This window comes from Mya arenaria, chromosome 6 (genome assembly GCF_026914265.1).
Source record: "Mya arenaria isolate MELC-2E11 chromosome 6, ASM2691426v1".
NCBI classification, from domain to species: domain Eukaryota; kingdom Metazoa; phylum Mollusca; class Bivalvia; order Myida; family Myidae; genus Mya; species Mya arenaria.
The window spans coordinates 52,577,902-52,649,990 of record NC_069127.1 but is presented as its reverse complement, the minus strand read 5'-3'; the positions used below and the strand labels follow the sequence as shown (position 1 = coordinate 52,649,990).

Sequence of the window (72,089 nt, the reverse complement as noted above, 5' to 3'; positions counted from 1 at the left end):
GGGATGTCTTGGGTAAGGCTATACCACAGGCTTGCCAGGTCAGTGTAGTCTATGGTCTGCATTTTTGAAAATATAATAACCAAGAATCCTTACACCATTAATTTACAACAAGGTAAACATTTTCAGAAGTAGGAGTACGTTTGCTGAAATATTGCTCTTGTTTTTCTTTCATCAGTGGTATGTAATAATTTATAATGTAACGAAACATAGAGATGCAGTTTAAGCAAACTTTTGCAATCACATTTTATGATGATACTAGGAAATTTTCATTCGTTGATTGATATGTCGAAATTCTTGCGTCAAGTCCATATCGCACGAAACCATAGAAAATGCAAAGTGATCAAATCTAACAGATCGACTGGCCCACCTTACACCTGGGCTTGATAATATCAATGTCACACATGCTGTCATATGATAGTTATATATAAGCAGATAACAGAAATATTATAGGTATAATGTTATAGATAACACGATAATGTACTCAAATATGTACAAGTACGCCGAAAACTGTTTTGAATGTCATTGGGTCATACGCATGTGTTTAATTACTTTAATATGATAAATGTTCTACAGATTTCAACCCTGCAATATTTTAGATAATAAAGATGGAATTCTTAACGGGCGTTTATAACCTGAAACAAGAAACAATTGTTTTTGTTACGCCTAAGCAAATAATCGTATCTATCATTGGATATAAACAATAAAACGAAACTTCAGGGACAAGGCCTTTAGTCGAAATTCAAATACAAGTCCAGTTTTTAGAAATACGCAAGGGGCCAAACGACAATGAACTAGAGACACAGACCAAACATCGCATAATACACAAATACAAACACCACAAACAGACGACACACGCATCAAAATAACTTTAAAAACGATCAATGATGGAATTACTGCCTTGAAACGTTCAGTGAATCACGAATTCACTGAAACACGAGTCTACTGGGAGCTTAAACATGTTTATAGCCACAACCTCACGCTTGCCTTAATACTAATCAAAACGTATTTACAATACGAGTTAATGGGGACAAACAAAGCAACGGCAAAAAAGAAGAACAAACTAAAGACGAAACAAACACGCAGTTAAATGATATATATTGAGGTGTATACCTTCTTGGAACGGCCAGGGTTTCAATAAGGGCTTAAACTAGTGGGTATGGTTATAACCTCTCTTTTGTCTTGACATTTATAATAATAGTCTCAAAACTTTAAATATAAGCCATCAGTGCCATCATCATCTTAAAAACAATGAATAATAAAGCGACAAATATTATATAAACTGATGAACTAATTTCAAATACACATCGTTTTTTCTCTCAATCTTTCGTACGTCTGATAAAATAGTGTGTCGTTGTAAAAATATCTGCGCTATCACTCTAATCATCGTTTTGATAAAGAGACATGCTATCATCTGTTTGCTGTCAACATGAAGATTGGGATGACCTTGTAAGCAGAGGAGACGTTAATGATAGTTTTATCTGTTTAGCAGTTGCCTATATTATTAAAAAAATATGTTGAAAGTAATGATGATCACGTGACACTTATTAATAATTTATGGTCAATTAAAACAATTGTATTATTGTAAATCTAATTTGGGAGTAATAGTGCATCTTTAAAGTTTATCTATTGATAAAAATGACCGTTTGTTTTGAATTAATGACATTATTATTAGGAATCGTTTCGAAACAGTTTCTGCTAAATTGTACTTTTTTGCCCGTGACAGTAAACCAGCAGTGTAACGCCGCATAACAGCATCGCCGCATAAACGTGTTTTTGTTTCGTTTATGCGGTGATTTTCAACGCATAAACGTTCATGCGGCGACGCTCAACGCATAAAGCAGAAATTGCTTATATGGGGCGCAACTGTGCCTTTTTGCCACATAAAGAGGATTAACTTAACCATTTATTATAAAGCTAAAAAATATTTCAACAGAAACGATGGTGATGATGATGATTATGATGATGATGATGATGATGATGATGATGATGATGATGATGATGATGATGATGATTGTGGGGATGATGATGGTGGTAGTGGTTGTGAGTGTGGTGATGATGAGGGTGGTTGTGATGATGTTGTTGATAATGGTGATAATTAAGATTAGGGCGTTGCATATTACTGTCATTTTAAAGAAAATATGGGAAAAGTTGGCAGGCAAGTTCAGCAAAAATGGAAGTTGAAAATAAACCGTTGGAGTGTTCAAATAATTAGTGCATAAAACACAATCAATGAAAGAAAGAAGTCCATTATGACCCTATTATCAGTTTGAAATGACGTTGAAAGTATGTACGTAAAGTTAGCGGCCTTGCGGCCCAGCGGCGTGAAGTTAGCGGCCTAGCGTCCTAGCGGCCTAGCGGCGTGAAGTTAGCGGCCTAGCGGCCCAGCGGCGTGAAGGTAGCGGCCTAGCGGCCTAGCGGCCTAGCGGCCAAGCGGCGTGAAGTTAGCGGCCTAGCGGCCCAGCGGCCCAGCGGCGTAAAGTTAGCGTCCTAGCGGCCGAGCGGCGTGGAGTTAGCGGCCTAGCGTCCTAGCGGCCGAGCGGCGTGAAGTTAGCGGCCTAGCGTCCTAGCGGCCTAGCGGCCTAGCGGCCTAGCGGCGTGAAGTTAGCGGCCTAGCGGCCTGGCGGCCTAAAATGCTATCCTATTTTAAAGCATGTAAACATGCATTTTCTTATAAAACAAAGACATATTAACTGATTTTTTAAGCACACACTATCATTCTGAGGCGCTTATCAACATTTGTTTTCAAAAAGTTGAACAAGCATTCAGTTTTTCAAAGCATGTGAACATGCCTCTCCTTCTATTTTTTTTAATATATTTTCTGTTTTAATGCCCAAATTATCACTCTTTAGCAATTATAAAACATTTTATTTAATTATAAAGTCGATAGAGCACCTCAGCGGCCTAGCGGCGTGAAGTTAGCGGCCTGGCGGCCTAAAATGGTTTCCTATTTCAAAGTATGTATACATGCGTTTTCTTCCAAATCAATGATAAAGCTATGGTTTATCAATTTTGCTAAATACAAAACAAATGAAAATGCTGATATTCGCTATAATGGAATTGTTAAGCAGCTTGGTCGAGTTTTGGGCGAAATGCAGACATTCGCTAAAGGATGGTAATTTGTGAATAGAAACCATAAATTTGTCAATTTTTTTAAGAAGAAAAGGCATGTATAAATGGTTTAAATAGCAACCAATTTTAGGCCGCTAGGCCGCCAGGCCGCTAACTTCACGCCGCTGGGCCGCTAGGCCGCTGATCTGCTTGATCGACTATTTTGAAAAAAAAAGATGATAGTTGCTTAAGAGTGATAATTTGTGCATAAAAAACAGTAAATATATCATTATTTTAGAAGAACGGGCATGTTTAATGCTTTGAAATAGCTGACTGCTTTATCGACGTTTTTGAAAAACAAATGTTGATAATAGCTTCAATGTGTTAATTTGTGCATAAAACACTTAATATGTTATTATTTTAGAAGAAAACATGTATACATGCTTTGAAATAGGATTCAATTTGAGGCGCTAGGCCGCTAGGCCGCCAACTTCGTGCCGCTAGGCCGCTAACTTTAAGCCGCTAGGCCGTTAACTGCACACCGCTAGGCCGCTAGGCCGCTAACTTCACGTACATGTTGAAAGTGCGCATAGTAAAGGGTACATGCCCATCAGTCTGACAATAAGGCGAGAATATATGTTACGTCATACGACGATTTAGTTTTCTGATTGTCCCAAATGACGGTGTTGTGCTTTGTCGTAACATTTATTCCAGCCTTTAGTCGGGTTAAACGTCATTTCAAACGTTTTCGCAGAAAGATAAATTGGTTTGGTTCACATTTAAACCTTTCTTACTAAATCTTTGTCAGAATTTACGTCTCTCAAAGCCTAGTTCAAAGCTTGGTTTAATTGCTTTTAATGTGGCGAAAGTTTGCCTTTTTGCCACATAAAATATTTTTTTTTATGCGTTGAAAATCACCGCATAAACGATAAAACACGTATATGCGGCGATGCTATTATGCGGCGTTACACCAAGCCCGATGGCAGAATTCTGGCACAATGACAAGTTCGGTCAAAACATGTACCTTGATATAATCCCGCTCGATTTTGAGTGATACAACTAGCCCTTCCGGTGACGGTAACTGCGTTAGTGTTGATTAGGGGCCATATCAAAATACGATATGAGGTGTGATATTTCACAGATAAAACAACTCTAACATGATAGTTATAAAAGTAGTCAACGTTTTTCTATGATATACGAGTACATAATATAATAATTTACTCATTTATAAACAGATTAACTAACCGGGAAAGAAACATGCACTTGAGGAATGATTGCCGAGTTCCTTTTGGTAACTTCATCTCCTGAAGTTATATATCGGCTTCAGAAAGTTTACAATTCCAAATAATAATAATAATAATAATAAAGCGCCCACAGCCTAAGCCGACTGGAAATGTTTATTGTATGGCGTCAAAGCGCAGACTGTATGTATCGTTCGATAAATTATATACTGAAAACTATTTCCATGTGCAAATGTATTTAGTGCAAAGGAAAACGATATATTTGAAATACCCGGTGTCCGATATATTACGGCATTTGTCGGGATTTTATATGTTAGTCCCTAACCCCTTCTGCCTTCATTTTTTTTTGGTGTTTGCTTTTTTATTTATTCGGTTTAAAAAAGAAATGAAAATGTGTAGGCCACGGCATATACGGCATTAGGAAGCTTTGTACCTGGACAACGTCATATGTAATGCTACGTTTACACTATGTTCCCGGTGGCCACGGCAGCCCCGTTTCAGACAACCGTGGAGAAAACGGGATAAACGTGACAGCGCGGGGGAACGGGATATGCAAACGTGACAGACCGTTATTGCCGTGCATGCCGGGCCAGAATTTTAAACTGTCAAAAAAATTGCCACAGCAGCCACGGTGTGGATGAGAAACGTAGTAGGTCGTAGTAAAACGGGGTAAACGCAATGACGCGTGACAGTACGTGACAGTACGTAATAGGCCTTTACACAACTTATAAATCGTCCGTATGGGGGCGGGAATCATATGTAATCCCCGGCATCTGAAGTTCCTTTCTAGTTTTGTCACGTCGTGCTTCGTTTTTCACGGTTTTCACGGCAAGCTAGGGTGGATAGCCGTTTCGTTACGTTTCATTTGCGGTGAAAACAAAATCTTCTTCATCTTGTGAATTCATGTTTACTTGTCGAAGTATTCTGATACAGTGATTGCTGTTGCCTGGGGGATTTTCTTTATACCGTGGACACAAACGTAATCTAAAGCTCTGCGGTGTTCGCGTTCGATGCATAGGAGGCCTTGACATAACGTGGAAAACGCATCAGACCTTGATCAAGACGTGAACAACGTGAGGGATCCTATCAGAACGTATCGGACCGGGACGCAACGTACATGCATCCCTGGTAGATCGCGCCCGGACCTTAGTGCGCCTTGGACGAACCACTTTTTCGCCCCTACGGCTTGTCACGGTTACCTCGATAAAACGTGAGGAAACTTAGGACAACCTAACAAAACTTGTTTATGGAGACAAAAATGGCCAAAATCCCACGGCGCAATACGTTTCGGGCAAACGGGGCTGCCGTGGCCACCGGGAACATAGTGTAAACGTAGCATAATATTTAAACGTCTTGGGCATGTATAAATAAAGATCTTTGTCTTGCAGAATCATTAGTTTATGGTCATGTGTTTGTTATTTTGAGATTTAATTGTGATAACTGAACTATAGCTAGTATTTAAAGCTGCACTCTCACAGATTTACCATTTTTACATTTTTTTTATTGTTTTGCCTTGAAAAGAGCACATTTTTTGCGTTAATATCTGCAAACCAATGATATGATTGCTGACTAAAACTCAGATCGTAGATTTTCATATTTCCGTTCGAAAATTAATGGCTTAAACAGTTTAAAAAAAATGCATAAAACATTTTCGAACTGAAATATAAAATCTTCGATCTATTTTTTGTCAGCAGTCTTATATAACCGGTTTCTATGGATGTTCGCAAAAATTGAAGACAAAACATAAAAAAGTTATCGAAACGGTCAATCTGTGAGAGTGCAGCTTTAAATTGAAAAAAGCAAACTAACACAATATACAATAAGTTTTACGAATTTTGGAGTTAAGTCTAAGACCATTTATTGAAACGGGACCGACAATAGAGCATATGACTGTATGATCCAAACAGAAGTTTTGAAAGCCAAAACAATACATTAAGTCAAAAGAACGTCCGCAGAAGGATAAAAGTAAATGTGTATGGGAAACAACTCTTGCTTTTGAAAAGATATATCGCGAATGTGTTATTTCCCTTTATAAGAATGTATAAGTATTTGAGAAAGTACGCACTGATCTCATTGGAAAACATGTTTTAATATTGACCGCTAATGGTAGAAGGGAGGTAAACCTAATTAAATTACATGTACAATTTTGTAATGTGTTTTTTCCCTTTGGTTTATTCTTTAAAATAAATCAAGAGGTGCTACTGTTATATTAATATTAGCAGTGGGGGAATCAGATCTAATTTTTTTAATGATTTCTGTATTCACCAAATGTTAACTTTTGGTAAAAAAATTGACCCCCGGTTTGTTTTTGAATTAATTACTCGTGCGGAAGTGATGTGAACTCGTTTGTCCTTGTAAATTAGTATTGATTGTTTTCTCCTACCGGTACAAGTTACCCTGCTATGAGCACTGTAAGTGACATTCTGGTACACATTGCATGTTAGCGTTCTAGCGGCGTTAAGTTAGCGGCTAAGCGGCCTAGCGGAAGGAAGTTAGCGGCCTAGCGGAGTGAAGTAAGCGGCCTGGCGGCGTTACGTTAGCGGCCTAGCGACCTAGCGGAGTGAAGGTAGCGACCTAGCGGCGTTACGTTAGCGGATTAGCGGATTGGCGGCCTAGCCGAGTGAAGCTAGCGGCCTAGCGGCGTTAAGTTAGTGGCCTAGCGGAGTGAAGTTATCAGCCTAGCGGCGTAACGTTTGCGACCAAGCGGCCTAGCGGAGTAAAGTTGGCGGCCTAGTGGCGTTACGTTGGCGGCCTAGCGGCCTAGCGGAGTGAAGTTAGCGGCCTAGCGGCTTTAAGACAGCGACCTAGCGGCCTAGAGGATTGAAGTTAGCGGCCGAGCGGCGTTACGTTAGCGGCCTAGCAGAGTGAAATAAGCGGCCTAGCGGCGTTAAGTTAGCTGCCTAGCGGCCTAGCGGAGTAAAGTTAGCGGCCTAGTGAACTAGCGGCTTTTAGTTTGCGGCCTAGCGGCCTATTTTATTTCTCTTCTTCAAAGTAATTGTTGATGCGTTTTCTTCAAAAACAATGATATATCAATGTTTATATTCATACATGAACATAGCGGCCTTAAATCATTTTCAATTCAGAGCATTTTTCTATGCGTTTTCTTCTTTAACTGTGATGAATTAACTCATTATCAATCTCAAGCGATTGTTATTACTTTTCCAAGAGGTCGATCAACCGATTTAACGGCCTAGCGGCCCAAAATTATGTCCTATTTCAAAGCATGTATACATGCCTTTTCTTCTAAAACAATGATAAATTTATGGTGTCTATTCACAAATTAACACCCTTTAGCGGATATCTGCATTTCCTAAAAAAACTCGACCGCTAGGCCGCTAACTTCACGTACAGTGTAATTGTCTTGGTGAAGTCACGATGAAGTACTTCAAGTTTGGTGACCCCATTCCAAAGATGGTATCCCCTCCAGGAAAAGGTAAGGCAGCGATAAGTGTCTATGTTGCTTAGGGACCATATCTGAAAATTGATCAAGTAGTAATATTTTAGTGTTGTCATTGGACTATAAAGGCAATTGGCCAATACACTATATAGAATAACCGGGGCATGCCTATGGACAAGGATAGGTAAAACCGATGTGCTGAATCAATGCCCTGGCCCCAATTTCTAGAAACCTCGTAAGCTTAACAGGCTTAATTCGCTTATTTCAATTACTAATAATGGATTTCGATAAATGAAAAATGGTTTCTTCTAATAAGCATACCGATTGTTTTCTATATCATTTATAAAAAACTCTTAAAGAAGTAAATATAACACATTTTATAGAACAACAAAAATAGTGAGTTTAGCTTAATCCTGTTATAAGGGACTTACGAAGCTACAAGCAAAATAGAGTTGATGTGCATAATACTCTTATTCTTTTAGAAAATACCTTTGGTCGTATTATAAATTAACTTAGTGGATATTTCCAACTCAGTCAACAGTCCCCAATTTCTGACAATAAGTTTTAATACCTTTTCCTTTTAACATATTTGTTTTTTTTATATGCTTTATATGCATTGAGTTTGTTTATACAATTGGTTTGTTCATAATCCTAAGTTTGGTGTAAAACATTGTAAGATTTCTTGAAATTCAAAAGACAGACCAAAGAGTTGAAATTCTCCATTAGTTTTTGTGAAAACGGCTCAGTTCGTTCTTCAGCGTACATGATGTAATGCAATGATATACAATAACACCAGATTTTACAAAGATAACATGAGGTAATACACTGATATACCATAACATGAGGTAACGCACTGATATTCGACAAGATGAGGTAATACACTGATATTCTACAGAATGAGGTAATGAACTGATATACTATTACATTAGGTAATTTACTGATAAACTACAAAATGAGGAAATGCACAAATAAACTACAAAATTGAATATGTGCTGATATTCAACAACATGAGGTAATGCACTGATATAATACAAAATGAAGTAATGCACTGATATAGTACAAAATGAGGTAATGCACTGATACTCAACAACATGAGGTAATACACTGATATACTACAAAGTGAGGTAAGGCCACACCAAATTGATATTTCGTTCCGCGGATTTACCGCTCCTATTTTTTTGAAAATGTAAAAAAAAATTTTTTATTTTTTTTATGCGCCCGCACCTCCATTTTGATCGCCAAGCATATTTTTTCAGGTAATAATTTATTTAAAGGCTAAAAATAATCAAGTATAATTTTACTGCGCTAGTTTTCGTGTTTTTGTAAAGGGAAGTTACTGATGCGTAGTGTTTTATACTGTATAACGATCGGTTTAGCATGGGTTTCAATAAATTCAACCAACATGGCGGCTACCGGTATAAACAATGTGGCTCGAAGTTTGGAAATTGAATCTTATTTTTGACAATAAATATGTTTTGAGCATGCTTAAAGTCATTGTTGATCGTCTCATGCACTAAAGGATCATTATTTAAAGCAATGATTATACAATAAAGCATGTGTATCTGAGACTGGTAGCGATTGTATTGCGTAATTAGTGACTCGTTTTGAATGGAAATCGGAATGATCAACTTAGTACTATTTTATTCAAGTCATAATACAAGAGACAAAAATTATCTCGTTACGACGATGCTGAAGATGACAGGTCAACTTAACTGGAACATGAGTCATTGTTTGGTCCAAATTGATGTATCAGGCCCATTTTTGATCAAATTCTGACAAAACAACAGTTTTGAACAAATATCTTTTCACAAATAGCGATATAAACACTGGTCTGGATATACCTCAACATAAGTAAGCCTAAGTTTATCACCTTATATTTTGTTTTTATTTGTAGCATTATCCGGGATTGTAATACACTTGTCCTGCCCACCCCTCGCCCTTGTTCCAGGGGTATACCGGGAACAGCAGAGGCAATGGGCTGTGTTTTACCTTTAAGGTGCCCCCGCAGTGCTTAGTGAATGTGGTTTTGTCTTCATATTGAAAATACTCGGGAATGGGCCTCACATAGGTATTCGGGGTTGCGGGGCCATTTGGCAGGGATTTTACCAGTAGTGTGTCCCTGCAGGTCGGGTATTTTACCCAGGTTTTGAGAGACCGAAAGTCAAAGTCCACGCTATTCCGGACTTACGGGGGGGGGGGGGGGGGGGCATATACAATTGGCTGGTGCATAAAAACATTTAAATAACCAAAAAAGGTACTCTGAAAAATACCCTTGTTCTTTTTGTTTTAATAAGCACATGTCATTGCATTTCCTGTGATAATAAAAACAAAATTTAGTCTATGTTATATGGAGTCTGATGTTTGATGATGCCTGTGTAAGTGATCATTTTTTACAAATCCAAAACCAAGTTATGTCTAAATACAGTTGCATATGATGTTAAACTGATTCAGGTAGATTTATATAAGTCGTTTCAAACTTTTTACTAAAAGCAGGGTTATTTATTATTATGAATGATCGTCATATTAAAGTACGTTTTAATTATACAAGAAAAGTAAGTCCCTTATAACAGGAAAGCGCGCACGTGTTGCAAGATGGACAGGTACAGGGAGGAAAGCGGGCACGTGTTGCAAGATGGAGAGGTACAGGGAGGAAAGCGCGCACGTGTTGCAAGATGGACAGGTACAGGGAGGGAAGCGGGCACGTGTTGCAAGATTGATAGTTGCAGGAAAGAGAGCGGACACGTGTTGCAAGATTGGCAGGTACAGGGAGGAAAGCGGGCACGTGTTGCAAGATGGACAGGTACAGGAAGGGAGGCGGGCACGTGTTTTAGATGGACAGGTACAGGTAGGGAAGGGCAAACGTGTTGCAGGATGATCAGGTGCAGAGAGGGAAGTGGGATCGTGTGACAATATGGATAGGTGCATGGAGGGAAGCGCGCACGTGCTACAAGATGGTCAAGTGCAGGGAGGAAAGCCCTAACGTGTTGCAGGATGATCAGGTGCAGAGCGTGAAGCGCGCACGTATTCCAAGGCGGATAGGTGCAGGGATAGAAGCGCGCACGTGTTGCAAGATGGACAGGTGCATGGAGGGAAGCGTGCACGTGTTGCAAGATTAATAGTTGCAGGAAAGAGAACGAGCACGTGTTGCAAGATGGACAGGTACAGGGAGGGAGGCGCGTTCGTATTGCAAAATTGATAGGTGAATCGAGATAAGCGCGCTCGTGTTGCGAGATGGGTAGGTACAGGGAGGGAAGCGCGCACGTGTTGCAATATATACAGGCATAGGGAGGGAAGCGCGCATATGTTGCCCAATGTACAGGTGCAGCGGGATCAGCGCGCACGTGTTGCAAGATGGACATATACTGGTACGAAACCGCACACGTGTTCCAAGATGGATATGTCCAGTAAAGGAAGCGCGCACGGGTTGCATGATTGACATATACAGGGAGAGAAGCGCGCACGTATTGCAAGATAGACAGGTGCAGGGAGGGAAGCGCGCACGAGTTGCAACATGGACAGGTTCATGGCGGGAAGCGCACACGTTTTACAAGATGGATAGGTACAGGGTGGGAAGCGCGCACGTGTTGCAAGTTGGATCGGTACTTTGAGAAAAGCGCGCATGTGGTGCAAGTTTGACAGGTGCTTGAATGTAAGCGCGCACGTGTTGCAAAACAGACAGGTAGAGGAAAGCGCGCATGTGTTGCAATATGGGCAGGTGCAAGGAAGGAAGCGCCCACGTGTTGCATGGTAGACAGGTACTGCATGGTAAGGAAGCTCGCACGTGTTTCATGATGTACATGAACAGGGAGGGAAGCACGCATGAGTTGCAAGATGGACAAAACAGGGACGGAATATTGCATGTATTGCAAGGTAGACATATAGAAGTGTTGCAAGATGGACATAAACAGGGACGGAAGATTACATGTATTGCAAGGTAGACATATAGAAGTGTTGCAAGATGGACATTAACAGGGACGGAAGATTGCATGTATTGCAAGGTAGACATATAGAAGTGTTGCAAGATGGACATTAACAGGGACGGAAGATTGCATGTATTGCAAGGTAGACATATAGAAGTGTTGCAAGATGGACATTAACAGAGACGGAAGATTGCATGTATTGCAAGGTAGACATATAGAAGTGTTGCAAGATGGACATTCACAGGGACGGAAGCTTGCATGTGTTACAAGGTAGACATATACAGGTAGGGAAGCGCGCACGTGATATCAGATTGATAGATGAATAGGTGCAAGAAGGGAAGCTCGCAAGTGTTGCAAGATAGGCAGTTGTATGGAGGAAAGCACGCACGTGTTGGTGTATGGACAGGTACAGGACGAAGGGAAAGGCACGTGTTGAAAAGCAGGTACAGGTAGGGAGGTCCGCATGTGTTGTAAGATTAACAGGTTCAGAGAGGGACGCGCGCACGTGTTGCGAGATTGACAGATACAGGTAGGGAAGTGCGCACGTGTTTAAAGATGTACAGGTGCAGGAAGGGAAGCGCACCACACGTGATGCAAGTTGGACAGGTCCTTGGAGGGAAGCACAAACGTGTTGCAAGAAGGGCAGGAGTAGGTAGGGAAGCGCGCATGTATTGCATGATGGATATATTCATGGAGGGAAGCGCGCACGTTTTGCAAGATGGGTAATGCAGGTATGGAAGCGTGCACGTGTCGCAAGTTGGACAAGTACAGGTTGGGAAGTCCGCACGTGTTGCAAGATGAACAGGTGCTGGTAGAGAAGCGCAAACGCGTTGCAAGAAGGGTAGAAACAGGAAAATGAGCGCCAACGTGTATCAAGATGGATAGGTACAGGAAGGGAAGTGCGTGAGTGTTGCAACATGGATAGAAACAGGAAGATGAGCGCGAACGTGTTTCAGGGTGGATAGGTGCAGGAAGGAAAGCGCGCTTCTGTTGCAAGATGGATAGGTGGAGGTAGGGAAGCGCGTAAATGTAGCGAGATGGATATGTGGAGGTAGGGAAGCGCGCACATGTTGCGAGATGGATAGGTGGAGGTATGGAAGCGCGCACATGATGCGAGATGGAAAGGCGGAGGTAGGGAAGCGCGCTTATGTTGCGAGATGGATAGGTGGAGGTAGGGAAGCGCGCACATGTTGCAAGATGGATAAGTGCAGGGAAGGAGTCGCGGACGTGATGCATGTTGGACAGGTGCAGGGAGGGAAGCGCACACGTATTGCAAGACGGAAAGATGCCGGGAGGAATGCGCGCACATGTTGCAGGATGGACAGGTGAAGGGAGGAAAGCGCGCACGTGTTGCAAGATGGAAAGGAAGCGTACATGTGTTGCAGAGGACATTTGCAGGGAGGGCAGCGCGCACGTGTTTCAAGATGGATAAGTGCATTGAGGGAACTGTTCACGTGTTGCAAGAGGATAGGTGCAGTTGGGTAAGCGCACACGTGTTATAAGATGACAAGAAGAGAACACGTGTTGCAGAGGACAGTTGCAGGGAGGGAAGCGCGCACGTGTTGCAAGATTAATAGGTGCGGGGGGGGGGAATGTGCGCACGTGTTGCAAAATGGGCAGGTGCATGGAGGAAAGCGCGCACTTATTGCAAGATGGACAGATCATGACACATAGTGAAGCGTGCTCGTGTTGAAAAATGAACAGGTGCATGAGAGAGGGAAGCGCACACGTGTTGCAAGATGGGCATGTGCAGGAAAGGAAGCGCGCACGTGTTCGTGTTGAAAGATGGGCAAAGGCAGGGAGGGAAAGATGCACGTGTTGCAAGATGGATAGGTGTAGTTGGGGAAGTGCGCACGTTTTGCAGGATGGATAAATGCATCGAGGGAAGGGCGCTTGTGTTGCAAGAGTGGTAAGTGCAAGATGGGAAGTTCGCATGTGTTGCAAGATGGGTAAGTGCAAGGAGGGATGCGCGCACGTGTTGCAAGATGGGTAAGTGCACGGAGGGATGCGCGCATGTGTTGCAAGATGGGCAGGTGCAAGGAGGGATGCGCGCATGTGTTGCAAGATGGGTAAAGGCAAGGAGGGATGCGCACATGTGTTGCAAGATGGGTAAGTGCAAGATGGGAAGTTCGCACGTGTTGCAAGATGGGTAAGTGCAAGGAGGGATGCGCGTATGTGTTGCAAGATGGGTAAGTGCAAGGAGGGATGCGCGCATGTGTTACAAGATGGGTAAGTGCAAGGAGGGATGCGCGCATGTGTTGCAAGATGGGCAGGTGCAAGGAGGGATGCGCGCATGTGTTGCAAGATGGGTAAAGGCAAGGAGGGATGCGCGCATGTGTTGCAAGATGGGTAAGTGCAAGATGGGAAGTTCGCATGTGTTGCAAGATGGGTAAGTGCAAGGAGGGATGCGCGCATGTGTTGCAAGATGGGTAAGTGCAAGGAGGGATGCGCGCATGTGTTGCAAGATGGGCAGGTGCAAGGAGGGATGCGCGCATGTGTTGCAAGATGGGTAAAGGCAAGGAGGGATGCGCGCACGTGTTACAAGATGGGTAAGTGCAAGGAGGGATGCACGCACGTGTTACAAGATGGGTAAGTGCAAGGAGGGGTGCGCGCATGTGTTGCAAGATGGGTAAGTGCAAGGAGGGATGCACGCACGTGTTACAAGATGGGCAGGTGCAAGGAGGGATGCGCGCATGTGTTGCAAGATGGGTAAAGGCAAGGAGGGATGCGCGCACGTGTTGCAAGATGGGTAAGTGCAAGGAGGGATGCACGCACGTGTTACAAGATGGGTAAGTGCAAGGAGGGATGCGCGCATGTGTTGCAAGATGGGTAAGTGCAAGATGGGAAGTTCGCACGTGTTGCAAGATGGGTAAGTGCAAGGAGGGATGCGCGCATGTGTTACAAGATGGGTAAGTGCAAGGAGGGATGCGCGCATGTGTTGCAAGATGGGTAAGTGCAAGGAGGGATGCACGCACGTGTTACTAGATGGGCAGGTGCAAGGAGGGATGTGCGCATGTGTTGGAAGATGGGTAAAGGCAAGGAGGGATGCGCGCACGTGTTGCAAGATGGGTAAGTGCAAGGGTGGATGCACGCACGTGTTACAAGATGGGTAAGTGCAAGGAAGGATGCGCGCATGTGTTACAAGATGGGTAAGTGCAAGGAGGGATGCGCGCATGTGTTGAAAGATGGGTAAGTGCAAGGAGGGATGCGCGCATGTGTTGTAAGATGGGTAAGTGCAAGGAGGGATGCGCGCATGTGTTGCAATATGGGCAGGTGCAAGGAGGGATGTGCGCATGTGTTGCAAGATGGGTAAAGGCAAGGAGGGATGCGCGCATGTGTTGCAAGATGGGTAAGTGCAAGATGGGAAGTTCGCACGTGTTGCAAGATGGGTAAGTGCAAGGAGGGATGCGCGCATGTGTTACAAGATGGGTAAGTGCAAGGAGGGATGCGCGCATGTGTTGCAAGATGGGTAAGTGCAAGGAGGGATGCACGCACGTGTTACTAGATGGGCAGGTGCAAGGAGGGATGCGCGCACGTGTTGCAAGATGGGTAAAGGCAAGGAGGGATGCGCGCACGTGTTGCAAGATGGGTAAGTGCAAGGGTGGATGCACGCACGTGTTACAAGATGGGTAAGTGCAAGGAGGGATGCACGCATGTGTTACAAGATGGGTAAGTGCAAGGAGGGATGCGCGCATGTGTTGCAAGATGGGTAAGTGCAAGGAGGGATGCACGCACGTGTTACAAGATGGGTAAGTGCAAGGAGGGATGCGCGCATGTGTTGCAAGATGGGTAAGTGCAAGATGGGAAGTTCGCACGTGTTGCAAGATGGGTAAGTGCAAGGAGGGATGCGCGCATGTGTTACAAGATGGGTAAGTGCAAGGAGGGATGCACGCACGTGTTACTAGATGGGCAGGTGCAAGGAGGGATGCGCGCATGTGTTGCAAGATGAGTAAAGGCAAGGAGGGATGCGCGCACGTGTTGCAAGATGGGTAAGTGCAAGGGTGGATGCACGCACGTGTTACAAGATGGGTAAGTGCAAGGAGGGATGCGCGCATGTGTTACAAGATGGGTAAGTGCAAGGAGGGATGCGCGCATGTGTTGAAAGATGGGTAAGTGCAAGGAGGGATGCGCGCATGTGTTGTAAGATGGGTAAGTGCAAGGAGGGATGCGCGCATGTGTTGCAAGATGGGCAGGTGCAAGGAGGGATGCGCGCATGTGTTGCAAGATGGGTAAAGGCAAGGAGGGATGCGCGCATGTGTTGCAAGATGGGTAAGTGCAAGATGGGAAGTTCGCACGTGTTGCAAGATGGTTAAGTGCAAGGAGGGATGCACGCACGTGTTACAAGATGGGTAAGTGCAAGGAGGGGTGCGCGCATGTGTTGCAAGATGGGTAAGTGCAAGGAGGGATGCGCGCATGTGTTGCAAGATGGGTAAGTGCAAGGAGGGATGCGCGCATGTGTTGCAAGATGGGCAGGTGCAAGGAGGGATGCGCGCATGTGTTGCAAGATGGGTAAAGGCAAGGAGGGATGCGCGCATGTTTTGCAAGATGGGTAAGTGCAAGATGGGAAGTTCGCACGTGTTGCAAGATGGGTAAGTGCAAGGAGGGATGCGCGCATGTGTTGCAAGATGGGTAAGTGCAAGGAGGGATGCGCGCATGTGTTGCAAGATGGGTAAGTGCAAGATGGGATGTGCGCACGTGTTGCAAGATGGGTAAGTGCAAGGAGGGATGCGCGCATGTGTTGTAAGATGGGTAAGTGCAAGGAGGGATGCGCGCACGTGTTGTAAGATGGGTAAGTGCAAGGAGGGATGCGCGCATGTGTTGCAAGATGGGTAAGTGCAAGGAGGGATGCGCGCATGTGTTGCAAGATGGGTAAGTGCAAGATGGGAAGTTCGCACGTGTTGCAAGATGGGTAAGTGCAAGGAGGGATGCGCGCATGTGTTGCAAGATGGGCAGGTGCAAGGAGGGGTGCGCGCACGTGTTGCAAGATGGGTAAGTGCAAGGAGGGATGCGCGCATGTGTTGCAAGATGGGTAAGTGCAAGGAGGGATGCGCGCATGAGCTGCAAGATGGGCAGGTGCAAGGGTGGATGCGCGCATGTGTTGCAAGATGGGTAAAGGCAAGGAGGGATGCGCGCATGTGTTGCAAGATGGGTAAAGGCAAGGAGGGATGCGCGCATGTGTTGCAAGATGGGTAAGTGCAAGATGGGAAGTTCGCACGTGTTGCAAGATGGGTAAGTGCAAGGAGGGATGCGCGCATGTGTTGTAAGATGGGTAAGTGCAAGGAGGGATGCGCGCACGTGTTGGAAGATGGGTAAGTGCAAGGAGGGATGCGCGCATGTGTTGCAAGATGGGTAAGTGCAAGGAGGGATGCGCGCATGTGTTGCAAGATGGGTAAGTGCAAGATGGGAAGTTCGCACGTGTTGCAAGATGGGTAAGTGCAAGGAGGGATGCGCGCATGTGTTGCAAGATGGGCAGGTGCAAGGAGGGGTGCGCGCATGTGTTGCAAGATGGGTAAGTGCAAGGAGGGATGCGCGCATGTGTTGCAAGATGGGTAAGTGCAAGGAGGGATGCGCGCATGAGCTGCAAGATGGGCAGGTGCAAGGGTGGATGCGCGCATGTGTTGCAAGATGGGTAAAGGCAAGGAGGGATGCGCGCATGTGTTGCAAGATGGGTAAAGGCAAGGAGGGATGCGCGCATGTGTTGCAAGATGGGTAAGTGCAAGATGGGAAGTTCGCACGTGTTGCAAGATGGGTAAGTGCAAGGAGGGATGCGCGTATGTGTTGCAAAATTGATAGATACAAAGAGAGAAGCGCGCAGGTGTTGCAATATGGAAAGGCGCATGATACATAGAATAAGAAGACCAATTAGCTCATCGAGAGAAATACACAAAAATGTTTCAAGGTGCAAAACAACGCAGCAAACGTTGCAAGACGCTAAGTCGGGCAACTGTCGCACGATGAACAAGCGTTGCGAGAAAAAAAAAACATCATCAGTTTAATTGCTATAAATATGTAAAGAATGTATACCTAGAGTGATATAAACATTCAAATATGATACCATTAGAGTGCAAAACATGTTGCAAGCTCACACGTTTAACTATAAGGTATTGCATTCTCTCGCCGCAATATACGAAAATACTCGAGGCATTGAGGATTCTCCAACTCAAATCACTTTCCCATAATGCGTTTTTCAAAATTAATAATAATTAAAAGTGCATTCTCAAGCGTATTTGGTTGATACATAATTATCATTGCTGACTATTCTAAAGGAAAATAATTATGTACTGTAGTAAAAATGTACATAAAATAAATAATAAATGTAAAATAATCGACTGGAGTCAAGTTCAAGTTATGCTCTCAAACTATCCTTCAATATTTTTCTAAAAGCTTAATTTATGAGAAATGCGCTTTTAAATGAGTAACGCATGCAGTTGTGTGATAAAACATTTTGATTGATTAAGAATTTACTTAATAATATTTGTGGTATTGGTAGTTGCATGTCACTACCCATAAAAAGTTTTTTATATTTATGAAATTATCACTAGGAAATCTAGGGGGGGGGGGAATGTTCAACTTTATTTTTATTAAGATATAGTAGTAAAATAGTAATAAAGTACGCCCACTATGCACCATTAAGGACTAGATGTTTGAAAACATTTCTTCGGTAGCACCCCCAAAAACACCTTGCAAATACCTCAAATCAAATAAATTTTTATTCTGAATGAGGGGTGTAACACAAAAAGCTACATCCCTAATCTAGGCTCCCGCTTCCGTCAAACCCTGGATTCGCCACTCATAATAAATCGTACAAAACTGAACTAACAAATCAATGGAAGAGCATATGATACATACAGATAATGTGATCATACAGACGTGTCAACTTGTTTCATGTCGACATGCTAGTTATAACAGGACATGTCGCATGAGTTATGTCGACGCATCTAGTTAATATTACAGTAAACAAACCGAGTCGCATGAGTTATGTCGACGCATCTAGTTAATATTACAGTAAACAAACCGACATAAGAATTGCTAAATGTCGGTTGCGAGTCGACATAAACCAAGATGACACTAACATATACACTTCAATACATACTAAGAATCTAAGAATGTACATTTAACATATAAAACAGATGAAGATGAACACTATGATGACAAAATGCACTTAAAATATATAATACAAAATGTACAGAAACATGGTAAAACCGATAACAATATTATCACTAAGATAATGTACAACCGTTTTATTGTGTTATACCTTATTTAAAACATGACTCGAAACATAACGGAAGGATTGGTTGGAACGATTTTAAAGTTAATAACGGTGATACCGTCATCGTTGTTAACTTTCAAAAAATTACTGCTCTGAAAGCTTAATGGATACACTGCAGTATTTACAACGAGATTTAATTATCAGTAATGAAGTAATTGTTAATTTATTTTTCTAGTGTTATGAATACGGCAAAATAATATCGCGATAATGTTTGCGAAATTTCCTTATCGATATTATTACTTTTGATGGATAAAATATAATAAAAATACAGAGTTAACAACGCTGTAAACTTCATCGTTGTTAACTTTCAAATATTTACTGCTCTGGAAATTGAATGGATACACTGCAGTACTTTCAACAAAATAAGTTACAGCGGTGCTTGTTTTACCCAATGAGCTCATCATGAAATTATTAACATTTAAGATTTAACAACGATATCGATAATTAAGTTGTTAACTTTAACAATGGTCTGAACAATCGGCCCAACATATATAATGTATCATACTACATTCATAAACGCGAAGGTGATAGTAACATTGTTAACGTGTTTAATTGTCAGTAGACGAGTATATTCCATTTTTTTTTTCTAGTTTTATGAATAAGACAAAAATCATCTCGTTATTATATGCTAAATGCTCTTTTCATCACTATTGATGAATAAACATGATTATAAATACATATATAAATGGCTGATTCATGAAGTAACACGCGGTCCAAGTACCGTCTTAATTTCTACAAGTATTCACAACCGATGTGTTTAAAACTTCAGCATCAAAATACGCCCGTGACCCGAACAGCAGGTCAGTTCTCCCAATCTACAGACAGGGTTATGCAATTTCTGGATTTGACCCCATCCACTGCGGTCAGACCTGGTTTTCGATCGCTTCGAGAGATGCACTGATCGCATACATGCGGTGTTAAACGGATATTTTCGATTTGTGAAAAACGCAAAAAAGGAAGCACGCAACAATGTTTTGAAGCGCGTTTATATGAAACTTTGTGAAGTACTCTATCATTTTTTGGATTATTTGATTGTTGATGGCGGCTTAACATGTCAGGTAGGATCTCTTACAATTAAATCGAAACTGCGTATTATAGTGAACCAGATAAATACTCGCGTACTATATTTATTCCGCTTAGGTCACTCCCGGGTTAGAATACGATCGGTCACTTCAAAGGTCAAGTATACAATGATGCATACATAACTTCTGACCGGGACAGAGAGAGCTATTTAACCATGTTTACATACCGCTTGACAAGCTGTATTGCTGTTTATTGGTAGTATTCACACAAGATAATTATCTTTGTATATGATATGACAACGGAAAAGAATGTACGGTTTTCTGTGTATGAAGAATAATTGAGAATATTAAAGTTGCATTCTTAATCCTAATCCCAAATAAGATTAACCACAATTGATAATTTTGTTTTAATATTCCAAAAAGGATGAATAAATGTCGAAAACAAAGGTTCTTGTGAAGGATACCGAGTTTGATTTGAAAGAAATAAGTATAAAACACGGTATTGCTAACGTATGAGACTATAGTTGACCACAGTAAATCCTTTAGCACTCACAAATCATTTAATATTATTGCGCTTTCTGCTATTTATTACAAGGTTACAATCTTGGTATCAGTAATTAAGACTTTCCAGAAATGCATTATTTAAGAAGTAGTTACAGGTTTATCAGTCAAAGTTTATGTTTGTTATACATGTGTATGTATTGATTTTAAATAAGTATGTATGATTTTGAATAAGAGTGTCACTTTAAATGTAAAGACATTATGTTTAAGTCGTCAATATTAATAAACGCAAAATAGTGGTTAAAATCGAAATTTGACTATAAGGTTGCGTCTAAGTTATACAGACAATTCGAAAGCGCATTTTAGGGGGGGGGGGTGTAAAAATGAATACATTAATTCATCAAAGGGCCGATAGTTCAGGATTTTGTCAAAGTTAACAACGCATATATATATATTTTTTAAATAATTTTCTACTATTTGTGTTATCTTACTATTTGCTACGCAAGACTCACAAGGTTTATTGCTGAAGAACGCTTGATGGCGCGTAAATTGCTCACACTTTGACACGTTCGTAACTGGTCTAAGATCAACAAATTTAGAACCTTTGTTTAGAAAACATTTTTTCTTTGAAGTTACCAACACATACATGAGCGTTCATGGATACTTTTTAATTGTTTTGACATTTGTTGTGTATTCCTGTCTCGAGCCAGCCACGTACAAAAAAAACGTCAAAAGACTTTTTGACGTCCATTTAGGTGAACTAGTATGACACCGTTCACACTTACTACTTCATCATTTATAGCCAGGTTCTCACTATGATTAATTGAGATATGAGTTTGATTTTAACATTAATCCCAATTCTGACGTTTTTCAAATGGACATTTTCAACTAATAACTCGGACAAGCTTTTTGCATTTACTTAAAAATGCAAATTGAAAACAAAAAAGGCATTTTAATTTTACGTACAATTTTGCAACCATTTATGGTAACGTAACCTCGACGTTACTTTAACCAATTGTGCATTGCCCATACATGTTACGGTAAATCTGATTAACTTAACAATTTTATTTTCAAAGAATTGATTCACTGATTAAAAATGAACTTGATATGTATTTACAAGAGTCGGTCTTCAGCAGGGAACCGAACGAAAAATATAAGGCAACATTAGTCTGAAATTGTATTATACTGTTATGTTCTATTACTTTCAGTTCTTCTATATAGACATCAACATTTTTTGTGTTGGTGTTGTTGTTGTTGTTGCTGTTAGTGTTGTTGTTGTTGTTGTTGTTCTTTTTCGAGGGGAGGGGGAGTGTTGAGGCGCCGGGTTTTGAGCTATAAACCTTCCCATCGTATCGTCTATCCATTGAACATCTTCCTTGGTTTCCTGGTTTAACAGAATAATTATTTTTTTCAGTTCTCAAAGGAGAAAGTTTCCCATTTACTCGCGGTTGAAAGAAACGATATTAATTTTCAAAGGGCTTATGAACAAAGACAATTTCATGTATTAATAGGTTCTGTCCTTCTAATTGAGATGTCAAGTATAATTTTTCGCTGACCACTCGGAATTATCTTATCAGGTTTCGTGCTGGTCATTTTCAACACGCGTTAAGCACGCGATACCAGGACTGACCTTTGGTATTTCCCGTCGAATAATTATAAAGCGTATAAAATGACAATTATCTGCTTTCTGCTACACGTCTAAAAGTGCTTCGCCAATATGTTCTAGTGGGCGATTTCGTCCATTTAAGTTTGTATACTTAGTAACGTTGTCTATGCGAATATTTTCAAATCTGTGTGACGTTATATCATCGTACACTACAAGGCACAGGAGTTGAATTGGAATGAGCCTCTGCTTATGGTGACAAATGACCTGTCAAACATTTAGTGCTATTTAACCTGAAATATTTTTTTTTTCTTAAACAGATTAACAATGTCAGAAAGTCTCGAAATGCCTCAATATCTGATATTTAGACTTTCCGAGATTTTCTGACATCATTAAACTGGAGTTATGCATAGTGTTTATGCAAGATCCTTACAAGAAGTGACCTGTTTGATAAATCTGAAGAAAATACTGTAATTACGATTAAATATCACTAATGTTTGACACGTCATATGATACCATATCATTGGCTTATTCCAATCAAACTTCTGTGCTAAAAGATGGTCGTGCTTGTCTTGACTTACATTCTATATATATGCTGACGAGGCGTAATTTATTGTTATGACGTCAATACTCATAATAAATCTACAGATGTTACTATAAAAATTGCTGCCAACAGGATTTGATTTGTGGTGAAACTGATTATTTTTATAAACATTATTCTGTTTGTTTAAGTAACCATTAAGACCAGAATTGGGTTTCATATGTGTTGAGTGTCAAAGAGCATCATTGTTTAAAACAACAATTAGAGCCTTATGTGTTCATTCGCGAAGATGAGTATAAGAAGCCTGGACTAGTTACAAGGTAGACTGATACATGGCCTCTAAACGCCAGCTCCACCACTTTACGGTGGTGCAAAGAAAAAGAGCTGTCGACACTTCCGTGGTGGAGCTGTGCCCTATGTTTACATGAACACACGTGAGTATGATTTATATTTTATTCGATAATATCATTTAACAGACATTTCGAAAATCGGAGAATGTGGTACCGTGTAAGAACACTTCTACTCTAGGCTGTTTACTATTTCGTTTCAATATTGTGCAAACTGTGGTGCCAGGAGCTTTTTTTCCAAAAGCGTTAACTTTTTATATTACTTCAAGCGCAAAACATATAAAACATATTCGATTACGGAGTCGATAGCGCCACCACTACCCGACAGCGCCACCACTAGGGCAACAGCGCCACCACTTTTATAAATATGTGCATTTTTCCTTTTAAAGAAGGGCTTATTAGTTGTGTTGTATTCTGGCATAGGTACTATACATAACAGTTATGTTCGCATGCGTGAGAATGTTCTTACGGGATGTGTAAGAACCGAAATGTACTTGCTATGCAATCAGATCTCAAAATATGCACAAGTCCGATTCGGGAGAAAAGCTCCTGGCACCACAGTTTACACAATATTGAAACGAAATAGTAACCAGCCTGCAGTAGAAGTGCTCTTACACAGTACCACATTCTCCGATTTTCGAAATATGTCCGTTTAATGAAATTAATAAGTAAAATATAAATTATACTCACGTTTGTTCATGTAAACTTAGGGCATAGCTCCACCACGGAAGTGTCGACAGCTCTTTTTCTTTGCACCACCGTAAAGTGGTGGAGCTGGCGTTTAGAGGCCGTGTGATAATAACATGAGCATCAAGTGATTCAAATCACGGGAAAAGGCGGAAGAACTATCGTTATATTCCGCTTGATATGTTATCGAAAAGACGAATACTCGCCCCTGCTATAATTCTTTATAGACGGGGTTAAAGATGACAAAGCCAACGCATATGCAAACACACGATAACCATAACAAAGCATATGCAAAACACAAGATAGATATAACAAAGATATAACAAAGCATATGCAAAACACAAGATAGCCATAACAAAGCATATGCAATACTCAAGAAAGCCTTAACAAAGCATATGCAAACTCAAGATTTGTATACAAAAAGCTTATGCAAAACACAATGTGACCATTACAAAGTAAATGCATACTATCAAGAATGATATAATAAAGCAAATCTATAAAGAAAACATAACCATAATAATGCATATGCAAATCATTTAAAGAGAGTGAAGTATTTTAAGTAAAAACTCTTAATGCAGCAATATTTAATGAGTGTGTACAACTTTATACTAAAAACATTTCAAAGAACACGTATTGAATAATATAGATACCTATATATCAACGTATAGCATACCTATCGATGACAATGAAACCCCTTTGGCAATACGCGGGACGATGAATAACAAGTTCTGAGTAAACAAAGGGATGGTCCCAGTACGCAAAAACGTTTGTGGACTTTGGAATATGTTGACAACTTTTAATTGTTACATCGGATTCAAGTATTTATTCATTCAGAAGGGTTGTTTTACATTGTAGTTAACATGATAATGATTTGTTAGCTTACTAGAGATTGCCATTAAAACATAATTATGTTGTTATGATCCTCATTAGAAAAAAGGTCGTGAATAACTGTGCTTATCTCCTGCTAATATTGTCGGACCGAGGGTCATTTTGGTCTATTAGAGTAATTTCTCCGCACTGAATATTGATGGGTTCAAAGATAACCGCTGATGGACCATGCTTCAAATGTTGACTGTTCAACAGCTTAAATAACTTTTTAACATTACGTGTAAGTCGCATTGAAAGTATTTTTTAGAATTTATTTGCTTGGCTGGTTAGTTTCATATTTTATTTTACAAATTCTGTTCGTTTTCAACTTTTCAATTTATTTTGAATAAAAACAAACCACAGATCACATTTTCACTTACTAAATTGTTAACCACAAATATTTCTTCCCACCAAAACATTTGAGGTCATGTACCCTTACTAGTAGTAGCAAGGTCGACTATCGTGACCCATTTTGACCCCACAGAACCAGAACAAAATTATTATCTGAACGATGATTTATTAATCAAATAGTCAGAGGTTATGTCGACCCTTTTAAGAGGTTTACTCCTATTTCGCGATAACTTGTGATCTGACCTTAAAATGACCCAGGAGGGGCGTTACTTAGTTTTGGACACTGTATGACCATAGCTACTATGTGTCAAGTTAAAGAGGATACAGTGGCTGCAACGGTTATTTATTGCAAAAGGCGCATTGCACAGTGGACAGAATTTCGTGAGAAAAAAATATCCTGACTAGTCCAGTCATGGTGATAATATTTGGTCAAAGTTTAAACGGAGATCATCTGTCATAAATGCACTTCAAAAACAAATTTAAGTTTAAGTTCCCAAATGTCGAAATGCAGAGAAAATTAATTAATACTATATATGTGTAAGAAGAGTTACTGGCTTAACCCAGGGCCTTTTAACCGTTCTTGGTCGTTGCCGATACCTTTCTTTTTTCGATCTTTTTTTCTTTCCTTTTTTTAAATTTTATATTATTTTCCTAAGAAATGGGCTAAAGCGTACTCCCATAACTGGTGAAAAAGGCCCTTTAATCCAATATCATGATTATCTGTTTGCTTAGTTTAAACATGCATAACGGATCATGTACGACTGAATGTTCTAAGATGGGGAAATTCTGTTAAACATTTAGTGAATGTAAATTGAAAGCTTTACCTGCAAACCTAAATAATCATTACCTTAATTTACTGTAAAGCTCTCTCATTCGAAAATTGTATTATTACTACGTCGTGCAATCTCCAAATTTGAACACGATGGATTTTTGTAGAACGATGCAACGCTGAAATTTTGGCCAAGAATTGCGTCATAAAAGTACAAGCAAATCTAAAATATTTCACACGTGCACAAGCAGGAAAAAGCACAGTCTGTTATAGGCTAAGACATACATTCAAATATTTTCTGTCAAAAAAGTTATTCAGATGTTAATGTCACGTATATGATTGGCTACAAGATCGAACAAAAGGAGAAAATGTGAGTGACAGTGTATGTACATTTGGATAAAATAACACCAATACATCATCCCATGCCACAAGCACCATAAAATGCAAAGAACAAAAGTCATTAGATTTTATTTAAAATGAAGTAGATGTGATGTCATGTAATTATTATACAAAGGTGAACTAGAATTTATAATTAAAAAAAACGAGAAGCAGAACAAAATACTGAACAAATTTAAAAGCAAACAATAAATCGAACTATCAAATCAGACAGTCGATATCTTATTAACCGCAAATCTCATAAAGCAACAACAATAATACTTGCAATAACAACAAAAATACAACATATACAACAACAAGCTACTTGTAGGAATTAAATAGCGTTTTTTTTGCATTGAACATTCAATATAAAAAGCATCATGAAAAACAATAAAGTTCATCAAGCATGAATAAAACAATAAGAAATGTATCTACTAATAGCAGTAAAACTAGTTGCCAAACGTCGTTCAAACGCATATTTGTGTACATTCTCTCAAAATTGCCGCCCCACTTTATTCCTTTGAAATTTCCATCTCCTTAAACGGGAGAGAAAACTTGTCCAGAAAATACAGAGGAGAGGTCCTCTTGCGCTCTGGCGATGCCACACTTAAGGAAGTATATATACACGGTGGCATAACAACATGTATGGACTTTCCATCTCACAACACCAGTACATACCGTCAGGTATATCTGTATGTCATGTGATTGTTGCTAGAGTGGTCTACTAGTATTGCATCTGTTGTTCGCATGTTTAAATATACTAGTTGTTTTTAATTTGATGTTTTGTGATTAAGGTATGTGAAAATCTTGTGCAATATGATATTATGCTCTGTCTTGTAGAAGATTTCCAAGAACATATTTAAAGTTTGTTCATTGTAGTAGTTTTCTCGATCTCGGTGTAAAGGAAAATTTCTGTGCTATGACCTCTTGCTGCGCAATTCTATGTGGAATATTGACTGTATTGACCAGTAACCAGCATTCCTGGAGTCTACTGGTCAGTTTCCTGCTGACCATTACGTCTTGCAGGAAAATTGTCAGATTCAGCGTCATAGCGATCAGTGCTATATTGCGATTTATAAAGAGTGTTGTCGAGGAATCTTTAAAAGGAAGAATGAATAAGGAAAATAGTTTTCTTTGGTTCAAAGTGCGTATTCGAATATGGAATAGTTAAACAATCTCATGGAGATTGATAAGATATCGTGATGATGTAAGTTATGCTTAATTTATACAAAGCCGCCATGACACTTTCTATTGTTTGGTGCTTACGTCTTAAACCGACCATGCGTATATAGTCATGTGACTTCATTGCATTTTCACTTCTAATTGTTTCCTAACTTTATTATTTTTATAACGATTGTAATGAAAGTTGTATAAACTTATTCGAATTCATTTGTGTGTGCACAATGTTGTGCGGGAGTGTGGTCAGGTGTTGCAGGGGAAACCGGAGTACCCAGAAAAGCCACACTTGTCCAGCTTGGTCAACATGTCCAACCAAACTCAAGTGGGGCTTCTCCGGGTTCTCTCTCGTTATTGTAGTAGGTTTGATATTTTGGAAAATCATTATTTAAGTGTAGAGCCTTATTTATAATACCATTTGCTGATGATTACAAATTAAAATCAAAAATAAATTTAAGAATTATTTTTTCTTAAGATTGTGTAAATATGATGAAATGTATAAATACTATTGCATAAGTTATTTTCTAGTTACATCGATTACATTTATAATTTTCATATTGTTATGTTTTTTGGTGAAAATGTGTAAACTGTCGTTATCATGATTCATTTAGTTTTATTAACTCTATAGTAATGGTGAGATAAATATTCGTTTCTAAATAATGTTCATTGCATAAGACTCATTGTTAAGTGATACTACTTCGTCCCTAGTACATTTTGTATTTTGTGAAACATTTTGAAAATTAAATAAATCATTTTTTGTATTTTGTTGAATATTTAACAAAATATCATGTATTTTGCAAATGTTAATGCTAATTGATATGCTCCGCAATAGTTGTAATAATAATTATTACGTAAAATATCGTATGATTTCCTCATGAGTTCTGATTAATTGCACTTTTAATTCAAAATTTTCATATTGGTGTACTACATTAGTGATTTCGTTGTGTAACAAATGGCAAGGACTGCCATTGATAGTGTGGTTTATTATAGTTTAAAAATCCCTAAACGTTATTGTGATAAGACATCTATCTATACGTGTAATGTGTATCTTCAGTTTAACCGAAGTACTTTTTAATGATTTTGCTGAAATGTTATTTTAAAAAAATAATATGATAAATGTTTTTTCTAATTTTCCAGTTTATGTATCGTTTACCTATAAATGTCTTTTGTTTCCTGTGAGCTAAGCGCTAATTGCAAACGTAAACATTTAAAACAGATCGATTTACGTTTAAGAAGGCTATTTAATACAAATTGTTTTAAAATGAGTGTCTCTATTGCCGAATACAGAGCACGCACCTAGCTGTGAATATTCAAAACATACTTAAAGTCTCATTGGATATTACATCAGCGGTTAAATGTATTGGATAACGTTTCGCAATATGGGCTAACTGTGGGCGGGGCTTAATTCGTGTTATACAAATGCGCGAACAGGGCATACGTTATGAATGTAACGTGTTTTAGATATCCTTTAAATTAGCGCGGCCTCAATATCGGAAGTGGAATGTTTTTTCAGTATTTTAGTAAAGGTAACCTGGATTTTTAAGACAGGTACATGTGGCCGGGGAAGACTTTGATCATCACTTTTTTCTTGACCTGCTGTGTTTTGGTAGAAGTGATATATAAATGCACCAGGAGGATAGAAACTAAAAGTTAACTACGAGGTCAGAATGAAGAATGCACGAACCAGGTTAGAGGTCCTATGCTATTTCACTATTAAGTTCATTAATTGTTATCTAATGCATTTACCAGTATGATAGGAATACATTGACCATGTTCTGATTTTTGTTAATGCATATCGGCGACTTTCGTTTTGATTACTTTATGGCATATTTTCATTGTACACAAATAGTGTGTATCTTAAAGTTAAGTGTTTATATAGTGTTTCACAAGTTCATTATATATTTTTTTGTATAAATGATATGCACATGGTCGAGTTTCATTTCTTAAATATAAACAATTATATACATAGCTATTATGTGGGCCTTCATCAAACTGTATACAGAAACATTAAGAAAACATACATGAAGTACAGATTTTGATTAGCGTTTAAAAAGTGCTCCATTATCTCCAGCCATAAACCACGAAAATGTACTTTTCCCCAACCATTAATCACTCATACTTTGCATATCTAACATTATATGAACGCATTCTTAAATTCACAATTTAGCGATGTTAATTCAGGTCATGCAGCCGACCGTTACATTACCGCAAACTCACATTCCATGCCATTAATTAAACCTTGCCGTATCTGACCTATTTTTTTATTTTATACATGTTTCTTGGTTAGTTTATACGAATTACTTTAATCTCGATTGCGATGAAATATTGTAACTTATAGAATCACACTCAACTCCGTTTCTTTGGTACAAACCAGTACTGGTGCCCATTTTGGGAGGTCATGAGAAAGTACTACCATTTGGTGGGCATCAAACCCACAACCACTTCGGTGAGAGAGGGACGTCTTTCTCATTTAAACTCTCGCCCCATCGTACTATATCATACCGATATTGAATAGTCTCATTATTTTGGTAATTAAATGCCTTCTTATGTGGTGAAGTTTTAAAGCATACTTATATATACATTTGTTTTGTATAGGTATTAATATATAAGGTATGAGGTGACGGATTATACTGGGTAATACCATTTGGTTTCTGTAAAAATAATACACAAACTGTTTAATTGTTATTAAACAGAAATATATTATTATGTACGTATATTTGCATAATGGCAGATAATTTATTCATGGGTACAATTCTTGTGGATACACTTTATTTTGATGTGTAGTAATACATCAATATTTAGAAGAATATTCTTAATTTGTGTGTTGGGGTTTTAGTATTGGCAGTCAGTAAAAAGTAGTTTATTGCAAATGAAAACACAAGTACATTTTTAGTATAAGGACAGCACATGCTAATTACATTTATAAAGACATAAATTCTTAACATTGTAAATTCTGAAATAAAGTTTGCTATAATCCATATTTGTAAATATATAAAAAATATATGTGCAATATATGTTTTATGAGATGTTTTTGCTGAGTAATATTGGTAAAACTATTTGAATAGTAATTTTCAGTACACAGGTATTTAATACATATACATTGTAATTTGATGGCAAGTTGTGCTTATTGAGAAACTTTGTATGCGCATTGTAAGTTCTATGACAATGTATGCTTATTTAGACAATACAATAGTACTGAAAGTTCAAGAAAAAATATGTGTTTTTTAAAGTAAGTACACATACATGGTAAGTTCTAGGGCAAAGTATGCATATTTAGAAAATGTATGTGTATGTGTATTTTAAGTCCTTGATCAATGTGTGCTTATTTCGAAAATATATGTGCATTGTAAGATCTATGACAATGTGTGCTAATTTCCAAAATGTATGTGCATTGTAAGATCTATGACAATGTGTGCTTATTTCCTAAATATATGTGCAATGTAAGATCTATGACAATGTGTGCTTATTTCCTAAATATATGTGCATTGTAAGATCTATGACAATTTGTGCTTATTTCCAAAATATATGTGCATTGTAAGATCTATGACAATGTGTGCTAATTTCCAAAATATATGTGCATTATAAGATCTATGACAATTTGTGCTTATTTCCTAAATATATGTGCATTGTAAGATCTATGACAATGTGTGCTTATTTCCAAAATATATGTGCATTGTAAGATCTATGACAATGTGTGCTTATTTCCAAAATATATGTGCATTGTAAGATCCAGAACAATTTGTGTTTATTTCCAAAATATATGTGCATTGTAAGATCTATGACAATGTGTGCTTATTTCCAATATATATGTGCATTGTAAGATCTATGACAATGTGTGTTTATTTCCAAAATATATGTGCATTGTAAGATCTATGACAATCTGTGCTTATTTCCAATATATATGTGCATTGTAAGATCTATGACAATGTGTGCTTATTTCCAAAATATATGTGCATTGTAAGATCTAGGACAATTTGTGCTTATTTCCAAAATATATGTGCATTGTAAGATCTATGACAATTTGTGCTTATTTCCAATATATATGTGCATTGTAAGATCTAGGACAATTTGTGCTTATTTCCAAAATATATGTGCATTGTAAGATCTATGACAATGTGTGCTAATTTCCAAAATATATGTGCATTGTAAGATCTAGGACAATTTGTGCTTATTTCCAAAATATATGTGCATTGTAAGATCTATGACAATGTGTGCTTATTTCCAAAATATATGTGCATTGTAAGATCTAGGACAATTTGTGCTTATTTCCAAAATATATGTGCATTGTAAGATCTATGACAATTTGTGCTTATTTCCAAAATATATGTGCATTGTAAGATCTATGACAATGTGTGCTAATTTCCAAAATATATGTGCATTGTAAGATCTAGGACAATTTGTGCTTATTTCAAAAATATATGTGCATTGTATTCAAAAGAGTTTATATAAAGTTTTAGTTCTAGGACATAGTGTGTTCAACCTCATTTGTATATTTATACTATATAACTATATGTATTACATACATATAGTTAGTTTAAACTTTATTAATTTGACAAATAGCATACACACACTCATAAAACGTTTGTATGTTTGTATGCTATTTGTCAAACAAAATAAAGTTTAAACTAACTATATGCATGGTATGTTCTTGGACAATTTTGTGCACCCTATATTATAACATTCCTGCTTTTATATATATAGTCGGGATGATATGCATGCATTGCATTTTCTAGAAGAACTATTCACATCAGTAAATATATTATCCTTTTCTTTAGTAAAATTTAGTTCTGACATTCTGTTTCGTAATATTATTAAATATTTTTTCTTCATTTTAAACACTGCACAAATGATATAGATGCTTAAAAAATCTTATTGAATATTGAAACAATAATTTAGTTAAACCAATATTTATTAAGACGAACATTTTAAACATTTACATAAACAAAACTATTTCTTGTAAGTCACATATTGTTTCAATGATAAATCAGACATTCCTAACCCAGTTCTTATTCAATAGAAAACACTCTTTATAAGATTAAGTTCACATTTGCAAAGTTGATAAGTACATTTAAACAGCCTCATGACACACATTCTAATATTAACTCAAGATAAACCAAATGTTTATTTCAAAATACTCAAATCGTATTATATTAGTCATAAGCCATACATCGCCCCCGATTTAAATAACAGAACAACGTCAAGTGTAGGAACTTGACCTTGTTTTAGCTAAATTTCCCACCGTGGGAGGAAGTCAATGTATACAGGATATTTCATGGGGTTAAACTAGAGCGTACTAAAATCACGGTTTCTAAATATCAATTTACGACTTGGTCAAGCAGATCACTAGGACGTTATCATTACAAGCTGGTAACAAATCTTTCATCCACACTGTCCTGATCAATATACCCACTAGTTACTGTGAGAAAATTTAAGTTCATTGAAAAATCTCTACTCTACCACACCCACGAACTCAACAATTTTACACTCGATGTCTCAATGTTCAGTTTTGTAAATTCAGTAGAAACACAATCGAAGCACGTAAACCGCATGAACTCGGAGTTCGCTACTTATGTTAATGAGTTCCAGGCTCGCGGGATGAACGATCGCACGGTGCGCTGTCCATGTACAGGGGTGATGCATGGATTCTTCTTTTACGGACATACAGCACCGTTTCTTTCTCCTCATGGAATAACATTGGGGCTTTGTAGGTGTTTCTTATGTCAGCGTCAATGTTTTTCAGCGATTTCACGTTCTCTGCATTGTGTATATTGTGGTTTTGTCTCTTTGCGTTAACTCAATTTGTATACTCATGCTGTTGTGTCTGTTGTTGTTTTGGCTTTTAATTTTCGCTTAGACCGTGTGTCCCCCCTTCTTTTGGCTAATAGCAGTTAGTGTCCTTTCTATGTCCAATATTGGTTATGAATATCTCTGTGTATATGTCGCTACAGCCACTGGCATGAGTCATGTGACCGGTGTCCACTGTCCATTGGCTGGAAAAGAGACAAAAAACGGACATAATGAGATGGCTCGTTATGTTCTTGTTAACGCGTCGTTCCAATATGGCGTCCACAGGAAAATTAGCCATTGACCAGCCTTTTCATAACACTGGAAATCACCATTTTTGCATAGATTTTGAAGTAAATACGAATAATTAATTATACCAATACTTACTATTATTTGTTTTTATCCATTACAACCAACACTTTTGTATGTTGCATTGAATAATAGTTGATGACAATGACCGGGATTATGAATATATTATTTAGTTATCCGAAGATGGAATATATACAAGCTGAATATGAGTTCCTTAATACTTTTGCAAGTGGATAGTTTATATATCGATTATTAGTATCAATATTTTACAATTTAACAGATAAAATGCCATTGATAAAATGATAGGAAGTGATCGAATTCTTTAAATTTATATTATACTGGAAGTAAACTATTTAACCAAATAATAATTGCAGATATCAAATAAAATGATTTTTGTGTTTTGTTTCAGTTATAAACAGTTTATAACACTTAAATAGGCTATTATTTTACGCATGATAATGTTTTTGTCCTCATATGAAATGCTTTAATATCATATTTCTTCTAAAACTTACTTTGTTTTTGAAGTTTAGTTTTTAAGACCAAAAAACAGTTTCATCAATTTTCCCAATTTCTTTATGCTCAAAACAATAAAATAATGCTAAGACGAATACCTAATTGAGTTTGTCTGTAACAAGAGCCCCTCTTAAATTAAATTAATTATATATTTAAAATAAACTTTTTCATTTAAAAAAGAAAGAATAATTTTCTGGAATGTTCAAATAAAAGGGAATCCCTAAATTTTATCCATCAAAAAGTTCTCCAATTTATGCTCCATTTATTTTGATAACCATGTTAACATGATAAAAAGTCAGAGTAGAAATCATAAGAAGAAAGCTTATATTTCCATGAAATATATTAATAAACTACAGTTCAAAAACTGTTTTATTCTTTGTTTATATTTTGTTGTTTTGTTGTTTTCTAACAGTTGATTTCTTGTGTGCAATTTATCAAGTAATAGTGTTATAATAGCATTTACATTACTGCCTGACTTCCACAAGTAAAATAAATGTTTAATTTTAGAAATATATGTAGAGGTTTCATATGACTTGTTAAGCCATATTTTTCAATTGTCATATTGATCCTTGTAGGTTTAGTTATGTTAGGTTCAATTGATATGAAAACAAAAATAAACATAATCTTGTACATGCAAAATACATACATTTCATGGTTTACCTTATTCAGACATTTATATTACTTCTTTATTAATATTGTTTAAGGCTTCATATGTTTAATTTTGGTTATACCAGTATATCTCTTGATAAAATAGTAATTTCAAATCACATATGATATAATAGCAAGTAGGCAGACAATCACACAGTCATCATGATAGTTGATATGAGTATGTATTAACTAGGAAGAAAAAGTGCTACAAGCAATTAAAGTTCACATCTACAGAAAGAGTATGTATAAAATAGGAATAAATAGTGCTACTAGCAATTAAAGTACACATCTACAGAAAGAGTATGTATAAAATAGGAAGAAATAGTGCTACTAGCAATTAAAGTACACATCTACAGAAAGAGTATGTATACAATAGGAATAAATAGTGCTACTAGCAATTAAAGTACACATCTACAGAAAGAGTATGTATATAATAGGAATAAATAGTGCTACTAGCAATTAAAGTACACATCTACAGAAAGAGTATGTATAAAATAGGAATAAATAGTGCTACTAGCAATTAAAGTACACATCTACAGAAAGATTATGTATAAAATAGGAATAAATAGTGCTACTAGCAATTAAAGTACACATCTACAGAAAGAGTATGTATAAAATAGGAAGAAATAGTGCTACTAGCAATTAAAGTACACATCTACAGAAAGAGTATGTATACAATAGGAATAAATAGTGCTACTAGCAATTAAAGTACACATCTACAGAAAGAGTATGTAAAAAATAGGAATAAATAGTGCTACTAGCAATTAACGTACACATCTACAGAAAGAGTATGTATAAAATAGGAATAAAATAGTGCTACTAGCAATTAAAGTACACATCTACAGAAAGAGTATGTATACAATAGGAATAAATAGTGCTACTAGCAATTAAAGTACACATCTACAGAAAGAGTATGTATAAAATAGGAATAAATAGTGCTACTAGCAATTAAAGTACACATCTACAGAAAGAGTATGTATAAAATAGGAATGAATAGTGCTACTAGCAATTAAAGTACACATCTTCAGAAAGAGTATGTATAAAATAGGAAGAAAAAGTGCTACTAGCAACTAAAGTATACATTTACAGAAAGAGTATGTATAAAATAGGAATACATAGTGCTACTAGCAATTAAAGTACACATCTACAGAAAGAGTATGTAAAATAGGAATACATAGTGCTACTAGCAATTAAAGTATACATCTACAGAAAGAGTATGTAAAATAGGAATACATAGTGCTACTAGCAATTAAAGTACACATCTACAGAAAGAGTATGTATACAATAGGAATAAATAGTGCTACTAGCAATTAAAGTACACATCTACAGAAAGAGTATGTATAAAATAGGAAGAAAAAGTGCTACTAGCAACTAAAGTACACATTTACAGAAAGAGTATGTATAAAATAGGAAGAAAAAGTGCTACAAGCAACTAAAGTACACATTTACAGAAAGAGTATGTATAAAATAGGAAGAAAAAGTGCTACAAGCAACTAAAGTACACATTTACAGAAAGAGTATGTATAAAATAGGAAGAAAAAGTGCTACAAGCAACTAAAGTACACATTTACAGAAAGAGTATGTATAAAATAGGAAGAAAAAGTGCCACTAGCAATTAAAGTAAATATTTACAGAATTGAGAAGTTCTAATGTTGATGGTAGCTGTCTAAATATTTTGGTTATTTTTATGTCTAACTCTCTTAACGAATATTTACTAAAACATTATAGACATAAATATAATCTGAATGTTAGACAACATGGACAAAGGCTCTGAAGTTAAACTGTAACAAATAATTAATTAATATCTTACTTCATAGTGAAAAATATCCTTCCATTAACATAATCATGACGTATGTTAATTTATGTGAAAACCATATATATCAAGAGAATTTCATATTTCTCTAATAATATCACCAAATCCAGACCTTTAAGAAAATAACCGTTACTTCGAATCAGGTTCTAATTGTTCAAGGTCAGTCTATCAAATCGGGAAAATCAATAATGCCCAGTTTTTCTGCCTCCTGCTTCAGACAAATATAAAAGGCAAAATCGTTGACCGGGGGTCCGCCATTCAAAGAGGCAGGCTAGAATATAATACCTCTGCCTTTGTCGGCAGCACAATGGCATCACAATGGGAAAATGCCATGAAGTGGGGGAATGGCCACTGTTCTGGATTCAGATGTCCCTTTTCTGAGGCTGTTAAACCACCTCTTTAAGGATGATTTGTGGAGTCTTTGAAAAAATATTTAAAACCAAGTGGTAGAAAATTAATTTCATTTTGTATAATGTGTGAAGAGTATGGTTTCATTTTTTTTTCTACGTGTTTTATTCATCTCAGATTTGAAAGGTTTTGAAAAAAATGAACCATTTTTACAAAATTAAGCACCTAATTTGTTGGTAATTATTGATATGAGAGTTAATCAGTGAATAGGCAGAACAATTACTATATTATGAGTAAATAGTAGAATTAAACTTTATTATATTATTTATAAATAAATTCATGTCTGGAGTGAATGAATGAAAGAATGGATGGATGGATGGATGGATGGATGGAAGGATAGATGGATGGATTGATGGATGGATGGATGTAAGGATGTAAGGATGGATGAATGTCAGTGAGTAAGTGAGTGAGTGAGTGAGTGAATGAGTGAGTGAGTGAGTGAATGAATGAATGAATGAATGAATGAATGAATAAATGAAAGAATGAATCCACCCTTTAATTAATCGATCAATAAATCACTATTTGAATAAATAAATAAATAAATAAATAAATAAATAAATAAATAAATAAATAAATAAATAAATAGATAGATAGATAGATAGATAGATAGATAGATAGATAGATAGATAGATAGATAGATAGATAGATAGATAGATAGATAGATAGATAGATAGATAGATAGATAGATAGATAGATAAATAAATAATGAATGAATGAATGAATGAATGAATGAATGAATGAATGAATGAATGAATGAATGAATGAATGAATGAATGAATGAATGAATGGGTGAATGGATGAATATATTAATTAATTAATATATTAAAATAAAACACATGACTTGAATATGATATGTATACGTTTTGGAAAGATAAACCTGTTTGAACTGCCAAAATGCACGTAAATTGAATGTATCAAACATTAGAAGTCCTCATCAACAACAAAGCAAAACAGAAATTCCACCAAATGTATATAAGAGTCACTGAAATACACTGGGTCGATATTTTCTAAAACATCATTAGTCCGTTATCTCCTAACCAAGTTCTTATTATAATAATATTAATAATCAGACTGTAAAAACTATATGAAGAAGTATGTATGTATTTCAAGAAAGTATTTATAGTATATTACAAATGACTTTTAAAGTGTTTTTGGAATACCAGCCCTGTAATTTAATTGGGATGGGCTTTTTACATCATTTCTCAAAATTTCCCATTATAACTTCGACACCATCATGTATATATTTGTCAGCTGACCTTTAGTTAACTTTTTGATCTCTTACCTTGTAAAATTTCTAGTTAAATTTTAAATGGTCAATTTTCTGCGGTCTGCATTCCATTTCAAACGGACACTTTCAAATTGAATTTTTACAGTTGGTGTCTAAATTGCATTGCCCATCGTTTTCACATTAGGTTGACCTTTTCGGTTGAGCTGCTCCTTATTCATGAAGTAATGCTTGTTACTCTGTACCAGAAGGTCAGTGTGGCCGGTTCATGACCCAGTAGTGACACCAGCTTCTGTCTATGACGATTGACCTGCCATTGCCCTCGTCTTGCACTGGTGATGCGCATTAACTTTCTTATTTCACAAACAACTTTTTAACTTTCCTGACTGCTGGCCATAATTTCAGTTTGGTGTGACTTTTAGTGATTGTTAGTGTCATACGTTGTGTTTTGTGTGCTATTTGGTTTTCGTGATTTACGTTACATTTTAAGTGTAGCAGATTACGTCATTCTGTTGTATAACATTTTGATTGGGTAATTGCATTGTGGAATTAATGTGATTGTGTCATATCTATTCTACTCCTAATACTCGTTTGAAGACATTGGATGACCAGGATAATAACGAGGATATTTAAAAAACGGATACAGAGGCTGTACATATGAATCAAAGATTTAAGAGAATAACGAAAGTGACACCGCCAACGAGAAAAGTGACATAAAACAAGTGTCATCGATCGGCACGAGGACAACATTGTTTTTATCGTTGACGTGAATGATGAGCATGCAGCTTATGCCCGTGTTAAACTACAACACGAGCACGAGTTCTCCGAGCTATCATAACCCGGTAGTGAACACCTTCCTCATCAATGATATGAACGGAATCGGCGTTATTGCGACCCAACTGGAAGCCACACATATTGCACCACCCGTGAAGCAAGTCCAGTACCATGGTACACAGATAATTACAATGTTCTACACAGATAATTAGAATGTTCTTTCTACACAGATATTTAGAATGTTCTACACAGATTATTAGAATCGTCTACATATAGATAGTTATAATTTTACATAGATAATAAGAATTGTCGACATAAATTATTAGAACTTTACATCGATAATTAGAATTTTACATGTATTATTAGAATTGTCTACATAGATAATTAGTTCGTCTAGATAATTAGAATTGTCTATATAGAAAATTAGAATTGTGTACACAGATATTAAGAATGTTCACTTCATCTGATATTTCTTCTTTGAAGGTTTGCATGTTTACGCATTTTTGTAAATTGAAAGTTCGTACTTTTATTTTGTATTAAGGGAATAATAAACCAATTAATTGCATGTATCTATCACGTTCGATAAATAATAGTATCAAGCATCACTTCATAGTTCACACTCATGAATTATTGTTTAACTTAATTTTGTCATTTATAAATCCAGAAGGGACGCGATCCTTATTCAGATCGTGAGAAGCAAGTACATGGTTACACTTTTACACACTTGTTATTTAAGTAGAAACTTACCTATCTATGTTAGCTATGTATTCTTTGGTCTATTTCGCCTTTGAAGTTGGCTTTCATGTACTCAATTCGCACTAGTTTATTGAATATGGACTTAATTGAATGCAAGGTTCTTGGAGTTGAGAATGCTCTAATTGTTTGCTGCGACCATTTTGACATTCCTTACAACATTGGTATACGTATTTCGTACTTATAACTAACACTCTTACAAAAAACATGTGTTCCGTGCCCGTCGCTTTTAAGCCGATGGTTTCTCAGTGTTTGTTTGTTCTTCTGTGTCAATCGTATGCAGATTCATTATGAAGATGACCCGTTAAGAGAGAATATTGATTAGAACTATCTTCCTAAGACCACCCTCTGCATTATCAATTCTTGACGTCATACTCGAGACAAATATGGGCGTGGCCTCAAGAAATCTTAAATATTTCTGAGAATTCGCTTTAAGAGATTTCAAGAAATTCATCGGCGGAGTTGTTGGTGACTTAATGATAGTATATTAATTAATAACAGTTCGATAATTATGTATATCATTGTATAATTGTAATACGACGCCATAGATGCCATAACCATGGTGTCTGAATCATTAAGTGCATTACAGACTTGGATTATTCCATCCGCTTTTACAGGTAGAAAAATGCATTATTATAAAATATTATTTAAAAAAATGAACAGAATAAGAATAATTTTGATTGAACAATGTATAAAATCAAGTGTACATTTTCGCTTTCTGTCAGTGACATATTTAAGAACATTTATCGCGACCATTAACTAATTTTGACAGTTTACATATTTCTTACTTTGTGTCATATTAAGTTCAATTTACATTCATTTTATTTTTCTCCACAGTTTCTTACTGCTTTATCGCTAACATTACTACAATTTCCATGTTCTCTCATTTGCATAAATGGGTAACAATTACCTCCTCGAATACAAAATCCGTACTCGACGTGTAAATTATATCCTTAACTCGATATGTCCCTTTTAAGGTAACCTAATACCGATTCTTATTTTGATATAACATATGTCTTTTTAATGAGTTTTTTTCCTTCTGTTAAAGTTTGTTAATAATGGAGTAAACATTATATTTTGATGAAATTTTTATATTTAAATATATGTTTTATTTATTTATTTAAGACTAATTTATTTTTGTGTTTTGTAAAATTTTACTATGATTCATTTTTCACACATTTTCAAACTATTTCGAAAAACGCTTAAACACTCACCGCTACATACAACAACAACAACAACAACAACAATAAAGGAATGACAAAAACACAATTGCCAAAACAACAACAACAACAACTAGAAGAAAATGAAACTGAATCAAACCAATCCTAGACATAAGGCGGGCACAAAATCACAACCAGGAAAAAATAAAATAAATAGGATTCTGTTCGGAAACACATTTTTGTGTTAATGACAAATGTGTTATTACTTATCATATACTATTTTGTTGGTTTATAGATATATATCATTGAAATGAAGAAAAAAATAAAGGTTACTATTTCAAACATTTAAATTATACGACACAATTTCAACGACTTCATGAAATGTTTACTTGGACAATTAGTTGGGAGGGGTGTGTGCGCCGGGATCCGCTGGTGTTTCAAAGCCTAAGAAACAGCAGTTTTTGCAATACAGAAGCACGTGGAAGCTGTTTAAACACGTACCACAAAACAGTACAATAAACATAAATGTCTCATGTTGTCTTCTAATAACATTTGAGGTACCAACTGGAAACCGAGGAATTGCGACACGTTATATTTCGCTACTCATTACATTCAATGCTCGTGTTTGATGTGCTATGCTTTGTATGAATACTTTGTAAAGAAATCATGCTTTTGCATTCCAGGTGGAGGAAGGAGGCGAGGCAAATGTAAGTGGTTTAACGTGGCCAAGGGCTGGGGCTTCGTCACACCCGACGACGGCGGACAGGACGTGTTTGTGCATCAGGTACAGTGCATATTTTAATTTGCGATATTTAGAGACCGTTTCAATACAGGATTTTAGTCACAACTTCAATTATCTTAAACCTGTATAAAGAGCACCAATGGTAATACATCATTTTGTTCTTATTTCCTTATCTCTGTGTTCATTGTAATGATAGTTAAAGCTAATTTCACTCAAATCTGAAGCAGAGTTAAGGAACTACGATACTAAGATATATTCAATTTACGCCTTAAATCGACTAAGATCTTTATTGAAACGCCCAAGGGGGTGTTTTTTATTATGCAACCTAAGTATATCTTACTAAGTATATCGTTAAACATCATTGACTTAATACACTCTATTGGTCAGATATTGATAACAAGTAATCCGATTAGCTACATCGTTCTTAGATCCTATTAAGACCAATATTAAATACCAGCCCTGTGATACATGTGAGTTTGGTTTGTAGTCACCAAGCAAGCAAATGAGTTTCCTTCGGGTAGTACGACCCCCCCCCCCCCCCCTACAACACTGTTACGCAAGACCACTCTCTCGCGTTAGATCGTGCAAACGAGAGTGATTAATATAATGTTGTAATTTTTAAATTTTAAGTGGTGCACCACAGGTAAACAGATTAAATTATTAAATTAATTGCACTAGTACAAACTATTAGACATGTTTATTGATGGATGATGATGATAATGATGATGATGATGATGATGATGATGATGATGATGATGATGACGAGATGATGATGATGAAAAGGGCAACTATGTACTGAATAATGTTTAAATCTGTGTGTTTAATAAACTTGCACATTTGCCTTGTGATTTCGTTGATAACAAAACCATATGAAATTCAAATTCAGAATTTTATTTTTACGATCCTTTATTAATTGTATAACCGCAAAAATGCGTGCGTTTGGCTTGAATGAGCTCCTGAGGCATATTGCGGTTAAGTTTGACTCAGATAAAAAGTGAATGAAATTGCACGGAAACTGAAGTACGAATATACATTTTGTATAACAATTATTTACTAGTCTTGAAACTTATTTGATGTGGATTTACGATTGTTAGCCCGTTGACCGCAAATTCGACAAAAATAAGATATATTTATTTCATTAATCTCTCATACATTTTACAGTGAAAGGGTTAAAAAAGCCAGTAGGCTGTTAGATTTCATGCATATTATTAATGCTGTAGTAGAAAGTAAATGCGCCTTATATACAACTTAAAAACAATCATTTTAGAAAAGATCATACGCAACTTCATGTCGTTTACCCAAAGCGGTTAAATGTTTATAGATATTTTGCAAAAACTTGAGTAAACATAACTCAATAAAACATGATTCAGTTTATTAGCGTTACTAACGCTTTTCGGCAAAATAGAGCATTTGCTTTAATTTTTAATAATTATGAGCTAATTTGATATTTTGAAGAGTTTTAATGATTGTTTTTTAAAAACCTTTCACATAAAGACAATTGTAACTTATGCTCCAATACATATTTACATATCTAGTTCGAACAACTCAATTTGTTCCCTTATCATTGAGTTCACCTACATGGTCGGCATAAGACTTCGCCATCATTAAAAATCAACAAAAATATTATTCACAGAATCATCCACTTAAAAACTATATAAACAATTGTTTCTTTCCCTATTCAATTTTCCATAATGATCTGCTATAAACCAAATCATATCAATTCTTCTGCTTGTTAAATTTCAAAAGAGTCTAAGATTTCTGTATAACGGGTAGCGGCTTCGGCATCAACCGTAACAACTCGGCCATCTCCGGCAATCTTCGGGATCTACTTCGTCATATCTGTTCGGAAATAGCCGAGTAGTTCAGATTTCTTCGTCTAGCTAACTAGCACAAACAAACCATGATATATTACCTACATACTTCAAGACGGCAAAGTAGGCATTGTCTTGCAAGCTCTGTCTTCTCAATCAATACATTCCTGGGAGAAAGTGAGGCAACTGAGCAACCGCAATACATTTCCGTAGGTTTCACCATCCTTCTGCCTCATAATTGTGTCCTTAAATGTGCCGAGTCTTGAACGTAGCACGTGAATCATCAGTTTAGGCACATTCTTGAAATGAAAGTCATTTCTTTGAGAGCATGCGTCTCTGATCAACGCAGTGCCGTTGATTATTACGCATGTTTTATAACATATGTATGTGTAATTGTCGCAGGTTATTTTCCAGCTTTCTTGTGATGCATTTGGTAATTCGGCAACAATCGGAATCTCTAGAAGTCGAAATATATCAAAGTTAAATTGAGATAATAATTATTATTTTTAATTTAAAAATATATTTAACTGCTTTCTGCAGATGAAAATGATCTTTATAAGCTTTTAGCTACCCATCAAATTCTGAAATATTTAGAACACATATATGTTGTCATTTGCATATTTTCGTGAAATGAATATGTTTAACCCAACATGGAGTAGGATTTTATAATGAGTCTCTAAGAAGCTTGGACAAGGATTGTTATTCGTCTGAGAGTACAATAAAAACATATGAATAATATAATATTTGTGTCATTGAAACATGATCAAATCTTGGTCAATCTTATCTTTTTTCTATCATATAATTTTTCTGTTTACATTGTCGTTTTATGACCATTAGTTGGTATTATACGGGTTTGGCACAGCGCCTATAATATATATTTTCTTCAAATATCATATGTTAACAATATTATGCAGATTGCTAGAATATATGCATAAATTGGATGGACACACTTATGACATTTGCATCTTCGTAAGTATTATTGCCTTGTCCTCTGATATTGTGCCAACTAATTCGGAATGGATCAAAGGTCTTGGTATTAATATTGCATTATCTCTTCCTTTTATTGCAAGACACCATTCCGTCACAGTTAATACCATTTGTAGCGGCCTTTGCCACTTTTGTTAGGCTCCTGTTAATGCAATGTTGCAAATTAGTACGTTGCCTTTGACGTCCGACTGCATCTGTTTTGACAGCAGAAATAATTGCTTTTGTATCAAATTATTCTGATTAAAACCGAAATTAACTGGCATCTGCTAGTGTCCTTTTGGTGTGGAGTATTAATGAATTTGAACGCGTGACCAAATGTCCAACAAATATATCCACAATGGGCACTGGACGTTTGCCTCACATTGACCAATGCATTATAGCATCCATGCTTGTGGCCACATGCCGTGTTTAGAATGTGAATTATGTTCTGTAAGGGTTTGAATGCAAACGTTGTACTTTATTTGTCTTGTTTTCTGCTTAGAGAGAAAGGCTGTCCTTAATACCATTGTCCGCTGCAAAAACAGTAATCGAATCTGTCAAGCAAAAAGTCCTTCTCAGTAATTAATGTTTACTTGAATCCTCAGTGGACATTCTCAAGTCTTGGTCAGTTTTCAATCAATTTTCTAGAAAAAACACACATCATTTCTCGTATATGACAATCATACATGTCCTTAAAATTCATTTAAAAATGCATTCTTACTCCGAAATAAGATTTACCACAATTAATCATATTGTTTTAAAATTCCAAAAAGGATGTATACATGTTGAAAACAATGGTTCTTATGAAGGATACCGAGTTTAATTTGAAAGAAATGAGCATAAAACATGGTATTTCTACCTTAAGTTATGAGAATATAGTAGACCGCAGTAAATTCTTTAGCATTTACCAATTATTTAATATTTTTGCGCTGGCTGCTATTAAATATACGGTTACAATCTTGTTATCAGTAATTAATAATTTCCATTAATGCATTATCTAGTAAGTAGTTAAAGGTTTATCAGTCAAACTGGATGTTTGTTATACATGTGTATGTATTGATTTTGAATAAGAGTGTCACTTTAAAAGCCAATTGATATGAACAATAAAAAAGGTATGACATGTTTCTCAGAATTCACTCACTTCAAAGTAAGGCACACCTATTTTTTTTTAAAAATCAATGTTGCATCAGACCGGAAGTAAGTTCTAATTCAGCAGAAAATGTTAAATCTCTGAGACATTTATGTTTTGTTTTTTTTTGTCTTTGATTGCAGGTATTGGACTGAATAAAAAATAACAACTATAAATTGTGTTCATTACTCAGACTTATTAATGTTAGTCTGTAGACGCATTCTCAAAATTAAACATGGAGAGTGCATCCGGGCACTCGTCATTTAGTTATACCGTACCATGAATTTGATATATACTGCTTATTTTGGTGACATTTTATTCAGTTATTACATCGGGTGTACCTTCATAGATTACAATATTTATTACCATGTTTAGATAATTAATATATTTCAACGATATTTAGAGCTGAGTATGTCAGTACGGTGGCCGAGTGGTTAAGGCGTTGGACTTAAGTTCCAATGGACGAATGTCCGCGTGGGTTCGAACCCCACCCGTACTAATATTTTCATGCAATCTGTAGTTTGTTTTTTGTATTGCTCAAATTTATATTTTTGAAATGTTGTCTAAAATTACTAATCAACCTGTTCCTTGTGTGTGAATGTTGAGTTGAGGCTAAGTTAGCACAGATTTACCCTGAATTCTACACGCGTTATGTAGTGTCAGATACAGAACGTCACCGCATACAGGCCGTCAGCGATCTACATGCTGTGCACTGTGAAGCATACAATTCGTGACGACCTTTATACGGTGATACGTACCGCACCTAGTTCGCCGACGGCCTGTATGCAGCGGGCGTTTAACTGCATGCCGCATATAGTTCATCTGGCGTAATCATCATCATCATCATCATCATCATCATCATCATCATCATCATCATCATCATCATCATCATCATCATTGTCGTCGTCGTCGTCGTTGTCGTCATCATGATCATCATCGTCGTTGTCGTCATCATCATCATCATCATCATCATCATCATCATCATCATCATCATCATCATCATCATCATCATCATCATCATTTTCCTCGTCGTCGTTTCCGTTGTTGTCGTTATTATCATCATTTTGACGATGATGCCTTTTTCACCGCATATTGATCGACTGGGCAAGAACTGTAAGCGGTGACGAACTGTATGCGGTGACGAACTGTATGCGGTGACGAACTGTATGCGATGACGAACTCTTTAAGCTGACGAACTGTATGCGCTGACGAACTGTTTGAGCTGACGAACTGTATGCGCTGACGAACTGTATGCGGTGACACACTGATTGAGCTTACGAACTGTATGCGCTGACGAACTGTATGCGCTGACGAACTGTATGCGCTGACGAACTGTTTGAGCTGACGAACTGTATGCGCTGACGAACTGTATGCAGTAACGAACTGTTTGAGCTGAAGAACTGTATGCGCTGACGAACTGTATGCGGTAACGAACTGTTTGAGCTGACGAACTGTATCCGCTGACAAACTGTATACGCTGACGAACTGTTTGAGCTGACGAACTGTATGCGCTGACGAACTGTATTTTCTAACGAACAGTATGCGGTAACGAATTGTATGCGCTGACGAACTGTATTCCATAACGAACAGTATGCGGTAACGAACTGTAAGCGGTAGCGAACTGTAAGCGGTAACGAACTGTATACGGTAACGAACCGTAAGCGGGTAACGAACTGTAAGCGGTAACGAACTGTATACGGTAACGAACCGTAAGCGGGTAACGAACTGTAAGCGGTAACGAACTGTATGCGGTAACGAACTGTAAGCGGGTAACGAACTGTAAGCGGTAACGAACTGTATGCGGTAACGAACCGTAAGCGGGTAACGAACTGTAAGCGGTAACGAACTGTAAGCGGTAGCGAACTGTAAGCGGTAACGAACTGTATACGGTAACGAACCGTAAGCGGGTAACGAACTGTTAGCGGTAACGAACTGTATGCGGTAACGAACTGTAAGCGGTGACGAACTGTATACGGTAACGAACCGTAAGCGGGTAGCGAACTGTAAGCGGTAACGAACTGTATACGGTAACGAACCGTAAGCGGGTAACGAACTGTTAGCGGTAACGAACTGTATGCGGTAACGAACTGTAAGCGGTAACGAACTGTATACGGTAACGAACCGTAAGCGGGTAGCGAACTGTAAGCGGTAACGAACTGTATACGGTAACGAACCGTAAGCGGGTAACGAACTGTAAGCGGTAACGAACTGTATGCGGTAACGAACTGTAAGCGGGTAACGAACTGTAAGCGGTAACGAACTGTATGCGGTAACGAACCGTAAGCGGGTAACGAACTGTAAGCGGTAACGAACTGTAAGCGGTAGCGAACTGTAAGCGGTAACGAACTGTATACGGTAACGAACCGTAAGCGGGTAACGAACTGTTAGCGGTAACGAACTGTATGCGGTAACGAACTGTAAGCGGTGACGAACTGTATGCGGTGACGAACTATATGCCCTAACGAACTGTATGCGGTACCGAACTGTAAGCGGTAACGAACTGTAAGCGGTAACGAACTGTAAGCGGTAACGAACTGTATGCGATGACGAATTGTTTACGCTGACGAACTGTATGCGGTAATGAACTGTATGCGGTAACAAACTGTAAGCGGTAACGAACTGTAAGCGGTAACGAACTGTATTCGATGACGAACTGTATGCGGTGACGAACTATATGCCCTAACGAACTGTATGCGGTACCGAACTGTAAGCGGTAACGAACTGTAAGCGGTAACGAACTGTAAGCGGTAACGAACTGTATGCGATGACGAATTGTTTACGCTGACGAACTGTATGCGGTAACGAACTGTATGCGGTAACGAACTGTAAGCGGTAACGAACTGTAGGCGGTAACGAACTGTAGGCGGTAACGAACTGTAAGCGGTAACGAACTGTTAGCGGTAACGAACTGTAAGCGGTAACGAACTGTAAGCGGTAACGAACTGTATGCGGTAACGAACTGTAAGCGGTAACGAACTGTAAGCGGTAACAAACTGTATGCGATGACGAACTGTAAAGCTAACGAACTGTAAGCGGTAACGAACTGTCAGCGGTGACGAGCTGTATGCGATGGCGAAATGTATGCGATGAAGAACTGTATTCGGCTCTACAACGCTATATTAATTCAGTACTGAACTGGTACTAGGGGCCGTTTCATAACAAGTCCCCTAAAAGGCTTCCCACCTACATGTAGGATATATTTTTAACGTTGCTGTAACAATCTTCTAGGTACGAAGCCACTCCTTGGATATTTGACGAAACGGCAACCAAGCTAGCATACGCCATGTTGGTTTAACAAAATTAATGCTGACCAATGTTACAGTAATAAATCAAGATGAAAGGACCATCAAAGACATGTTAATGTCTCTTTTGAGCATCCGTATTGTCGCCCATTACTTTTACTTTTACACTATTGTGACTGTCCAGAATTACAGCTATCTGAACAACAAAAGGGCCCACGGGAAGGCGTGAGGGTCTCAACCAGTCTTTTATTACCACTTCTGTAGGTAGAATATAAAATCCCTACTTTGTGCAAGATTAATGGCCGCTAATTACGAATTGGAACGCTTCCTTGACGTGAGACCCTGATATTAATTGCAGTTTATTCTTTTGGGAGGTCCAAAATGCCATACGAAGGATACTTCCGGTTATTTTTCGGCAATAAATCACTGGTCATAAGGGCCCGCACAATTCTTTAGACATGCAATTTGGCCCAAAAGGATGACCCCTAACTTGACGTTCTCTCTAATCGTCGGGATGTTTATAACTCTTTGTTTTATAAGAAGGATTTTCAGTTCAACTCTTTCCCTTTCTTTGGATTTTTTTCATTTTCTTTTCAACCATCGCGAATGCGTATTCTGTATAACCAGCAGAAGTATAACATTATTTTAAAGCTGCATTCGCACAGAGTGACCGGTATGACGACTTTTTTATATTTTGTCATGGAATGAGCCAGCTTTTGCGTAAATAGCTAAAAACAGTGATATAAAGAGGCTGTCTAAAATAAGATCGCATTTTTACATATTTATGATCGAAAGTTTATGTGTTATGGCTAAAATTGTTACTAAAGCTATAAGATAATGGAAAATTTATTCGGACAATTGAGATCTGTTATATTGTGAATTATCTAACATGACTGAATTGAGGGCATTGATGCCAATATTAGCTGATTCTGAGTAAAAAAAAACAACAACAAAAACTGTCAATCTGTGAGAGATCAGCTTTTTAACCGTCTTTGCACTTAAAAGCAAAGAGCATTACATAGTTTCGAGGTATGAAAACTTCCATTTCAATGATTTCCCAGTTGTAGCTTTTTGTTCGTTTACTTTTCATCCGACGATAATACGTGTTATAAACAAATATAATTTTAGAACCCCTTTGCACTAAAACGCATATAACAGTAAATATTTTAATTTATTATTTTGTTGTTCATAAATTTAGTGCAAGATAAATGCGTACTTCTTGTTCTGAAAATAGTTGCTATGTATTCAAGATTTTAACTCGAAGGAACGCATATGAACTATGAGCTCAATTACGACACACTAACCCATATTTTGTATGAATGAAATTCCTACCCTACCAGAACTCTGTTCTTATAATACCTAAAGTAAAGTCTCACAGCGTGACATGTTTCCAGATGAAGATAAAATCTCCGATGTTATATCATCATGCATGTTTTCCTCTGTGGGGAGAAACATTATTGTATGATATGTGCTAAATGCATGAGGTAGACTGGTGCCCCTCCCGCCCCCCTTGAAAAGAAAATGGCAGTAGGCTCGTTCATCGCTTTCGTGTCATTTGCAAATTCTAGTGACACTCGTATTCAAAATCAATACATACATATGTATTAAAAACATAATTTTTGAGTAATAAACCTTTAACTACTTCAAAATAATTACAGATAACAAAATTGTAACTGTATTTATTAGCTTGAAACGCAAACATATTAAATGATTGGTGTGAGTTTAAAAAATACTGTGATCAACTATTTCTCTAAACGTAGAAATACCGTGTATTCCGCACCTTTCTTTCAAATTTAACTTTGTATCCTTCATGAGAACCATTGTTTTTTTACATTTATTCATTCTTTTTGGTTTAATAAAACAACTGAATCAATTTTGGTAATTTGGGATTAAGAGTGCATCTTTAGAGTTCGTTTAAATAAAATATACTGGCAAAACATCAGATATCAACAATATGTGCTAAATGCATGACGTAGTCTGGTGCCATCCTTTGAAAAGAAAATGGCGGTAGTATATATATCAATAAGGTATTTTAGGGGCTTGTTCAAAGCTTTCGCGTCAGTGGCATATGTTCAAGTTAGTTCGTTTATAGAAAATTCATATGTAAACTGGCTAACATAAGATATACACAGTCACATACATTCGGTTGTCCGGTAAGCGCAATCGTATTTCGTCAAAGGCGGCCTTGGTTCGAGTTCAGGCCTGGTCATATGGTAGGTTGGTTTGTAGTCATCAAGCCGGACTAATTTCGTTTTCTACGGATATCCGGTTTTCCAATCAACACTCGACCACACTTCTAATGTAACATTTATGACGTCATATAATCAAACCCTAGATATACATATACACTCATTATCACGTGATACATTCTTTCATTTTATATCAAATAATTTCAACACTGGCGGTTCCGTGGTCTAGTGGACACTGCCTATCCAGGGATAGCAGGTTCGATTCCCCGCCGCACTACTAAACAATTACTAATCGTCTTTCGGGAATGACGTGAAATGGGGGTCCCGTGTTAAAGTGCTATACACTGGCACACGTTAAAGAACCAGGGTAGTTCTAACCTAGGTTACATTCTGTCTATGTACTATGCTCCAAAACCATGAAATGACTAACAATCCTATCGGAGCACTCGATGAATGGGCAAGGCCCGAGTGCGACTATAAATAGCTTACACACCACCACTGAAACTAGTCATCGATGCGCCCCTTGCTCCTCGTAATGGTGCACGCAATTTGTTCTTTACGAAGTGTTTTGTGACATGCGAAGAATTATTTCGGAAAAGTCTTAATACAAAATGATTATGATGTTTTTCTCTTAATGTTCAAGACTATCCAATCAGCAAATTTCCGAAATATAAAATGAAAAAGCGCATTGACCAAAAATCGGATGAAGTATTATGTCTAAAAAAATGCATTACTGCTTTTGTACATCCATCACGGATTGCAAAGGTTGTAATTTGTATTCTAGCAAACTTATTATTAATACAAAAATAAATAAAACATGGACTTTTAAAACCTTTTTGTATGCGTTTCCGAACTGTGTGTATACCACGTGATAAATTGCGTCATGAATGCTACGTCGGAAGGCAATATTTTGATTTGAAAAAAAAACTTCAAACAAAGATATCTTCACGATTTATTTACCATTTTAAATGAAACATAGCGCAGTCTAAGCAGCTTACGGAGCCCTGCCTTCGATCTTTTACCAGATTTTGATTGAGAGTTTAGTTTCTTTAAACACTTCGACAAACCTTTTCGCAATACGGCCGTCTGACGGAGCACTGTCAAAACATTATTTTGGAAACAGGTTTGTCGAAGTGTTTGATGAAACTAATCAACTTATCAAACTACGGTAATAAAACAAATGCGATGCTCCTTACGCGGCATAGACTGCCCTTTGTTTCATTTAAAATGGTGTTGTAAAATAAAAGTTATCTTTGATTTAAGACTTCATTTTAAGGAAAATGTTGCCTTCCGACGTAGCATATATGACGTAATTTATCACGTGGTATACACACACTGCCGAACCACCTTCGCAGTATGGAACGACCCTAACATAAAACGTCCAATGTGACAGTTTTAAAGCAGAAGAACATATAGCCGATATGTAGCATATAGCTTAATCCGTTTTGAAGTCGTTGACCAGTCTATAGTTTTCTCACAGGAAGCTTTGAATGAAAAACACATGCTTATTTTTTAAGAATGAGCAATGATATTTCTTCTTCTAGTTACAACATGTACTGCAAAAATGATTACCTAGAGCTAAGTCCAAAAATGATTGATTGCATCTTGCATATTGCATTTATTTAGTTTGCCCCAAATACCTTTGTTTTCATCCGATGACTGGTATGCTGGCTGACGTCATTTATTTCTATAATATTGTTGTCAACTCGTTGCCCTACTTGTTCGAACACATCAAAAGCATTCTGCCTATACTACTGATAATCCGAATTCGTGTGTGGATAATAGCTTAATTACTGTCAGACTCCGTTACCTCGAAGTCCCAGGGACCGGCGAAAATACGTCGAGCCTCGTAAAATTCGAGCCAAGCGTGAATACTTGCATTCAGTATAAAGAAATCGGACCTAAACATCGAGTTCGAGCCAACAAGGAGTTTGAGTCAAGCGAATTCGACCCAACGGGGTTCAACTGTATTTCAAATTCAAGGGTATAATTTTACTTTGACTTCACTCAAAATATATTCTCAGACAATTTATTTTGGTTATTGTCGCCAAGCAAAAATAAACATCAGAAAAGGGACATTCTCAAAGATTTTAAAGTTCCATCCATGACCGCTCATGTAAGATAGGTTCACCCAAACCCGAGTGTAGGATGTTTTGCAGACACGAGGTTAACCGAGTTTCAGCAAATCACCCTGCGCGAGGGTTGCGATGAACCTATCTTACACGAGCGCTCATGGTAGATGAGTTTTCTCCCACCTCAATTAAACAAAATATAGTTAAAAAGTTTTTTAGTATACTTTATACATACGGGTACTTTTTTTTATATACATACGGGTACTTTTTTATCTTTGCCCGAGGGTGCAAGATAAGGATTTCCAGCATGGCCAAATAAATATTTGGATCTTCTCATCATAGGTGGGAGAAAAACGATTTTTCCGTTACTGTCGCCAAACAACAGCAGAGAAGGGACAGTCTTATATCTAGAGCAATCATCTTTCTCTCTCCGAAATTGGTAATTGCTCTTGGGAAATGATGTAGGCATAAGTGCAGTGTCCAGAGGCCACGAGAGCTGTATCGATCCTCTGGACATGCCAAGTTTTGTTGCAATCAATAGCACTGGCCTAAATTCTCCGAAAATAATCGAAAGAGTACGATAGATGATGAATGTATTGCAGTTAAGCCTGGTAAAGTGTTTTCAGTTATTTTGTATCGATGTTATTTGCGAAAAAGAGCCTGAAGCGTTTCTTTTGCAAACATCTACATGACTAAGGTAGAAAATATATTAGAAGGTGATGACAATATATATTACAAAAATGTTTTGAAGTCATGTTTTAGTCGTCTTTTATAAGGCATAAGTGACTTGTGGGTCAGACGTTTGGGGTGTTACCAAATCAATTTCAATAGAGCTGTATTAACAATGATGTTTGGAAGAACAGTCGAACCCCGTCGGCTTCCCGAACCCCAAAACCGTTGAAAACACTTCGAGCCTCGGAAAATTCGAGCCAAGCGGGAATACTTACCTTCATATATAGAAATCGGTCCTTTAAATCCAATTCGAGCCATGCGAGTTCGAGCCAACGGTGTTCGACTGTATTATGAATAAATTTTATCAATAATTTTTCAGTCTGTTATCCACAAAAATGGGTTCCGAAGCTTGGCAGACGGAGAGGAGGTTGAGTTTGAGAGCGTGCCCTCGGACAAGGGAGTTGAGGCAACATATGTGTCAGGACCTTCAGGACAAGAGTGCAGGGGATCTGATAGGCGGCCGATGTCAAGGAAGAAGTTTAGGAAGATTAGGTTAGTCCATCATTTGATATGTTTTTAGGAACGTCTGATACAAATGTGTTTGTAACTTCTTGCCTTTAAGCTGCACTCTTACAGATATACCGTTTTTACACCTTTTTTATTTTTTGTCTTGCAAAGAGCACTTTTGGCGTAAATATCTGCAAACCAATGATACAAAATTGCTTACAAAATCAGATCGCAGGTTTTCATATTTCCGTTCGAAAATTTATGTTTTATAGCTTAAACCGTTACTAACGGTTTATGAAAAATGCATTAAACATCAAATTTTGAATTTAGATATAAAAATCTGCAATCGAATTTTATGTCAGCAAAAATTGGCTCGTGTCAAAACAAAGAATAAAAACAGTTGTCAAAACGTTCAATCTGTGAGAGTGCAGATTTAAAGGGAAGATCAATTACATGGAAAACGTTCCGGAAGACATGGATAGTGCAATATATGATCTGTATTTAGACACGTCTGATACAAGGGTGATCGTAACATCTTGCCACAAAAAGAAGGTCGATCTTAAAGGAAAAGTTCATGGAATGAAATGTTTGTTGGGTTAGTTGTAGATGACTTTTGGTCTGTATTAATTCTAAGCATCGTTTGTTGACAGAAGTTGCAAACATGTTCAGACAAGCTCTCTTAAAATGGCCATTGTCTATAACATTTCAAATGGTTAAATTTTCGATATGAAATGGAGTTCGTTTTTCAATTTTGAATGGAGTTATTTTTTTAATTATCCAAAGCCACTGGAAAAGATCAGACCATTTCGGTCCAAACACTTCCCTTTGCAGTCCAGTAATGTCGGAAACCACGCTTGACAATTTATTTTGATCAAAACAACTTTTATTTATTTTTAAAACAGCGCCATTTAATGAAACAAAATGCATATATACGCTTTCTTTGTGGCACAGATCGTGTCTGTAGGGAGAACACTGCGCAGGAGATTGTATATCTACATCTGGAATATCCAACTCATTTCATATACAGTCGAACCCCGTTGGCTCGAACTCCTTGGGACTGGCAAAATACCTCGAGCCTTGGAAAGTTCAAGCAAAGCAATATATCTTACCTTCAATATAAATAAATGGGTCCTTAACGTCATGTTCGAACCAACGAGAAGTTCGAGCCAAACGAGTTCGAGCCATCGGGGTTCGACTGAAAGTAATCTTCACCGATACAAATACTGATTTATACACCATGCAAGTTTTTCATTTGCCTTTTACCTATGCTTTCATAAAAATTCATTCTTACTCCCAAATAAGATTTACCACAATTAATAGAATTGTGTTAATATATCAAAAAGGATAGATAAATGTCGAAAAGAATGACTTATGAATGATACTGAGTTAAAGATGAAAAACACGTTATTATTACCATATGAGCTGATAGTAAATCACAGTAAATCTTTTAGCACTCACCAGTCATACAATATTTTTGCGTTTTTAGCTATTAAATACAAGATTACAATCTTGTTTTCAGTAATTAATAGTTTCCATAAATGCGTTATTTAGTTAGTAGTCAAATGTTTATCTCTCAAAATGTATGTTTGTTATACATTTTGTAATTTTAAAACCATTTGCAGATGTTATAACTGCGGAGATTTTGGAAACCACATAGCTTCAAAGTGTCCTTTCGGGCCATTACCAAAGAGATGCCATAACTGCAAATCCACGGACCACCTGATTGCAGATTGCCCCATGAAGGACCCCAATGACCAGCGGGGCTCTCGAAAGGGAAGCGGGAACAGTCTAAATGGCGGCAGTGGGGGTGAATACTCCGGAGGAGCTACAGGATATGCTTAAGCAATTAGCAACCTAATCTACCTCATTTTAAACTATTTTGGAATAGTCCACTTTGATATAACTGTTCTTAAGTTTGTATTATTTCAGGACTCTGACACTGTACCGTTAAAAGGCTATAGTAGATAGTTTGCACTTAAATATATGTTTTTGTTAGTTAGTGGAACGTTTTTGAAATTGTTTTCTAAACGTCCAAGTAGCTTTTTCTGATATTAGAGAGGTGGCAAAACACGACGTGTACGTGAACTGGTAAGTGTAGCTACTGGTACGTGTACACGTTGCAATTGAGCATAAAATGCGTTTGCGAAATAACATTTCAAAGGGGCACACCACAGGTTGATTGCAAAAACTTTTTTTTAATGAGTTATTTAGTTTGGGTTATTTGACTTTCCTTATCAAAACAAAATATTCGCCTTTATTTAGCCAAATTATTTTGGCCTTTATTTTAACAAAGGAATTTGTGGCCACGTAGCTATTAATATTGTTATCTGTACACCAATCATTTTCTTTTAGTTTTGCTCATTAAATTCAATAAGTTAAACATGACAATGCATTAATAAAAATGCATCAACTTTAAACTTGAACATATAGGCTCACTATCCTCATGAAATTGTACATGCCATTCTTAACGTATGCAATGTACACAAACCTTGGTGAAGTAGCGCATATAAAGTAGCCCACACATGCATATACCTCGATGACGTAGTGCTTATAAAATAGCCCACACGTACACGTATCTCGATGACGTAGTGCACATAAAGTAGTTCACACGTACCCGCAGACGTAGTGTTTCGTAACCTCTCCAATATTTCGTTTTCTTGTTACTTCTATACATCAGTACAATTGTTTTATATGTTTGATGCCATGTATCATATTTGTATTGTTATAGGACCAATTGTGGCTCATATTTTGAAGGGACTGGTTCACAAGTTTTATGTTGGCAGGGTTAATGTTTTCTTGGACGTAATTGAGTTCTTATACTTCTTTTTTTGAACAATCACAAATCAGCAATTGTCAGATAGTCATTTAAATATATTTTCGTAAAATCAAGCTTAAATAGTTCAATTTTAAGTAACTTTACTCTCTCGGCAAATTATAGCATTTTCTTTCATTTTTTAGACATTATTTACATTATAGCTCTACAGTCGAACCCCGTTGACTCAAACTCGCTTGGCTCGAATTCATCGTTGGCTCAAACTGGAAGTCAAAGACCGATTTATTTTTATTGACGATAAGCATTTCCGCTTGGCTCGAAGTTTCCGGGGCTCGAGGTTTCCTGAAGTTTGAGCCAATGGTGTTCGACTGTATTTTGATCTTATGCGATGTTTTATCATTGTTCCAACATTAAGTTAACATTTCACATGGAATAATCTTTATCGATGTCTGACCCCATAAGACGTGAACGAGTCGCTTTGAATGTTTAATAATCAACATCTGAGTTGTGGCATTTATGGGGCCGAATCGTTTTGGAGAATTAGAAATATCGTTGGAGTCGAAATATCACCTGGGCGTATAAATACCAAAGAGGAATATTACGGAAGAAACAAAATTTACAAGTACATATCCCGGTATTTTCAATATAACGAGGCGAAGTTTGAGAAATCGTCTGGAAAACTATTTATTTTCTCTGGCAATATCTAGTAAAAAAAGGCAGCGAGTCTTTGTGAAAAAAAACAACAATAAAAGTACATGCTTTGAGGGTTGATTTGGTGTTTAGACCTTATTATGGATAAGTTATTTAATGCCAATTTACCAAATCAAACATTAATCAAATAGTTAAGATAAAATTAATGAACTTTGAAAATTTGATCGCGTTTAATCTTGTCAACGCCCTCTTGGACATTGAATCAATTACGAGGTTGTCAGAGATTGTTCGTAATTTTCTTAAACAAAAATAGTTAAAAAGGCAGCTTATTCAGAGAGGAAAAACACAAAATGAGTCACAATTATAAATTTTGTTGTATATTATATACGAGTAGTGATCATGTACCCGTGTTAGGCAAATAGTTTCACAACATCTTGTTACATTACTTTTTGTTAACCTGTAAGGCAAGTTTATACATTTTTACAATAAATTTTGATAATTTGTAAGTCAAGATTATACATTTTTACACCAAAATTTGTTACACTGAATTTTGATATCCGTTAAGGCAATTTTATACATGTTTTACACCGAATTTTGTTACCCTAAATTTTGATAACTTATAAGGTAAACTATACACTTTTTACACCAAATTTTGTTACACTGAATTTTGATATCCTTTTAGGCCATTTTATTAATTTTACACCGATTTTTATTACACTAAATTTTGATATTGGCATGGCTTATAAGTTAAACAATATTTTCCCTATAAGAGTTAAGAACTTCTGAAAGAAATTGTCCGCAAACTGCATTGAAAGCTACTATTTGTTTTTCTTAATTTGAATGTAATTTTGTAACGATCGTTTAATAACAACGCATGATAATATTAAATATAAAGATGTAGAACATTGAAGTAATTTCAAATAAAAAACAATCAATAATGATTAAAACATTGATCATAGATAACAGTCATAATAATGTAATTAATGGATAACATGTCAAATCATGGGTACACACTTATTTTACACTACAATATTACATTGTTATATCTTTGTTATAATGTGTTTGTAACCAATCTACCTCAAAGTATTCTTACCTCCAGTAGTTTTGGTGGTTTCAAGAGGCAGTATTTGTTTTCTTATTACAGGAGGGTTGCACGATTCTTCATACAAATTACACGAAAAAGTATTTATATGAAAATCGTATGTTCCACATGAAATTACTATTTTTTTTTGTTTCTGACCAAATACAGCGTGAACGAATTACCTTAAGAGAATTATGTATTTTAGTACTAACCAGTTTTGAATTTAAAATTGTTAAATTTAAACCTTTATGTTTGTGACTTAAAGTGTTAAAGTCATGAAAATGTAAAAACAATTAGTTCAAAATAACCTCCTTAACAGGCACTTGTGTGACGTCATTAGCGGTGTCTTTGAAAAAGTTTTTACAATACGCTCGATATTTTGGGAATAAACAACTAGCCGGACTGACCTAATTCCGGACCAACGAAAATCCCTTATGTAACTAGGTTCGACATTTTGTTAAAAATATGCTGTAATTCCGTATTTTGTTCTCACTAAATCGTCTTATTACATTACATATTGGAGCAAACATTTCGGAAAATGGCTATATTTCCACCGTTTTGTTCAACTGATTGTATTTTGGTTGAAAAATCGTGCAACCTTCCTGAACGACTTGTATTTGTACATCTTATGTTTGCAAATGTCTTTTTTTCTACTGATGAACCTTTTTCGTAGTTATTGACACAGTAAAGTTTTGATTTAATTATGTAATTATGGAAAGTTTGCATTCCTAAAAACGATATCGCAATGCTCACTCTTAAATCTGGTTAGAAATGCTTAGGAAATGAATGGCGACAATCAGAAATGAGTTATGTAGGACATGTTTGATTTGAAAGGGTTTATAATCATCTCGAACATTTCATGTAACAGTTTATGTTTTTTAGGTATTCTAAACGATACGCCTACGCCCGGCTTGCCGGCCTAAATTTGGCAACGCATCGAAATGAGCAAAATGATCAAACTTATACAGAAACTATTAATTAAAACCAGACACTATCAGAACTATATTTTTGTATGAACGTTACACTGTATTTGGCCAAAGTTCAGAGCTTTTATTCATTTTGTTAAAGTTAACAGCGTCAAAAGGTGAAATGATTTATGATGTTTCAACGATGTGCACATATATTTAGATAAAACGTGTAAAGCTGAATCTGTTGTCGAAAAACGTGTTTATGTCCCGCAGTTTACTTATATGTTCATGAAAGTATTTGATGTTTGAAAGTTAACAACGATCCAGTTAACAACGATCCAGTTAACAACGATGTTAACTTTAACAATGTACTGGACAATAGGTCTAATTTCTCAAGATTAAATTTACTGGGATTCAAAGGTGTTGAGATAAAGAAAAGATACAAGATCGAGTATACAAGATCGAGTATTTACGTTGTCAACTTGAACATTGTTCTTAACGATCGTTGTATAAGACTTATTTCTCCTTGTCGCTGTTTATTACTTCATCTTATTATTTTATTCTATCTACTGAACGTTATACCAAAGATTGAATTTAACAACCAAAGCATTTGGGCTTCCAGAGATGTGTTGTTAAAAATTCAAAAGCATTACATTAATATAAATTTGGAAATCAAATCAGTTTTATTGGTTTTATTGTTATCAAAGCTCAAGAAAAACCAAAGTACCTCATATTAAACATGGTGCCATTTCAATGTATAAATGTTGTTGTACATACAATTATGCTTTTGTTTTTTTATAGTTTTAACTAATCAAAATGTTCATGTCTTTATACGCATTTAGTTTTTGATATGTCTGCAACATGAAAAGCTGGTTCGGACTGAGATGGTGAACACATTGTTTGTATGGTTTAATTATATACATGATAAGGAGTGCTTAAGTTTTCCTATCTTGTATATATTATTAAAAAAGGTTTTCACCATCCTTGATCGACACTGCCACCTCTAATACCATTTTTTCGTTTGTCAAACCAACCAATTGTAAAGGTCTTGCTTCTCAAAATTTGTAAAATTATGTTTTACAAATGCATTTACTTGGTATTTTTTCATTCAATATACAATATATTATCACGAATATAGGAGCGTTCTGAATAAGATGTTTTATTGATTTTTTGTCTATATGACAGATTGCAAAATATTACTGCGCAATGTAAACAGAGAAGTTTGTACTACTCATAGGATCTCGGTCATAATCATTTTTTTGCATTTTTCATTCACCATTTTCATATATTACGAAGTTAAAGTTTTTATCATCAAGGAGGTAAGATTTGGTTTAACCACTGCGTGCAGGGTATTTTTCAAATTTGGCAAGGAATCGAAAGGAGCAGAATGACCAAGTTTATTCGGATACGACGAATAATGTTAAAAACAAAACACTATCAAAACTATATTATGTTACGAACTTGATTTTAAATTATAGGAACTTACGAAAACTGACAAATCTGTTAAAAAGAATGACAAATAGAAATTCTAGTTCAATTATGCATTCAGCTCAATATCAAGGCGAAACACAAATATCAAGCATACTTTGATATATTTAACTCTTGCCAACAACAATTGCTTGATAATTTGAGATGCCCTGCACGTTTTTAAGGAGTAAAAATCACAATTCAGCGAAAAAATTACAATTAAAATCAACATATTATGGTGTGACCATTACGGAGGATTTATAAGGTTCTAAACCTGCCATATTTGAAGAATGTTGGTTAAACTATCGGATTGAATGTTAAAAGCTCACTTAAGTTCAAAATATTAGATCGAACGTTGGTAATAGCATGCTATATAAGTTTTGAATCACGTGGTTTAAACGTCACATGTAACATAATCTTGATGCTGTTTCGGACGTTTTACAGCCGGACATTGCACTCATTTATTTTCCAAAAGTTGAGCAATGCGACAAAGTAAATGCATGATGACTTCATTGATATTAGATAATGTAGGCAAATCTTTCCCAAAATATATCCAGTCTTTAAAAGAGTATTAATTTAGCAAACATGTTTCTTTTTTGCCTGTCAAGCTTTCTCGCTTGATCTACAAAGTAATTCACAATTAACTTCTTCATACATATACATACTCCTCATGTGATCATCCTGTGGTTGTTCTTTAAGCATGGGTCATTTTGGGAAAATAATGCTAAATATAAAACACTCATACTCATGTCCGGTTGAAAACGGTCCGAAATATGTATCAACATTATGTACATATGACGTAATACCACGTGGTATATGACGTAAAGTCACGTGGTATGTACATCCATGAATATGATTACGTCCGTCATTTTTCCTTCTGCAACATCATGAAAACTTATCATCAGAAAGGACAATTCAGCTGCTGCTTGTTTTAATTGTATAACTTTGTGTGTGATATTTATTGATAAATATATAAACATCTGAGAGCTTAGGTGAGCGACGTAAGAACCTCACGATGTTCTGGTTATAATAACATTCAGCTAAATTGTTGATGAATTGTTTTTATTACATTTAACATTGAATACTTGTTTTTTATTATTATTTACTAGTTTTATAAATATGAGGATTACTTAATCAATTGTTTGTCCAATATTTAAGGAGAAGTAACGCTCTACGATTGTATTTTGTAGAAATTGAATCATGACTTAAAAACCAGTAAAACTTTATTTCATTTGTATTAGAACCTTCAGTTGATGTACAGTAAACAATAAATATTAGTTCTAACAAAAGTTTTGTGTCTTTGTTTCTTTCTGTTAATCTGCTACGTAAAATGGCTAGTTTATGGAACATACCTGGCTTGTAATCCCTGGCTATCATTGGCCAAAATTTAAGCATTTTATCGCTCTACAAAATTCCGCCAAGTTGAAATTTTGGCCAAGGATTGCATCATTAAAATACAAGCAAATCTAAAATATCTCACACGTGTAGAAGTATAAAGTAGCTTATTCTTTTATAGGCTTGGAAATAGTATCATATATTTTCTGTCAAAAAGAATTATTCAGAAATTAACGTCACTTGTTTGTTTACATCGTTTGTGGTCCGGTACGACGCATGTGCGAACCCGTTTGAAGTCACGTGATTCCTCACCCTGTATACATTACCCTGTTGTGTCACAGCGAATTGCCAAATATTCTGTGTATTGGCTGTGTTCAGAGAGAAAGTATCTACACAGGGTATTGATTTCATAGCAGTGGACAATACACAATATGTAACATATCACATATTTTGAGAATGTGTGTGGGGGGGAGGGTCACATATAGGGGGTTTAAACAATGCCTTTTAATGTGGTAACTGGACAATTCGGCACCGAGATAATTCGGGCTAGTCAATGGGGCACCAATACACTTTGCAATAAATCAAATATGCAGCGCCGAATCGAATTTGTGTCGAAAACACGTATGCCGAATAGATAAGCTTAGCGATATAAGCCATAAAATGTACCTTCCTACCACTACCCTTACCTTACCCTACCCTAACCCCTTACCCCCTTAGCGGTACCCCCTACCCTTCACTACCCTACCCTACACTTTTACATTACCCCCAACCCCTTACCCCTTACCCCCTACCCTACACTACCCTACCCTTGGATATGTTAGTGCCGTAACAATTAATTTTGGCCTGAGGCCTCCGCGAATATTTCTTTTTGAGAATTTTAACATCATAGGATGTCAGTAGATACTAAAACGTTCAGGTATCGACTGACATTCATCCAATTTTCAAAATTTAAAAATGTACAAAAAAGCCCGTTTCCTTTATGCTGCAATTGTTTACGTATGTAATGAGTCAATGAACCTTTTCGTGGAAAAAATAACAATCTAGCACTAGCACTAGTGGTGGTCTGTAAGCGTATCTATACTCGCACACCGGCCTTGTCCACACCAGGCGTTCCACTCGGAACTTCTCGGCCATTTTCCATCAAAACCAACCTCGGATGTACGGTTAACAATGTAAGATTTTTTTTTAACTACGTAGCAAGAAGATCGCTTTGTTGTTTCAATTTAGCAGATAAACTTAATGACATAACTTGCCGTGTTGGGAATCTTAATTATGTTTGCAATAATAGTCGTCACTGGTAAATCAATTAAATTTAGACATGCAAAATACACGTGAAAACATTTAATTAATAATATTAATTCAAAAATAACGAACCTCTTCTACAGGTGTACTGTCCAACATCCGATGAATTATTTCGATTGAAAATGGGCGAGGAGTTCCGAATGCAGGCCATGACCAGCTAAAGGGAGAGCAATCAAAGAAAATATGAACGATATATTGGGAATGAGTGATTTCCCTTACAGTTCACCCGTAGTCTCCGATGGAATGTATACATTAATTTGCAGCGTCAAACGTTTTGGTTGAGGCATAATGAATTTAAAACAAATAAATTCTATAACTTAGCTAAGAAAATCGCATACGTGTTAAATTGGCTTTCTATTATGCCTGAAAATCACGTTTTAAAGCTGCACTCTCACAGATATTTTTGACAGTTTTTTAGCTTTCAGAATCAGCTGATTTTGGTATCAATGCCTTCGATTCAGTCATATAAGATAAGACCATATTTCAAATGAAGCTTTAGTAACGATTATAGCCATAAAACATCAATTTGCGAACGTCAATATGAACATTGCAATCTGTCCTTTTATTCGCAGACTAATATCTCTTGTATTAAGACATTTACGCAAAGATTGACTCATTTTCTAAGACAAAAAAATAAAATAGTTGTCTAAATGGTCAATATGTGAGAGTGCAGCTTTAAAGTGTAGCAAATAAATATCATTATTTTTTACGGTTCAATTCCAGTTCATGCTAGATTTATATTGAAACTTCGCCCACTTAACTAGAAATTAAAGTTGATTTTAATGAGCCGTTTTTTTTAACATTTTTTAAACAACTTAATCTATGACCATATACATTACACATTATTATTTTTTATGTACTGAAAATTTTAGTAAACATTTAAACATTTGCGATACAGACACCCTTTCTCGTGCACTCCGTTCCACTAACGACTTAGGCATGTCTTAGGCCTAAAAATGAAGAATGTTAACTATCGGTGTTTTACATTAGTTCGTTAACAGCGGGAACACATGGGTTTTTGCACGAGAACAAGGTATCGTCCGAAATTTTGTCGTAGAAGACCCATGAATATTTGTCGTTCCAAGAACTAGCAGCATGACCGAAATCTGTTTTAAGTGGTCACAATACCGAAAAAAGATATCTCGTGGTTATGTCGTGGGTGTTTCGTAAATCAGTCGTGCGGCAGTCGTAAGATTATTCTCAGTTGTCGGGCATTGTGTCATGGGGGGCATGTGATCAGGTCGTGGTACACTCTTGGAATGCGACAGTCATTCACAGTCAGATTCCCTCTCAAACTCTTGCATTAGAGTACAAAACCACTCAAGCATGAGGCGCCGCTTCATCTGCGGCCTAACCTACCCAGTGTGTGTATACCACGTGATAAATTGCGTCATAAATGCTACGTCGGAATGCAATATTTTTATTTGAAATAAGACTTTAAACAAGGATAACTTAACTATTTCTTCACCATTTTAAATGAAACATAGCGCAGTCTACGCCGCTTACGGAGCCCCATATTCAGTCTTTTACCAAAATTTGTTTGCGAGTTTAGTTTCTTCAAACACTTCGAAAAACCTTTTTACAAAACGGCCGTCTGACGGATCACTGTCAAAACATTATTTTGGAAACAGGTTTGTCGAAGTGTTTGATGAAACTAATGACCTCATCAAATTTCGGAAATAAAACAAACTCGGGGCTCTTTAAGCTGCATAGACTGCCCTTTGTTTCATTTAAATGGTGTTGTATATGAAAAGTTATCTTTGATTTAAAGCTTCTTTTTAAGCAAATGTTTGCCTTCCGACGTAGCATATATGACGTAATTTATCACGTGGTATACACGCACTGCTACAGACGTCGGAGGTTTCGCCGCTGTTCCCGGGCCCGGATCAACGCCATCAGTTCTTTATTATGTTCATGCTAGTGTACCGCCAGACGCCGCTCAGCCAGGAGTAGTCGCTTATGTTGAATAGCCATCCTCGCTCAGCAACGACGAACAATTTTTATTTCCAAACGTTCATTAGCTCAACTATAAACCTCTCAAAAAAGATTATATGTTGCAATAAAAAAACGCAAGACTAATGCAATACAGACTTGCAATGTTGTGCAAGACGCTTACGAAACACATAATCGTGAAACAATCATGCAACTGTCTCACGACTGTTCCGAGTGATACCTACCTACCACACGACAGCGGCAAGATAGTAGAACGCAAAATAATCGAACAAAAAAATGTGCATGTCCAATTTTGACATTTGACAACAAGTCAATGCCAAGATTTTCAAATAATCCGCAGGACTGTCTTGCGACGACCCCCGATGATCGACGATTTGCCCAAATGTTTTGTCGTGTCGTGGCTTAAATGCGTCGTCGGTTGTTTGTGACCAAGCTTTAAGGGTTTATGAAATAAACATTTTCCCGATACACTCTATGTACGTGTAGTAAGATTTAAGATTTACTCGCGGATCAATCGGAGCACCTCGGTCATTTCCCATCGAAAACAACCTCGGATGTATGCCGGTACATCAGTAGAAGTAGTTCGTATAATTCAGAATAACAATATTAATTAATCGTAGTGTTTAAATGTGTATTTTGTATTTCCAGCATAACTAAATAAAATTCCCAAGAGTGAAGTCCCTAATTTTAAGTGCTACATTCAAATCATTACGCGATCTTCTTACAGCGTAGTTAAATGTCAATAATTCTGACATTGTGAACTGTCCATATGCATCTGAGGAGGGTGTTATTGGTGCAAAAATGGCCGAGGTGTTCCGAAAGCTCGGGGAAAGGTCTAGCCTGCGCACGGGGGTAAACAAGCCAACCCTTGAAGTTGATTTTGATTTAGCGTGCATTTACATTCCAAGTAAAAAGGTTCAAGTTCATTTGAACAGTGACTACGACTTTTTTCAATAAAGAAGTTATGGTTTAACTATAGATATAATTGGTTTAAACAATAATTATTGTATATAAGTACATTAAGCAAAGACGTAAATTAAAAACATGATAAATAAGGATTTAGGAAAACCCTTATATTTATACCTGACTACTTTGAAATCAAATTCACATAGAACACAATGCTATTTTTGTCGATATGGCCGTGTTTGCGATTTGTTTGTTATGAAAAAAAAAGAAAGAACAGAAACATGATTTCCCCCACATTGTCTTAATTAGTGTTTTCTTAACGTAATTTCCCTTATATTCCCGTAAATTCCCGTACATTATTTTGAAGATGCGTGGAAGAGCTCTTTGAGAGGCACACAATCAACCTGTTCATATCGTTAATCACATCATTACCTCGAACGTTTTAGATTAATAGACACTTGGGAAGCTCGTTTCTCTAGAACTTCATGAGATTACTCTCCTGCTGATAAATTGTTAGTGTTTAAAAATGTCGCGTAAAAGTAATTTGCACAAGAAACACGTTGCTGCAGAAATAGAAAGGTAATGAAGAAGATGAGAATCAAGGTGTTGTATAATATAAGCAGGCTACACAATTCGATTCTTTCCCTCTCTTCTCCTTCTCGCCCTTTATATCCCTTTTTCTTAAAATCCCTTTCCTCTAGCCCGATTCCAATGCCCTTTCTGTCCCTCCTCTTTTTCTTGTCCCTTTCTATCTACTTTTCTTACCGCCCCTTCCTATCCCCTTTACCCTCTAATAACTCCCCTTTCTATTACATTTTCTTTTAACCGATTTCCTCTCGCCAACTCCCTCTCCTCTTTCCCTCTCGCCCCTTCCTTTTCCCTTTACCCCTCTCTCCCTTCCTTTCACAACTTCCTATCACATTGTCTTCTCGTAACTTCTCATCCCATTCATTTATAACTCTTTCCACATGTCCACTTAATCACTGAATACATTTTTCCCCATTCGTCTCAACATTTTCGTCCCGTTCCCTCTCGCCCCTTCCTATCTCTTTCCTTTCCCCCTTCCTGTCCCCTTTTTTGAACTCATTTTCTCTTAACCCTTCCTATACCCTATTTTTCTCTTTCGATCCCCTTTCCCTGTCACCTTACCTTCATATCTAATATATTTCTCCCCCTCTTGATCTCGTCCCCTCATATCCCATTTCCTTTTAACACCTTTCCCCGCGTCAACTTCCTCTATTTTATCCATCTTTCCCCTCTCCATCGCTCCCATTGTCATCTTTTACCTTTCATCTATCTCATTTACTTCTCCACACTTCCCTTTCACTGTTTCTCTTTCTCTCATTCGCATCCCCTTTTCCTTATTAGCCCTTTCCTCCCGCATTTCTTTTGACCGTTTTGCTCTGGCCCCCTTCCTTTCACCCATTTCAATCTCCCTTTTATCCCCCTTCTTCTCATCCCTTCACATCACTTATCTTTACCACCCTCTTAATTTTGTCCCTCCATATCTCATATCCTTCCAACCCCTTTCCATCTCTCCATTTCACATCTCAACCCTTTCCGCCATCCCATTTACCTTTCCCCACTTCCATATCCCTATACCTTCTCCCTTTCTCTCCCCACTTCACATCACTCCCCTTTCCACCTAATCCCTTTCCGGCATGTATATACCATTTACCTTCCTCTACGATCCTATCCCTATCCCCCTTTCTCTCGCCACTTCACATCCCCTTTTCTTTCTAACCCCTTTCTTTTAGCATGTGCCTTGCCCGTTCCCCCATTCTTCTCACCCCTTCAATCTCCGTTCCCTCACCCCTTCCTTTCACCCATTTATGTCCAATACATTTCCCAACCTCTTGATTCAGCCCTACATATCTCATTTCCTTCTAGTAGCCCAAATCTATCTCGCCCACTTCCTCTCTCTTAACAAGCTCTCCCCGTTCCATCCCTTCAAAACGGCACATAAAGTTTCTTTCCACACAAAAAATGCCATCATTGGTGCTACTAATTATTATTCGACTTAACATTAATTTAATTACTACTTATAAGTTGGTCTATATTACTGCAAATGTCAGATCTAGTTAATAAATATCATTAATTTTGAGTTGGCATTTTTGTGTAGGCCAATGGTAATTGAAGTTTTTGTTTTGTTCTGTTTCATCAATTTTACGTAGATCGATTCTGACGAATGCAACAACAACCTCAATAGTTTAATCAGTACGATTAATGCATCGAGCAACTTAATTTCAAAAGCGAAAATATGCAGAGACGGATTACCAGTATTTACTTAAGCACAGGAACTCTATTAAATAAACAACTAAGAAAGCATCTTTGAAATTTTATCCCAGACGTATTATTACTTTATTCATGAACTTGAACAACAACTACATTAGTGAATTTATATATGGGTTTATAGTATAGAAAATTAACACCTATCATAAAAAGCCAAGAAAGCATCACTTAAACCGTTTATTTGGCACGTACATGGTTTATATGTCCGTGTATTTGGCTTATTTGTACGTAATGAATGCATCTTGAACAACAATTACCTTAGCGAAATTACAGCGTTCACTTGAAGAACAGAAGCATTATTAAAAGGGGAAGAAAGTATCTCTGAAATATGGTATTTTGCACATCAATATGTTGTTTATATGTACGTGTATTTGGCTAATTAGTACGTAATGAATGAATCTTGAACAACAATTACATAAGCTAAAATATGTAGGGGTCTATATGATAGTGGATTAAAATCACTTCAAGAATAGAAACGTTATAAAAAAGCCAAGAAAGTATCACTTAAACTTTATATATGGCACGTCCATAAATGGTTTATATGTCCGCGTCTTAGTCTTATTAGTACGTAATGAATGTATCTTGAACAACAATTACATTAACTAAATTAAGTGGGGGTCTATATAAAAGTGGATTAACATCATTCACGTCAAGAAAAGAAATGTTATTTGAAATGCCAAAAATAACATCACTTTAACCGTGTATTTGGCACGTATATATATGGTTTATATGTCCGTGTCTTAGTCTTATTAGTACGTAATGAATGAATCTTGAACAACAATTACATAAGTGAAATTACATTATTGCTTTTCAAGAACAGAAACGTTATAAAAAAGCCAAGAATGTATCACTAAAACCTTATCTTAGACCATTTAGTACTAATGAATTCATCTCGAACCACAATTACAACAGTGTAATATTGCACGGTAAGGCTTCACTGAAAGTTTATAAAAGACTCATTCATTCTTATGAATTCATCTCGATCCACAATTACAACAGTGTTATAATGCGAGTATGTGAAATATGAAAAAAGCAAGAGGCATCACTGGAATCTTAACCTAATTAGTACGTAATTAATGCGCCTTGAACAGATATCACATCAACGGCTTTATGTACAGTGAACGTAGCGGTCGGCTGGAACACATGATCTTATCAATGAACAGGTAATATATTTCTGATGAAGGGAAACTGACAGCTGTGAAAGCCAGGTATATCACCTCTGATGATTCTCCCTTGTACGGCCGAACCTAATTGATTAATTGTTTATTGTTTAATGTCATCATTCTGGCTTTTATGTTTTTGGTCTTCAAAACAAAAAGCAATTTCAAACATCAAAAAACACCCGTTATACTGCATTTATGAAGCTTGTTTATTACTAATTACATCAGAAAACAAGTATGTTTTTGGCCTTCTTAACAAAAGCAATTTAAAAATTCAAAAAACACTCAAGAAACTGCATTTATGAAGTTTGTATAATACTTATTACGTGAACAACAACACCACCACCACCACCAACAACAACATCAAAAACATAGACAACAACAACGAAAAACAATTACAACAACAAGAACAACAACAACAACGGCAACAACAACAATAACAGGAACAGGAACATCAATAGCAGCAATAACAACGGCAAAAACAACAACAACAACAACAACATTATCACCACTAATAACAAAGAGAAACATAACAGAAACCAAACAACAATAACAACAACAGAAGCAACAGTAACACCAATAGCGGCAGCAATAGAAACAACATCAGCGGCATCGGCAACGAAAGCAACAGAAGCAACAACAACAATTACAACAGCAATGATTTTTATTATCATAACGGCGATTTGGTATCGCAACATTCCGAAAATAAGGCTCAGCTACATTTTGCGGGACACAAATATAAATACTGAATTCCTACAAAACATATAATGAAAACATATATTATTAAATGTTCGAAATATTGAAGGATGCAACACAATAACCTATTGTAGTTTATGAGCCCGTAAGTGTAAAGTTTAAGCTGTTTTTAAGATTACATTTCCGAGCGCCTGCTGTGTATACAATTATTTCTCGAAGAGGTTGATTTAAGGCCTAAAAAATGTTTGTTTAGGGTTATATCCCTCAAATCATTAGGTACGCTAGATGGGATACTTTGTCAAGATCATTTTCTTGCATATAACACTATTTCTTTCAAAGTCACTTATTTTTTGCTTTTGTTTCGGAGCTTTATTCTCTAAAAAAAAATGACAGTTTATGTTTAAATCTTATTGTGTTCTGGAGGAACAATTTTTTTGTCTATTTTTAAAAAAATAATTCTAGAGTTGGCGGCTTTTATTAGGTAGAGTCGGGTTACCCGAAACAAATAATTCTTTTTGTTAGGTCTGAGTGTAATATGCTTTTTTTTTACATTTATTTGATTGTTCCTGCATAGTAGGAAGGCTTAGCAATAGGACCCTGACCTCAAACATAAAATCAATATAGTATGGCCTAAGCCTTCGCCGTGGCTGATGTATATCATATATAAACAATAATTACCGTAGTGAGGCTTTTCGGTATATTTTGTGTGTAATGCATGACTGGGCACATGTACATACATACATGAATTATAGGTATATTGAAAAGTGCGTCACAATGTCTCGTCTCTCTTATTGTACTCCTAGTCACTTTGGTATTATAGTAACTTTCGAAATGCGCATAACTGCTAATGTGCCCATTTACATGCATTCTAGGTATATAGAAACGTGTGTTATTGTGTCTCGTCTCTCTTATAGTACTCCTAGTTACTCAGGTATAATATCAACCTTCGAATTATATATACCTGCTAATATTCCCGTTTATATGACAAATATTTGCAACTGGGGAAAAATTGCCCCACCCCAACCCCCCTGCGTTAACATACCCCATAGGTTGACTGCAACATTTGTTGGTCCATATCAACAAAGTTCAGGGCTTTAAGTTAATAAATATCATACATTTTGTGTTTGCATTTTTGTGTGGGCCAATGGTAATTGAGAATTTTGTGTTTTGTTCTGTTTCATAAATTTTACGTCGATTGATTCTGACGAATGCACCAAAAACCTAGATAGTTTCGTTCGTACGATTAATACATCGTGCAACTTAATTCCAAAAGTGAAAATATTCAGTGGCGGATTACTAGCATTAACTGAAATAACAGAAACTCTATTGAATAAAGAGCAAGGCATCATTGAAAACTGATCCCAGACGTATTATTACTTCATTAATGAGCTTGAACTACAATTACATACTTGAAATTATGTAAGGGTTTATAGTATAGATGTTTCACATCATTCACTTCAAGAACATAAATATAATCAAAGAAACCAGGAAGGTATCACTGAAACCATGTTTTTGGGACGTACATATATGGTTTATATGTCCGTGAAATTGGCTAATTAGTACGTAATGAATGCATCTTGAACAACAATTATATGAGCTCAATTATGTAGGGGTCTTTATAACAGTGAATTTACACAAGTCACTTCAAGAAGAGAAATCTTATGAAAAAACAACATGATAGTATCACTATAACCTTGTATTTGGCACGTGCATATATGGTTTATATATCCGTG

The 72,089-nt window shown here is 36.7% G+C and overlaps 1 protein-coding gene and 1 non-coding gene across 2 annotated transcripts; both read left to right on the top strand.

Moving 5' to 3' along the window:
- Positions 1–38,588: 38,588 nt before the first annotated feature.
- On the top strand, positions 38,589–55,818 carry LOC128237886 (protein lin-28 homolog). The gene is made up of 4 exons (XM_052953465.1): positions 38,589–38,763; positions 41,186–41,286; positions 53,705–53,877; positions 55,455–55,818. The coding sequence occupies exons 1-4, from the start codon at positions 38,589–38,591 to the stop codon at positions 55,672–55,674; spliced, it is 669 nt and encodes a 222-aa protein (XP_052809425.1). The 3' UTR covers positions 55,675–55,818.
- Trnal-uaa (transfer RNA leucine (anticodon UAA)) lies at positions 45,567–45,649 on the top strand. Its single transcript has one exon. It is a non-coding gene; the product is annotated as a tRNA-Leu (tRNA).
- Positions 55,819–72,089: the final 16,271 nt, after the last annotated feature.

Bases quoted from the DNA above. Each gene is read 5' to 3' on its own strand.
- LOC128237886 (XM_052953465.1), top strand. From the start codon at position 38,589: ATGAGCATGCAGCTTATGCCCGTGTTAAACTACAACACGAGCACGAGT. The intron at 38,764-41,185 runs GTACACAGATAA...TTTGCATTCCAG, and splicing joins GAAGCAAGTCCAGTACCATG to GTGGAGGAAGGAGGCGAGGC. The intron at 41,287-53,704 runs GTACAGTGCATA...ATAATTTTTCAG, and splicing joins AGGACGTGTTTGTGCATCAG to TCTGTTATCCACAAAAATGG.